The following is a 63,367-nucleotide window of genomic DNA, read 5'->3' as shown; positions in this document are numbered from 1 at the left end:
CGTGCATCCGGCGCCGTCAATAAAGAATAAATCACTTAAAGAAATTGGATTTATGATCTTTGAATCACAAGGCAGGCCCCAAAAGTGTACAGGCAGGCCCCTACAGTGTAGAAACGCTCCAACCCCCCCCCCTTCCACCTCGAGGGAGGCCCTCCCCCCCCAGTATACACGAAGCTCCCAACCCCCTCTCAGAGGAATGCCTAAAAAAGTATACAAGCAGCTCCTAACACCCCCCCACCCCCCCCCAAAAGAGGCAGTCCCCAAAGGTGTACAAGCAGGCCCTCAAATCCCTTAGGTGTACAAGCAGGCCCTTCCAAATCCCTTAGCCCCTGCGCCAGCTTTATTGGCGAGCAGCGAGGCTGGGGGGGGAGGGGGGCAAGACAGCCTTAAATAAAATACAAATATAAAAAGTGTTATAAATGGCTGTTATAAATCCAAATAGGATTACAATCAAAGTTTACAATTTATTAAACGAATAGAGGCAAGCAAGCAGCGCTGGGTGCGCCGGGAGTCTCTGCTCCCCCAGGACGCACACCTGTTACGTAAGGCGGCTGGTTTTGATGCTCTTTGAAGCTCTTATTTTGGCCTTCCGCCCTAATATTAGGCCTAACCCCTAAGAACCTTGACCCCTAAGCCTATGGCAACCACGGATCTAACCCTAACCCCTACCCCAACAAACCCTAGAAACCCTAACCCTAAAAACCCTTGCAGCCCTAACCCGATAAAATTTACCACACTAAACCCCTGAAGACTGTTCTGGGGGGTCCACATTCAATTCTGGAATTTCACACTTCCATTTAAGTGTTCTTCCCCCCCAATATGGGGGTTCGCCCACCCAATTTTGGGGGATCCTCCCCTAATTGGGGGGGACACAACCGATTTTGGGGGGGACACAACCAATTTTGGGGGGGACACAACCGATTTTAGAGTCCCCCACCCTCCTTTTTTGGGTTTCCCCCAATATTAAGAGCTCTTCCGCTCAATTTTGGGGGACCCCACAATTTTGACGTTCCTTCCCCTAACTTTGGGCTTCAACCCTTCAATTTTGGGTGGGCTCCTCCCCTCTTATTTTGGCCTTCCGCCCTAATATTAGGCCTAACCCCTAAGAACCTTGACCCCTAAGCCTATGGCAACCACGGATCTAACCCTAACCCCTACCCCAACAAACCCTAGAAACCCTAACCCTAAAAACCCTTGCAGCCCTAACCCGATAAAATTTACCACACTAAACCCCTGAAGACTGTTCTGGGGGGTCCACATTCAATTCTGGAATTTCACACTTCCATTTAAGTGTTCTGCCCCCCCAATATGGGGGTTCGCCCACCCAATTTTGGGGGTTCCTCCCCTAATTGGGGGGGACACAACCAATTTTGGGGGGGACACAACCAATTTTGGGGGGGACACAACCAATTTGGGGGGGTCCCCCCAATTTTAGAGTCCCCCACCCTCCTTTTTTGGGTTTCCCCCAATATTAAGAGCTCTTCCGCCCAATTTTGGGGGACCCCACAATTTTGACGTTTATTCCCCTAAATTGGGGCTTCGACCCTTCAATTTTGGGGGGGGCTCCCCCCTTAGTTTGGCCTTCCACCCTAATATTGGGCCTAACCCCTAAGAACCCTGACCCCTAACACTACGGCTCCCACGGATCTAACCCTAACCCCTACCCCAAAAAACCCTAGAAACCCTAACCCTAAAAACCCTTACAGTCCTAACCCGATAAAATTTACCACACTAGACCTACGCCTAAAAGCCCTAACCCTAAAAATTAAGACCCTCTAAACCCTAACCCAAAACGTAAAGATTCTCAAAGCCCTACCGCTGGAGACCCTAACCTTAAAAAAAAAAAAATAAGACCTTAAAACCCTAACCCTAAATACCTGACCATAACTAAAACCCTAAGACCCTAACCCTAAAAACCCTATCAACACTAAAACCACAAAATACTTTAAAACCTTAACACACTAACCCCCAAACCCTAACCCTTATAACTCCAACCCTAACAACCTTAAAATCCTAACCCTAAACCCTGGAAACCCTAACCCTGAAACCCAACCCTAGTGCCTTAGCCCTGAAACCTTAAAACCCTAACACCTTATTAGAAACACTCTGTAACCAATACCATAGGCTCAGGCAAGTATCTCAGTGAGGTAGCATTTTTATTCACGATTGCAATGGCAGGCGTCCCACAAGCCACCTACTAGTTCCATAACACAGTTTATATAATTTTTTTTTTCCTCTCGGTGACCAGGACCCTCCCCAGTTTCCCCATTGACTGGGTAATCCATGTTCACAATCTATCCAGTGCTTCACAGAAAATACACAGCTGCTGGCCTGTTACTAGTCAATTTTATTTTTTTCTTGACTGTTTTCCTCTTTGAGGTGGTAATGTTTCTTACACCGTGATTTCCACCCAATTGCTCTAAGGATTCTGGTTGTCTGCATTTTACAAGGTTGTCTGTTAAGCTTTCTTATCACTGCAAGCATATATCAATACCACCTTCCTTCCCTCTAAACGATGTAACTCTGTGCAAAAACATTTTTATTCCCACAACCTTGATCCCCTTACCCTAAAATCCTTATTCTCTTTAACCCTAACAACTCTAACCACAACCCTAACCCTTCAGATCAACCCCCCGACGCTAATGACACTGACTAATGATCCAAACCCCAAACCCCAGGCAACCAACAAAGAAACAGACACAAAGCTGAAAACTACAAAAAAGGCAAAACCCTGGATACAGACCCCAAATCACAAACACGCTACCAAAATGCTACAGAAAAGCCCCAGACGCAGGCCCCAAGCACTACAGCTAGGCCCCAGAAGCTCTAGACACATCCCAAAGCCAAAATGCGATCCCCAAACACTACAGAAAAGCCCCCAAACACCAGACACAGGCTGCAGAAGTCTACAAGCAGGCCCCAGCCACACCCGGATGCAGACCCCAACTGTCCACAAGCAGCTCCCAACCCACCCCCCCCATGAACTGGACCCCCCACCACCACCACCCAGATGCATGCCCCAGGCCCCAGGCCTCAGCCCCAGCCCCCACACCCCAGACTCAGGCCCCAAAGGTGTACAACCAGCTCCCAACTGCCCCCCTCAAAGGGAGGCCCCAAAGCCTGCCAGAGGACCCTAGAGCGTACAAGCAGCTCCCAACCCCCCCGGCACAGGCCCCAACCCCCCCCCCAGACACAGGCCCCAAAGGTGTACAAGCAACTCCCCATCCTCCCCAGAGGCACGCCCCAAAGGTGTACAAACAGCCCCAACCCCCCAAGACCCAGACCCCTACAGCGTAGAAGCAGCTCCCAACCCCATGCCCCCAAGGCACATGCCCCAACCCCTCCCCCAAGGCAGGCCCTAACAGTGTACAAGCAGCTCCCACCCCCCCCCAGACGCAGGCCCCAAAGGTGTACAAGCAGGCCCCTACAGTATACAAGCAGCTCACAACCACCCCCCCAAAGGCAGGCCCCAACCCCCTCCAGATGCAAGCCCGAAAGGTTAAAACCAGCTCCAACCACCCCCCCCCCCCCCCCGCCCCGCGCAGACGCAGGCCCCAAAGGTGTACAAGCAGTTCCCAACCCCTCCAAGTGATTAGGGAAGCTGAGGCGATTCCAGATAAGAAAGGGTTAAGAATGTAACTATTAAAGGAGAACAGAACATTAGGTGTAGGGCAGGAAACAGATGTACGGACAATGTATCTCGAAATAGGACATATATGGGCAATATATCTCGAACAAGACATTGGAATCCAAGATAAGAAAATAATGAGCAGAAGATTCGAAGAAAAAACAGTCCTTGCGGTTAGGAAGAAAGCTAACTCAGCAGAATCCTGACCAAGGGTGAAAAGTACACTGTGAGGAAGACTTACGGCCTTCCTCTCTGAGACCACTGACCACAGCTCGACGACCCCTGCCCAAGACCACTGAGAGGATCTGCGCAGGCGCAGGACACAAAAAACTGATTAGCATGAGAAGCGAGAGTAGGCGGGGTTAGATAATGAATATGTATAGGCGTTAATAAAATATTAATCACTGTGATGTATAAATTTGGGACGGCTTTTCACTTCGGGATGCACGATAGGCGGAAAGATCCCCCGTGCATCCGGCGCCGTCAATAAAGAATAAATCACTTAAAGAAATTGGATTTATGATCTTTGAATCAATCTGGCACCCCAGATGGGACTTCTTCTCTGCCGGACCGCAGGACCCGCTGGGAACAGGACTCCCTAGGGTACCCCCGGGATTTCCCGGAGGGACTCCTCGACTCAACGGATCACTGCGGAGGCAGACACGGACCCCATCACTGTAAGTGATTATATTCTTTATTTTGGTTTATTTGGTTGACCGGTTAATTGGGGTCGTCTGTAAGTCGGAAAGTAAAAGTTTTCTGCAGGACGGCATTTGGTTTTTTGGAAAGCACTCAGTTGCTGTTGGGAAACAAATAACCTTTGCATGCGAGGTTGGTATTACGTTGTGTTTAAATGTGGAACTTGACCTTGGCTATTGTCTTTGGGATTTTGATTGTACTCTTTATAACGTTACTAGGATCTTGGTGTTATTGTGGAAAGCTGCCGGCTTGTATTGTGTAACAAGAAACATTCTGAACTGTAACATGGGGGGGGCAGCAGAGTAGTGGGATTCCAAAGAAAAGCCCGTTGGGATGTATCTTGAGTCATTGGAAAGATATAGGGGGATCCCCCGGTGGAACTGAAAATAAGAAAACGTTGATAAAATATTGTAATCAATGGTGGCCACTTTATAAGTTGGATTGTGAGGAAAAATGGCCACTGAATGGAACCTTAAATTATAATACTTTACTACAGTTAATGTTGTTTCTAAGGAGAGAAGGAAAGTGGGATGAGGTGTCATACGCAGATATGTTTTTCACTTTGAGAAACCACCCGGAATGGCAGAAGGAGTGTGGAATTAACTTAGCCCCACAGGATCCTTTGATCCTGGCAATAGAAAAGGATATGAAGAAGGAAGGGGCAGGAAAAATGAAAAGATGTTGTTCGGCGTGCAGTATCGGGCAGAGATGTTTGAAATTGAATGAGTCAGAGGAGAGAATGGAGGATTATGTCCTCCCGCCCCAGATAATAGAACGAGGCGTGGGGGCGAGCCCAGGAAACGGCAGAATAGATAAGAAAAATGAGAGTTGGGGGAATGGAGACTTTACCCCGATCACGGCTCGAACCCGAAGTAAGGTCGGGCCCGTTATTCAAGCCCCATTACGACAGGCTATGGGGGCTAACGGACCAGCTCGGATAAAAGTACCTTTCACAACTGCTGAGTTAGATTCATGGAAGGAAGCTGTGAAAGGATACCGGGATGATCCAGAATCAGTGGCCCGGAGGTTTGAGCTGATTGTAAAGAATTTAGATCCCGATTGGAAAGATATAGAGATAATGCTGGCAGCATTATCGGAAACGGAAAAGCAACTGGTAATTAAGAATGCACAAACTCAAGTACAGACCCAGGTAACGTCAGGAGTTTTACCTGGAACTGTGGAGGTATATGTGCCCAGAGTGGACCCAAACTGGGACTATAATGATGAGGGTGATTATAGGTTATTAAAAAGATATCAGGAATGGATTAGGATCGCCTTGGAAAGTGCGATACCAAAGTCTGTAAACTGGTCTAGGTTATATACCATAAAACAGGGGCAAACTGAGACCCCGTCAGAATTTCTCGATCGACTAAGGACAGCAATGCAAAAATTTACAACGATAGACCCCTCTTCTGAGGAAGGTAAAGTCCAGCTAGTATCATTGTTCTTGGGTCAGTCTGCGGACGATATAAGGCGGAAGCTTCAGAAAATGAAAGAGCCGGATGTGAGAGATTTAGAAAGGCTGGTGGAAGAGGCATGGAGGGTATTTAGGAATCGAGAAGGGAATGAGAAACAAAGGCTGGGTAGGGCTATTGCTGCGGCAACTGTTGCAGCCTTACAGAGGCAAGAAGAACCTTTTCGGGGAAAAGGAAGAGGGAATGGGATAAGGGGAAGGTCAGTAAAGCCTCCCCTGAGACCGAATCAGTATGCATATTGTAGGGAAGTGGGTCATTGGAAAAGGGAATGTCCGAAACAACGGGAGAAGAACAGGTTGATGGTAGCTAGTGTATCTCCTGACCAATGAAGTGGACCGGGGGATTCTACCCTAGCAGATCCGCTGGTTAAAATTAAGCTAGGGAAATCAGGACAGGAAGTGGAGTTTTTAATTGACACAGGAGCGACTTATTCTGTGTTAAACCAGAAATTGATACCAGAGGATGAGGATTTTGTGACGGTGATAGGAGCTACAGGCCAGCACGAGAAAGCCTTTTTCCTAAGGCCTTTAAAATATAAGTTAGGGAAACAGATGGGAATACATAGGTTTTTATATTTACCAGGATCCCCGAAGTCTTTGCTGGGGCGAGATTTACTAGAACAATTAGAAGCGGAAATTGTCTTTGAAAAAGGGAAGGTGGGGCTAAAGGTGAGAGAAGAAAAGCTGATAACCGCGCTAAGCTTAACGCTGATACAAGCAGACCCCATCGGTAAAGTACCTTCGGAGATTTTAGACCAAGTTTACCCAGGAGTCTGGGCTACTGACATCCCTGGGCGAGCCAAAAATGCAGCCCCGATAGTGGTGAGATTAAAGCCAGGGGAAAGGCCAGTTAAGATCAAGCAATATCCCCTAAGATTAGAAGACAGGAAAGGAATTAAGGGGATAGTGGATAAGTTTTTAAAACATGGACTGCTGGTTGAGTGTGAATCTGAATATAATACTCCTATACTACCAATTAAGAAGCCAGATGGGAAGAACTATAGATTAGTGCAGGATTTAAGAGCTATAAATAAGATCACTGAAGATATACACCCTGTGGTAGCCAACCCGTACACATTACTGACTAAATTAAAAGATAATTTAGTTTGGTTTACTGTACTGGATTTAAAAGATGCCTTCTTCTGCCTGACTTTAGCCCCAGAAAGTCAGAAGCTTTTTGCTTTTGAATGGGAAAATCCAGACTCAGGACAAAAGGCTCAATTGACCTGGACCGTATTGCCGCAGGGATTCAAAGACAGCCCCACGATTTTTGGGAATCAACTAGCAAAAGAGCTTGAGGTTTGGGAGGCCCCAAACACCGAAGGAGTTCTGCTGCAATACGTTGATGACCTTTTGATAGCCACTGAGAATAGGAGCAGCTGCATGCAATGGACGATAAGTCTCCTTAATTTTCTGGGTTTGAATGGGTATCGAGTCTCTCAACAGAAGGCTCAGCTGATTCAGTCACGTGTAACTTACTTGGGGTTTGAGATTTCAGGGGGACAAAGGGAGTTAGGAACAGAACGGAAAGAAACTATCTGCCGTACCCCAGAACCACAGACCATTAAGGAATTACGAACTTTTCTAGGGATGACAGGTTGGTGCCGTCTATGGATTAATAATTATGGACTAATTGTAAAACCCCTATATGACCTCATCAAGAATAACCAATCAAAATTGGTCTGGACGGGGGAAGCACGGGCTGCCTTTAAGAAGCTTAAATTGGAGTTAATGCGAGCACCAGCTTTGGGTCTACCGGACTTGTCTAAACCCTTTTGGTTGTACTCCTATGAGAGACAAGGGATGGCTCTGGGGGTGCTGGCACAGAAGCTGGGCCCCTACAGGAGAGCTGTGGCCTACTTCTCTAAACAACTGGATGAAGTAAGTAAAGGTTGGCCGGGTTGCCTTCGAGCGGTGGCCGCTGTCATCATGAATATACAGGAGGCTCAGAAGCTCACTATGGGACAGAAGATAACCGTGCTGGTATCACACACTGTCTCGGCAGTCTTGGAGCAGAAAGGGGCACACTGGTTATCCCCTCAAAGATTTTTAAAATACCAAGCAATACTGGTGGAGCAAGATGACGTAGAAATTGTGGTTACTAACATTGTGAACCCAGCTTCTTTCCTTAGTAATGCTCCTGACGAGCCAGTGGTCCACGATTGTATCGAAACTATGGAAACTGTGTATTCTAGCCGACCAGATCTCAAGGAGGAGCCCTTGGAAGACGCGGACGAATCATGGTATACTGATGGAAGCAGCTTTGTGAAACAAGGACAACGCAAAGCAGGGTATGTGGTGACGACCACTCAACAGGTAATTGAGTCGAAACCATTACCCCCTGGGACGTCTGCTCAGAAAGCAGAAATAATTGCCCTTACGCGGGCATTGGAACTAGCAGCAGGAAAGAAAGTAAATATCTGGACAGACTCTAAGTATGCATTTGGTGTGGTGCATGCACATGGGGCTATCTGGAAGGAACGAGGATTATTAACGGCCCAAGGAAAACAAATAAAATATGCTGAGGAGATTTTGAAGTTGTTGGAAGCGGTAAAGCACCCAGAGAAGGTGGCTGTTATACATTGCCGGGGACACCAAAAAGGAACCGCTGACTTCGAGGTAGGGAACCGATTGGCTGACCAAGAAGCAAAAAGGGTGGCCGGATTGGCTGAGGCAGAAGCGCTCACTTTAATACCAGACGGTAAAATACAAACTTTAGGTGAAGGACAGGAACCTAGGTACACACGGGAAGATCAAAAGTTAATTGGGGACCTGGGAGGAAAAGCAAGGAGTGATGGATGGGTATACCTGAAAGATAATAGGGTTGTACTACCCTCTAATTTAATATGGCCTCTGGTCATGGCAGAACATAATAAGACTCATTGGGGAGCAGACACCTTATATAAAAATCTGAGTCGAGTCTTGGTGGGAAGAAATCTGTATACTACGGTAAAACAAGTAACCCAGCAATGCAGTATTTGTTTGCATCATAACCCTAATACAGAAAATAGGGTAAAGTTCGGAATAATCAGTAAAGGAAACTATCCAGGACAACAATGGCAGATAGATTTTTCAGAACTGCCAAGAAAAGGGGGGTATCGATACTTGTTGGTTTTGACAGATACTTTTTCCGGGTTGCCGGAGGCTTTTCCCTGTCGAACCAACAAGCCAAGAGAAGTGGTTAAGGTTTTACTGAATGAGATAATACCGCGTTTCGGAATTCCGGCAGCAATGTCCTCGGATAGAGGCTCTCATTTTTGTGCGCAAATAGTTCAAGAAGTAAGTAAGGTCTTAGGGGTAGACTGGCAACTCCATACCCCTTACAGACCATAGGCAAGCGGACAAGTGGAAAAGATGAATCATCTAATCAAACAACAAATAGCCAAAATAGGACAAGAGACTAATTTATCATGGCCTCAGTCTCTCCCTTTGGCTTTACTTAGAATTAGAGTAAAACCACGGACAAAGGAAAATTTAAGCCCTTTTGAAATATTATACGGAAGACCCTATCAGTTTTTGTTCAGCGGGGAGGACCTGACGCAACTGGGGTCGGGATACTTGTATAATTATTTAATAGGACTCCAAAAACAGTTGAATCAAATATCTAAAGTTCTCTCAGGAACCAGGGCTAGAGGGCTGGACCAACCAATCCACCCCTTTAAACCTGGGGATTATGTGTATGTAAAAGCATTTGCAGGTCGCCCTTTGGAAGAAAAGTGGACGGGACCATACCAGGTGCTGCTGACAACACATACCGCCATCAAGATTAAGGAGCAAACGGCCTGGATCCATTATTCGAGAGTGAAGAAAGCTCCAAAAGCCCCCTGGAAAGTAACGCTGGGTGACGGTGAACTGAAACTAAAGTTCAGTCAAGCGAAATGAAGACACTATGGTCAGGAGTATTTAGTAATGTAGTTAGCAGAAATTTAGTTAACAGAATTGTTTTATTTCTGTGGCTTATAGTTGTAATTGTGATTCAAGAATTGGAAGGTTCTTCTATGATGATAGAGAATGGTGGGTGGCCTTGGTCTGAAGCCGTAACCACAGAGGATAAGAGCATTAATGGAAAGTTAGCTGTTGTGGTTATTTGGCGAACAAATGATCATTTACATGCATTATCAGAATGGCAAAATTTAGGGGAAGGGTGGATACACCAAAGAACTGTAGGGGACGAAATTGGAATAGGGTGCCGAATGATTAATGGAACAGCCCACGAGAAAGCAATGGGAATTTTAGTAAAACCGACTTCCAAAAGTGGCCAACAAGAAGGTTGTATCCGCCCAGGTAAATTAGATTGTTGGTATAATTTTATATTAACACAGACTGTAGCAGTTAACTGTTTTTGGACTAATAATGGTCAAAAGCTCGAGATCAAGGAAGGCGAGAGCCTCATGATAAATTTTACAATATATGCTATACTTCCTACGACAGTGAGACCCCCTATTGCACTTCCTTCCCCTACAACCTATGCCCAAGCCCCAGTCAAGCTGGAACCCAAAATTTATGAAACAGGCCCATATGTAGTAAGGAACACAGGCCAACAACAATTGTTATTTAATCCAGAATGGTCTCTCAAGCGTGTTGAATTGCTAATACAAATTAACATCTCAGCAGTTCAACCAGCCTGTTCTCCTTTCCTAAAGACATCATTAGAAGGCTGGACAATATGGTCACAAAAGCAAGTACACCTCAGGGGCAGAAGACAAAGAGACTTAACTGGAATGCTAGGAACAGGATTAGGAGTTTTAAATGGAATTGATTCAGAAATACTAATGAATAAGCTAGCCACAGCAACAAGCGATTTGACAAAACTAAAACAGCCCCTGCAATCATCCTTACTGGCATTGGGAACTAGCCAATGGCAAGTTTCAAAGGTGTTACCAATATGGGAAAAGGCTGAAGACCAGGACCACAGACTAATAATAGATGCACTTAGTATGGCGCAAGATAATGTCTCTTTAGCTCTTAGTTGTATACAGGTACAGTTATGGATGCAGGCAACGGCTGCCTTGATCATTAGGGAAGGAAGTGAAGGCATTTTTCCGGCTGAAGTCCGAAAGATTGTTTGGGACAATGCCAATGATTTTGAAAAGAAGTTCCAATCTTGGTGGACTCTGGTAAATTTTACCTATGATCCCATTATTAACATGGCTACTGCCTTTGTGCTTACTATACGTAATGCTACAGTTTATGTTATCCACCCCATTATTGCACTAGGATTAAATCATGAGGAAACAGTGCTCTATCCTTCGGAGCATAGAACCTGGGCCCGGATGAAGAATGGGAAATGGCAGTCTGTGAATCTAGAATCATGTGTTACCTGGGAACAACAAGGATTTATTTGTGAGAGCAACACAATTGATGCTCAGGATGTCTGTCTTGACACTGAGCGAGGTGTTTGCCACTTTGAAATTCATCCAAATACTAGTCAAAAGACTGTGCTTGTATATATTGGTCAAGGCTGTGTGTGTTTAAGAACTGCTTGTGCTTTTGTAGAAGTAGATAAGGAAAACATAACTCTACCTAGCAAAAATCATTCTAACTTTTGTATTTATAACTTTGTTAGAATCATCGGGTGTGATTTTTTATATTCAGCACCAGTGGTATCCCACCAGTTGATCAAGTCCAACAACACAATGTATCACAAGTTATTACCCACACCTATTGATGAACCTCACGCTAGTGAAGCAATTACTTAAACACCAAGACCTGATCAAAATTTTAAAAGGCATTCAGGAAGATGGAGAGAAGACTTTAATCACTGTCCACCATGATACAAAAGAAATAAACAGAGTTTTGCAAAGAGTAAAACAAGACACAGATCATAGCTGGTGGGACAAACTCTTTGGATGGTCGCCAACTGCAACTGGGATTTTGAACACATTGTGTCACCCAATTATTGTTCTATTGATGTTAGTTGGTATAAGTTTAATATTGTCTTTTGTAATACTTGTTTGGAATTGGAAATTGTTACAACGAATGGCAATATTAGCTTCCCTGACGAAAGTACATGGCAAGGTATTGAGGGATACATATCGTAGAGGCTGGGAAGAAGAATTTTTGTATTCGGAAAGGTCTCTACCGACATAGCGGAAATATAGAAACAAACAAAGGTTCTGTATAAGATTAGTAAGGATAACATTTCATGGGGCTTTGAGGAAATATGGAATAAGTTAACCTCATGGTTACCCAACTTTCAATAGTTAGAACAAGTTTTTACTGATCTGGTTATGTTATTGGTAGTAGGAATATTTGTATGTATGTTACTGCGATACTGCTAATGATAAGGGCATGCAATGCAAAAGAATTTGCATGGGGAAAAGAAAAGGGGGGATTGATTAGGGAAGCTGAGGCGATTCCAGATAAGAAAGGGTTAAGAATGTAACTATTAAAGGAGAACAGAACATTAGGTGTAGGGCAGGAAACAGATGTACGGACAATGTATCTCGAAATAGGACATATATGGGCAATATATCTCGAACAAGACATTGGAATCCAAGATAAGAAAATAATGAGCAGAAGATTCGAAGAAAAAACAGTCCTTGCGGTTAGGAAGAAAGCTAACTCAGCAGAATCCTGACCAAGGGTGAAAAGTACACTGTGAGGAAGACTTATGGCCTTCCTCTCTGAGACCACTGACCACAGCTCGACGACCCCTGCCCAAGACCACTGAGAGGATCTGCGCAGGCGCAGGACACAAAAAACTGATTAGCATGAGAAGCGAGAGTAGGCGGGGTTAGATAATGAATATGTATAGGCGTTAATAAAATATTAATCACTGTGATGTATAAATTTGAGACGGCTTTTCACTTCGGGATGCACGATAGGCGGAAAGATCCTCCGTGCATCCGGCGCCGTCAATAAAGAATAAATCACTTAAAGAAATTGGATTTATGATCTTTGAATCACAAGGCAGGCCCCAAAAGTGTACAGGCAGGCCCCTACAGTGTAGAAACGCTCCAACCCCCCCCCCTTCCACCTCGAGGGAGGCCCTCCCCCCCCAGTATACACGAAGCTCCCAACCCCCTCTCAGGCGAATGCCTAAAAAAGTATACAAGCAGCTCCTAACACCCCCCCACCCCCCCCCAAAAGAGGCAGTCCCCAAAGGTGTACAAGCAGGCCCTCAAATCCCTTAGGTGTACAAGCAGGCCCTTCAAATCCCTTAGCCCCTGCGCCAGCTTTATTGGCGAGCAGCGAGGCTGGGGGGGGAGGGGGGCAAGACAGCCTTAAATAAAATACAAATATAAAAAGTGTTATAAATGGCTGTTATAAATCCAAATAGGATTACAATCAAAGTTTACAATTTATTAAACGAATAGAGGCAAGCAAGCAGCGCTGGGTGCGCCGGGAGTCTCTGCTCCCCCAGGACGCACACCTGTTACGTAAGGCGGCTGGTTTTGATGCTCTTTGAAGCTCTTATTTTGGCCTTCCGCCCTAATATTAGGCCTAACCCCTAAGAACCTTGACCCCTAAGCCTATGGCAACCACGGATCTAACCCTAACCCCTACCCCAACAAACCCTAGAAACCCTAACCCTAAAAACCCTTGCAGCCCTAACCCGATAAAATTTACCACACTAAACCCCTGAAGACTGTTCTGGGGGGTCCACATTCAATTCTGGAATTTCACACTTCCATTTAAGTGTTCTTCCCCCCCAATATGGGGGTTCGCCCACCCAATTTTGGGGGATCCTCCCCTAATTGGGGGGGACACAACCGATTTTGGGGGGGACACAACCAATTTTGGGGGGGACACAACCGATTTTAGAGTCCCCCACCCTCCTTTTTTGGGTTTCCCCCAATATTAAGAGCTCTTCCGCTCAATTTTGGGGGACCCCACAATTTTGACGTTCCTTCCCCTAACTTTGGGCTTCAACCCTTCAATTTTGGGTGGGCTCCTCCCCTCTTATTTTGGCCTTCCGCCCTAATATTAGGCCTAACCCCTAAGAACCTTGACCCCTAAGCCTATGGCAACCACGGATCTAACCCTAACCCCTACCCCAACAAACCCTAGAAACCCTAACCCTAAAAACCCTTACAGCCCTAACCCGATAAAATTTACCACACTAAACCCCTGAAGACTGTTCTGGGGGGTCCACATTCAATTCTGGAATTTCACACTTCCATTTAAGTGTTCTTCCCCCCCAATATGGGGGTTCGCCCACCCAATTTTGGGGGTTCCTCCCCTAATTGGGGGGGACACAACCAATTTTGGGGGGGACACAACCAATTTGGGGGGGGACACAACCAATTTGGGGGGGTCCCCCCAATTTTAGAGTCCCCCACCCTCCTTTTTTGGGTTTCCCCCAATATTAAGAGCTCTTCCGCCCTATTTTGGGGGACCCCACAATTTTGACGTTTCTTCCCCTAAATTGGGGCTTCGACCCTTCAATTTTGGGGGGGGCTCCCCCCTTAGTTTGGCCTTCCACCCTAATATTGGGCCTAACCCCTAAGAACCCTGACCCCTAACACTACGGCTCCCACGGATCTAACCCTAACCCCTACCCCAAAAAACCCTAGAAACCCTAACCCTAAAAACCCTTACAGTCCTAACCCGATAAAATTTACCACACTAGACCTACGCCTAAAAGCCCTAACCCTAAAAATTAAGACCCTCTAAACCCTAACCCAAAACGTAAAGATTCTCAAAGCCCTACCGCTGGAGACCCTAACCTTAAAAAAAAAAAAATAAGACCTTAAAACCCTAACCCTAAATACCTGACCATAACTAAAACCCTAAGACCCTAACCCTAAAAACCCTATCAACACTAAAACCACAAAATACTTTAAAACCTTAACACACTAACCCCCAAACCCTAACCCTTATAACTCCAACCCTAACAACCTTAAAATCCTAACCCTAAACCCTGGAAACCCTAACCCTGAAACCCAACCCTAGTGCCTTAGCCCTGAAACCTTAAAACCCTAACACCTTATTAGAAACACTCTGTAACCAATACCATAGGCTCAGGCAAGTATCTCAGTGAGGTAGCATTTTTATTCACGATTGCAATGGCAGGCGTCCCACAAGCCACCTACTAGTTCCATAACACAGTTTATATAATTTTTTTTTTCCTCTCGGTGACCAGGACCCTCCCCAGTTTCCCCATTGACTGGGTAATCCATGTTCACAATCTATCCAGTGCTTCACAGAAAATACACAGCTGCTGGCCTGTTACTAGTCAATTTTATTTTTTTCTTGACTGTTTTCCTCTTTGAGGTGGTAATGTTTCTTACACCGTGATTTCCACCCAATTGCTCTAAGGATTCTGGTTGTCTGCATTTTACAAGGTTGTCTGTTAAGCTTTCTTATCACTGCAAGCATATATCAATACCACCTTCCTTCCCTCTAAACGATGTAACTCTGTGCAAAAACATTTTTATTCCCACAACCTTGATCCCCTTACCCTAAAATCCTTATTCTCTTTAACCCTAACAACTCTAACCACAACCCTAACCCTTCAGATCAACCCCCCGACGCTAATGACACTGACTAATGATCCAAACCCCAAACCCCAGGCAACCAACAAAGAAACAGACACAAAGCTGAAAACTACAAAAAAGGCAAAACCCTGGATACAGACCCCAAATCACAAACACGCTACCAAAATGCTACAGAAAAGCCCCAGACGCAGGCCCCAAGCACTACAGCTAGGCCCCAGAAGCTCTAGACACATCCCAAAGCCAAAATGCAATCCCCAAACACTACAGAAAAGCCCCCAAACACCAGACACAGGCTGCAGAAGTCTACAAGCAGGCCCCAGCCACACCCGGATGCAGACCCCAACTGTCCACAAGCAGCTCCCAACCCACCCCCCGCATGAACTGGACCCCCCACCACCACCACCCAGATGCATGCCCCAGGCCCCAGGCCTCAGCCCCAGCCCCCACACCCCAGACTCAGGCCCCAAAGGTGTACAACCAGCTCCCAACTGCCCCCCTCAAAGGGAGGCCCCAAAGCCTGCCAGAGGACCCTAGAGCGTACAAGCAGCTCCCAACCCCCCCGGCACAGGCCCCAACCCCCCCCCAGACACAGGCCCCAAAGGTGTACAAGCAACTCCCCATCCTCCCCAGAGGCACGCCCCAAAGGTGTACAAACAGCCCCAACCCCCCAAGACCCAGACCCCTACAGCGTAGAAGCAGCTCCCAACCCCATGCCCCCAAGGCACATGCCCCAACCCCTCCCCCAAGGCAGGCCCTAACAGTGTACAAGCAGCTCCCACCCCCCCCCAGACGCAGGCCCCAAAGGTGTACAAGCAGGCCCCTACAGTATACAAGCAGCTCACAACCACCCCCCCAAAGGCAGGCCCCAACCCCCTCCAGATGCAAGCCCGAAAGGTTAAAACCAGCTCCAACCACCCCCCCCCCCCCCCCCCCCGCCCCGCGCAGACGCAGGCCCCAAAGGTGTACAAGCAGTTCCCAACCCCTCCAAGTGATTAGGGAAGCTGAGGCGATTCCAGATAAGAAAGGGTTAAGAATGTAACTATTAAAGGAGAACAGAACATTAGGTGTAGGGCAGGAAACAGATGTACGGACAATGTATCTCGAAATAGGACATATATGGGCAATATATCTCGAACAAGACATTGGAATCCAAGATAAGAAAATAATGAGCAGAAGATTCGAAGAAAAAACAGTCCTTGCGGTTAGGAAGAAAGCTAACTCAGCAGAATCCTGACCAAGGGTGAAAAGTACACTGTGAGGAAGACTTATGGCCTTCCTCTCTGAGACCACTGACCACAGCTCGACGACCCCTGCCCAAGACCACTGAGAGGATCTGCGCAGGCGCAGGACACAAAAAACTGATTAGCATGAGAAGCGAGAGTAGGCGGGGTTAGATAATGAATATGTATAGGCGTTAATAAAATATTAATCACTGTGATGTATAAATTTGGGACGGCTTTTCACTTCGGGATGCACGATAGGCGGAAAGATCCCCCGTGCATCCGGCGCCGTCAATAAAGAATAAATCACTTAAAGAAATTGGATTTATGATCTTTGAATCAATCTGGCACCCCAGATGGGACTTCTTCTCTGCCGGACCGCAGGACCCGCTGGGAACAGGACTCCCTAGGGTACCCCCGGGATTTCCCGGAGGGACTCCTCGACTCAACGGATCACTGCGGAGGCAGACACGGACCCCATCACTGTAAGTGATTATATTCTTTATTTTGGTTTATTTGGTTGACCGGTTAATTGGGGTCGTCTGTAAGTCGGAAAGTAAAAGTTTTCTGCAGGACGGCATTTGGTTTTTTGGAAAGCACTCAGTTGCTGTTGGGAAACAAATAACCTTTGCATGCGAGGTTGGTATTACGTTGTGTTTAAATGTGGAACTTGACCTTGGCTATTGTCTTTGGGATTTTGATTGTACTCTTTATAACGTTACTAGGATCTTGGTGTTATTGTGGAAAGCTGCCGGCTTGTATTGTGTAACAAGAAACATTCTGAACTGTAACATGGGGGGGGCAGCAGAGTAGTGGGATTCCAAAGAAAAGCCCGTTGGGATGTATCTTGAGTCATTGGAAAGATATAGGGGGATCCCCCGGTGGAACTGAAAATAAGAAAACGTTGATAAAATATTGTAATCAATGGTGGCCACTTTATAAGTTGGATTGTGAGGAAAAATGGCCACTGAATGGAACCTTAAATTATAATACTTTACTACAGTTAATGTTGTTTCTAAGGAGAGAAGGAAAGTGGGATGAGGTGTCATACGCAGATATGTTTTTCACTTTGAGAAACCACCCGGAATGGCAGAAGGAGTGTGGAATTAACTTAGCCCCACAGGATCCTTTGATCCTGGCAATAGAAAAGGATATGAAGAAGGAAGGGGCAGGAAAAATGAAAAGATGTTGTTCGGCGTGCAGTATCGGGCAGAGATGTTTGAAATTGAATGAGTCAGAGGAGAGAATGGAGGATTATGTCCTCCCGCCCCAGATAATAGAACGAGGCGTGGGGGCGAGCCCAGGAAACGGCAGAATAGATAAGAAAAATGAGAGTTGGGGGAATGGAGACTTTACCCCGATCACGGCTCGAACCCGAAGTAAGGTCGGGCCCGTTATTCAAGCCCCATTACGACAGGCTATGGGGGCTAACGGACCAGCTCGGATAAAAGTACCTTTCACAACTGCTGAGTTAGATTCATGGAAGGAAGCTGTGAAAGGATACCGGGATGATCCAGAATCAGTGGCCCGGAGGTTTGAGCTGATTGTAAAGAATTTAGATCCCGATTGGAAAGATATAGAGATAATGCTGGCAGCATTATCGGAAACGGAAAAGCAACTGGTAATTAAGAATGCACAAACTCAAGTACAGACCCAGGTAACGTCAGGAGTTTTACCTGGAACTGTGGAGGTATATGTGCCCAGAGTGGACCCAAACTGGGACTATAATGATGAGGGTGATTATAGGTTATTAAAAAGATATCAGGAATGGATTAGGATCGCCTTGGAAAGTGCGATACCAAAGTCTGTAAACTGGTCTAGGTTATATACCATAAAACAGGGGCAAACTGAGACCCCGTCAGAATTTCTCGATCGACTAAGGACAGCAATGCAAAAATTTACAACGATAGACCCCTCTTCTGAGGAAGGTAAAGTCCAGCTAGTATCATTGTTCTTGGGTCAGTCTGCGGACGATATAAGGCGGAAGCTTCAGAAAATGAAAGAGCCGGATGTGAGAGATTTAGAAAGGCTGGTGGAAGAGGCATGGAGGGTATTTAGGAATCGAGAAGGGAATGAGAAACAAAGGCTGGGTAGGGCTATTGCTGCGGCAACTGTTGCAGCCTTACAGAGGCAAGAAGAACCTTTTCGGGGAAAAGGAAGAGGGAATGGGACAAGGGGAAGGTCAGTAAAGCCTCCCCTGAGACCGAATCAGTATGCATATTGTAGGGAAGTGGGTCATTGGAAAAGGGAATGTCCGAAACAACGGGAGAAGAACAGGTTGATGGTAGCTAGTGTATCTCCTGACCAATGAAGTGGACCGGGGGATTCTACCCTAGCAGATCCGCTGGTTAAAATTAAGCTAGGGAAATCAGGACAGGAAGTGGAGTTTTTAATTGACACAGGAGCGACTTATTCTGTGTTAAACCAGAAATTGATACCAGAGGATGAGGATTTTGTGACGGTGATAGGAGCTACAGGCCAGCACGAGAAAGCCTTTTTCCTAAGGCCTTTAAAATATAAGTTAGGGAAACAGATGGGAATACATAGGTTTTTATATTTACCAGGATCCCCGAAGTCTTTGCTGGGGCGAGATTTACTAGAACAATTAGAAGCGGAAATTGTCTTTGAAAAAGGGAAGGTGGGGCTAAAGGTGAGAGAAGAAAAGCTGATAACCGCGCTAAGCTTAACGCTGATACAAGCAGACCCCATCGGTAAAGTACCTTCGGAGATTTTAGACCAAGTTTACCCAGGAGTCTGGGCTACTGACATCCCTGGGCGAGCCAAAAATGCAGCCCCGATAGTGGTGAGATTAAAGCCAGGGGAAAGGCCAGTTAAGATCAAGCAATATCCCCTAAGATTAGAAGACAGGAAAGGAATTAAGGGGATAGTGGATAAGTTTTTAAAACATGGACTGCTGGTTGAGTGTGAATCTGAATATAATACTCCTATACTACCAATTAAGAAGCCAGATGGGAAGAACTATAGATTAGTGCAGGATTTAAGAGCTATAAATAAGATCACTGAAGATATACACCCTGTGGTAGCCAACCCGTACACATTACTGACTAAATTAAAAGATAATTTAGTTTGGTTTACTGTACTGGATTTAAAAGATGCCTTCTTCTGCCTGACTTTAGCCCCAGAAAGTCAGAAGCTTTTTGCTTTTGAATGGGAAAATCCAGACTCAGGACAAAAGGCTCAATTGACCTGGACCGTATTGCCGCAGGGATTCAAAGACAGCCCCACGATTTTTGGGAATCAACTAGCAAAAGAGCTTGAGGTTTGGGAGGCCCCAAACACCGAAGGAGTTCTGCTGCAATACGTTGATGACCTTTTGATAGCCACTGAGAATAGGAGCAGCTGCATGCAATGGACGATAAGTCTCCTTAATTTTCTGGGTTTGAATGGGTATCGAGTCTCTCAACAGAAGGCTCAGCTGATTCAGTCACGTGTAACTTACTTGGGGTTTGAGATTTCAGGGGGACAAAGGGAGTTAGGAACAGAACGGAAAGAAACTATCTGCCGTACCCCAGAACCACAGACCATTAAGGAATTACGAACTTTTCTAGGGATGACAGGTTGGTGCCGTCTATGGATTAATAATTATGGACTAATTGTAAAACCCCTATATGACCTCATCAAGAATAACCAATCAAAATTGGTCTGGACGGGGGAAGCACGGGCTGCCTTTAAGAAGCTTAAATTGGAGTTAATGCGAGCACCAGCTTTGGGTCTACCGGACTTGTCTAAACCCTTTTGGTTGTACTCCTATGAGAGACAAGGGATGGCTCTGGGGGTGCTGGCACAGAAGCTGGGCCCCTACAGGAGAGCTGTGGCCTACTTCTCTAAACAACTGGATGAAGTAAGTAAAGGTTGGCCGGGTTGCCTTCGAGCGGTGGCCGCTGTCATCATGAATATACAGGAGGCTCAGAAGCTCACTATGGGACAGAAGATAACCGTGCTGGTATCACACACTGTCTCGGCAGTCTTGGAGCAGAAAGGGGCACACTGGTTATCCCCTCAAAGATTTTTAAAATACCAAGCAATACTGGTGGAGCAAGATGACGTAGAAATTGTGGTTACTAACATTGTGAACCCAGCTTCTTTCCTTAGTAATGCTCCTGACGAGCCAGTGGTCCACGATTGTATCGAAACTATGGAAACTGTGTATTCTAGCCGACCAGATCTCAAGGAGGAGCCCTTGGAAGACGCGGACGAATCATGGTATACTGATGGAAGCAGCTTTGTGAAACAAGGACAACGCAAAGCAGGGTATGTGGTGACGACCACTCAACAGGTAATTGAGTCGAAACCATTACCCCCTGGGACGTCTGCTCAGAAAGCAGAAATAATTGCCCTTACGCGGGCATTGGAACTAGCAGCAGGAAAGAAAGTAAATATCTGGACAGACTCTAAGTATGCATTTGGTGTGGTGCATGCACATGGGGCTATCTGGAAGGAACGAGGATTATTAACGGCCCAAGGAAAACAAATAAAATATGCTGAGGAGATTTTGAAGTTGTTGGAAGCGGTAAAGCACCCAGAGAAGGTGGCTGTTATACATTGCCGGGGACACCAAAAAGGAACCGCTGACTTCGAGGTAGGGAACCGATTGGCTGACCAAGAAGCAAAAAGGGTGGCCGGATTGGCTGAGGCAGAAGCGCTCACTTTAATACCAGACGGTAAAATACAAACTTTAGGTGAAGGACAGGAACCTAGGTACACACGGGAAGATCAAAAGTTAATTGGGGACCTGGGAGGAAAAGCAAGGAGTGATGGATGGGTATACCTGAAAGATAATAGGGTTGTACTACCCTCTAATTTAATATGGCCTCTGGTCATGGCAGAACATAATAAGACTCATTGGGGAGCAGACACCTTATATAAAAATCTGAGTCGAGTCTTGGTGGGAAGAAATCTGTATACTACGGTAAAACAAGTAACCCAGCAATGCAGTATTTGTTTGCATCATAACCCTAATACAGAAAATAGGGTAAAGTTCGGAATAATCAGTAAAGGAAACTATCCAGGACAACAATGGCAGATAGATTTTTCAGAACTGCCAAGAAAAGGGGGGTATCGATACTTGTTGGTTTTGACAGATACTTTTTCCGGGTTGCCGGAGGCTTTTCCCTGTCGAACCAACAAGCCAAGAGAAGTGGTTAAGGTTTTACTGAATGAGATAATACCGCGTTTCGGAATTCCGGCAGCAATGTCCTCGGATAGAGGCTCTCATTTTTGTGCGCAAATAGTTCAAGAAGTAAGTAAGGTCTTAGGGGTAGACTGGCAACTCCATACCCCTTACAGACCATAGGCAAGCGGACAAGTGGAAAAGATGAATCATCTAATCAAACAACAAATAGCCAAAATAGGACAAGAGACTAATTTATCATGGCCTCAGTCTCTCCCTTTGGCTTTACTTAGAATTAGAGTAAAACCACGGACAAAGGAAAATTTAAGCCCTTTTGAAATATTATACGGAAGACCCTATCAGTTTTTGTTCAGCGGGGAGGACCTGACGCAACTGGGGTCGGGATACTTGTATAATTATTTAATAGGACTCCAAAAACAGTTGAATCAAATATCTAAAGTTCTCTCAGGAACCAGGGCTAGAGGGCTGGACCAACCAATCCACCCCTTTAAACCTGGGGATTATGTGTATGTAAAAGCATTTGCAGGTCGCCCTTTGGAAGAAAAGTGGACGGGACCATACCAGGTGCTGCTGACAACACATACCGCCATCAAGATTAAGGAGCAAACGGCCTGGATCCATTATTCGAGAGTGAAGAAAGCTCCAAAAGCCCCCTGGAAAGTAACGCTGGGTGACGGTGAACTGAAACTAAAGTTCAGTCAAGCGAAATGAAGACACTATGGTCAGGAGTATTTAGTAATGTAGTTAGCAGAAATTTAGTTAACAGAATTGTTTTATTTCTGTGGCTTATAGTTGTAATTGTGATTCAAGAATTGGAAGGTTCTTCTATGATGATAGAGAATGGTGGGTGGCCTTGGTCTGAAGCCGTAACCACAGAGGATAAGAGCATTAATGGAAAGTTAGCTGTTGTGGTTATTTGGCGAACAAATGATCATTTACATGCATTATCAGAATGGCAAAATTTAGGGGAAGGGTGGATACACCAAAGAACTGTAGGGGACGAAATTGGAATAGGGTGCCGAATGATTAATGGAACAGCCCACGAGAAAGCAATGGGAATTTTAGTAAAACCGACTTCCAAAAGTGGCCAACAAGAAGGTTGTATCCGCCCAGGTAAATTAGATTGTTGTATAATTTTATATTAACACAGACTGTAGCAGTTAACTGTTTTTGGACTAATAATGGTCAAAAGCTCGAGATCAAGGAAGGCGAGAGCCTCATGATAAATTTTACAATATATGCTATACTTCCTACGACAGTGAGACCCCCTATTGCACTTCCTTCCCCTACAACCTATGCCCAAGCCCCAGTCAAGCTGGAACCCAAAATTTATGAAACAGGCCCATATGTAGTAAGGAACACAGGCCAACAACAATTGTTATTTAATCCAGAATGGTCTCTCAAGCGTGTTGAATTGCTAATACAAATTAACATCTCAGCAGTTCAACCAGCCTGTTCTCCTTTCCTAAAGACATCATTAGAAGGCTGGACAATATGGTCACAAAAGCAAGTACACCTCAGGGGCAGAAGACAAAGAGACTTAACTGGAATGCTAGGAACAGGATTAGGAGTTTTAAATGGAATTGATTCAGAAATACTAATGAATAAGCTAGCCACAGCAACAAGCGATTTGACAAAACTAAAACAGCCCCTGCAATCATCCTTACTGGCATTGGGAACTAGCCAATGGCAAGTTTCAAAGGTGTTACCAATATGGGAAAAGGCTGAAGACCAGGACCACAGACTAATAATAGATGCACTTAGTATGGCGCAAGATAATGTCTCTTTAGCTCTTAGTTGTATACAGGTACAGTTATGGATGCAGGCAACGGCTGCCTTGATCATTAGGGAAGGAAGTGAAGGCATTTTTCCGGCTGAAGTCCGAAAGATTGTTTGGGACAATGCCAATGATTTTGAAAAGAAGTTCCAATCTTGGTGGACTCTGGTAAATTTTACCTATGATCCCATTATTAACATGGCTACTGCCTTTGTGCTTACTATACGTAATGCTACAGTTTATGTTATCCACCCCATTATTGCACTAGGATTAAATCATGAGGAAACAGTGCTCTATCCTTCGGAGCATAGAACCTGGGCCCGGATGAAGAATGGGAAATGGCAGTCTGTGAATCTAGAATCATGTGTTACCTGGGAACAACAAGGATTTATTTGTGAGAGCAACACAATTGATGCTCAGGATGTCTGTCTTGACACTGAGCGAGGTGTTTGCCACTTTGAAATTCATCCAAATACTAGTCAAAAGACTGTGCTTGTATATATTGGTCAAGGCTGTGTGTGTTTAAGAACTGCTTGTGCTTTTGTAGAAGTAGATAAGGAAAACATAACTCTACCTAGCAAAAATCATTCTAACTTTTGTATTTATAACTTTGTTAGAATCATCGGGTGTGATTTTTTATATTCAGCACCAGTGGTATCCCACCAGTTGATCAAGTCCAACAACACAATGTATCACAAGTTATTACCCACACCTATTGATGAACCTCACGCTAGTGAAGCAATTACTTAAACACCAAGACCTGATCAAAATTTTAAAAGGCATTCAGGAAGATGGAGAGAAGACTTTAATCACTGTCCACCATGATACAAAAGAAATAAACAGAGTTTTGCAAAGAGTAAAACAAGACACAGATCATAGCTGGTGGGACAAACTCTTTGGATGGTCGCCAACTGCAACTGGGATTTTGAACACATTGTGTCACCCAATTATTGTTCTATTGATGTTAGTTGGTATAAGTTTAATATTGTCTTTTGTAATACTTGTTTGGAATTGGAAATTGTTACAACGAATGGCAATATTAGCTTCCCTGACGAAAGTACATGGCAAGGTATTGAGGGATACATATCGTAGAGGCTGGGAAGAAGAATTTTTGTATTCGGAAAGGTCTCTACCGACATAGCGGAAATATAGAAACAAACAAAGGTTCTGTATAAGATTAGTAAGGATAACATTTCATGGGGCTTTGAGGAAATATGGAATAAGTTAACCTCATGGTTACCCAACTTTCAATAGTTAGAACAAGTTTTTACTGATCTGGTTATGTTATTGGTAGTAGGAATATTTGTATGTATGTTACTGCGATACTGCTAATGATAAGGGCATGCAATGCAAAAGAATTTGCATGGGGAAAAGAAAAGGGGGGATTGATTAGGGAAGCTGAGGCGATTCCAGATAAGAAAGGGTTAAGAATGTAACTATTAAAGGAGAACAGAACATTAGGTGTAGGGCAGGAAACAGATGTACGGACAATGTATCTCGAAATAGGACATATATGGGCAATATATCTCGAACAAGACATTGGAATCCAAGATAAGAAAATAATGAGCAGAAGATTCGAAGAAAAAACAGTCCTTGCGGTTAGGAAGAAAGCTAACTCAGCAGAATCCTGACCAAGGGTGAAAAGTACACTGTGAGGAAGACTTATGGCCTTCCTCTCTGAGACCACTGACCACAGCTCGACGACCCCTGCCCAAGACCACTGAGAGGATCTGCGCAGGCGCAGGACACAAAAAACTGATTAGCATGAGAAGCGAGAGTAGGCGGGGTTAGATAATGAATATGTATAGGCGTTAATAAAATATTAATCACTGTGATGTATAAATTTGAGACGGCTTTTCACTTCGGGATGCACGATAGGCGGAAAGATCCTCCGTGCATCCGGCGCCGTCAATAAAGAATAAATCACTTAAAGAAATTGGATTTATGATCTTTGAATCACAAGGCAGGCCCCAAAAGTGTACAGGCAGGCCCCTACAGTGTAGAAACGCTCCAACCCCCCCCGCTTCCACCTCGAGGGAGGCCCTCCCCCCCCAGTATACACGAAGCTCCCAACCCCCTCTCAGAGGAATGCCTAAAAAAGTATACAAGCAGCTCCTAACACCCCCCCACCCCCCCCCAAAAGAGGCAGTCCCCAAAGGTGTACAAGCAGGCCCTCAAATCCCTTAGGTGTACAAGCAGGCCCTTCAAATCCCTTAGCCCCTGCGCCAGCTTTATTGGCGAGCAGCGAGGCTGGGGGGGGGGGAGGGGGGCAAGACAGCCTTAAATAAAATACAAATATAAAAAGTGTTATAAATGGCTGTTATAAATCCAAATAGGATTACAATCAAAGTTTACAATTTATTAAACGAATAGAGGCAAGCAAGCAGCGCTGGGTGCGCCGGGAGTCTCTGCTCCCCCAGGACGCACACCTGTTACGTAAGGCGGCTGGTTTTGATGCTCTTTGAAGCTCTTATTTTGGCCTTCCGCCCTAATATTAGGCCTAACCCCTAAGAACCTTGACCCCTAAGCCTATGGCAACCACGGATCTAACCCTAACCCCTACCCCAACAAACCCTAGAAACCCTAACCCTAAAAACCCTTGCAGCCCTAACCCGATAAAATTTACCACACTAAACCCCTGAAGACTGTTCTGGGGGGTCCACATTCAATTCTGGAATTTCACACTTCCATTTAAGTGTTCTGCCCCCCCAATATGGGGGTTCGCCCACCCAATTTTGGGGGATCCTCCCCTAATTGGGGGGGACACAACCGATTTTGGGGGGGACACAACCAATTTTGGGGGGGACACAACCGATTTTAGAGTCCCCCACCCTCCTTTTTTGGGTTTCCCCCAATATTAAGAGCTCTTCCGCTCAATTTTGGGGGACCCCACAATTTTGACGTTCCTTCCCCTAACTTTGGGCTTCAACCCTTCAATTTTGGGTGGGCTCCTCCCCTCTTATTTTGGCCTTCCGCCCTAATATTAGGCCTAACCCCTAAGAACCTTGACCCCTAAGCCTATGGCAACCACGGATCTAACCCTAACCCCTACCCCAACAAACCCTAGAAACCCTAACCCTAAAAACCCTTACAGCCCTTACCCGATAAAATTTACCACACTAAACCCCTGAAGACTGTTCTGGGGGGTCCACATTCAATTCTGGAATTTCACACTTCCATTTAAGTGTTCTGCCCCCCCAATATGGGGGTTCGCCCACCCAATTTTGGGGGTTCCTCCCCTAATTGGGGGGGACACAACCAATTTTGGGGGGGACACAACCAATTTGGGGGGGGACACAACCAATTTGGGGGGGTCCCCCCAATTTTAGAGTCCCCCACCCTCCTTTTTTGGGTTTCCCCCAATATTAAGAGCTCTTCCGCCCAATTTTGGGGGACCCCACAATTTTGACGTTTATTCCCCTAAATTGGGGCTTCGACCCTTCAATTTTGGGGGGGGCTCCCCCCTTAGTTTGGCCTTCCACCCTAATATTGGGCCTTACCCCTAAGAACCCTGACCCCTAACACTACGGCTCCCACGGATCTAACCCTAACCCCTACCCCAAAAAACCCTAGAAACCCTAACCCTAAAAACCCTTACAGTCCTAACCCGATAAAATTTACCACACTAGACCTACGCCTAAAAGCCCTAACCCTAAAAATTAAGACCCTCTAAACCCTAACCCAAAACGTAAAGATTCTCAAAGCCCTACCGCTGGAGACCCTAACCTTAAAAAAAAAAAAATAAGACCTTAAAACCCTAACCCTAAATACCTGACCATAACTAAAACCCTAAGACCCTAACCCTAAAAACCCTATCAACACTAAAACCACAAAATACTTTAAAACCTTAACACACTAACCCCCAAACCCTAACCCTTATAACTCCAACCCTAACAACCTTAAAATCCTAACCCTAAACCCTGGAAACCCTAACCCTGAAACCCAACCCTAGTGCCTTAGCCCTGAAACCTTAAAACCCTAACACCTTATTAGAAACACTCTGTAACCAATACCATAGGCTCAGGCAAGTATCTCAGTGAGGTAGCATTTTTATTCACGATTGCAATGGCAGGCGTCCCACAAGCCACCTACTAGTTCCATAACACAGTTTATATAATTTTTTTTTTCCTCTCGGTGACCAGGACCCTCCCCAGTTTCCCCATTGACTGGGTAATCCATGTTCACAATCTATCCAGTGCTTCACAGAAAATACACAGCTGCTGGCCTGTTACTAGTCAATTTTATTTTTTTCTTGACTGTTTTCCTCTTTGAGGTGGTAATGTTTCTTACACCGTGATTTCCACCCAATTGCTCTAAGGATTCTGGTTGTCTGCATTTTACAAGGTTGTCTGTTAAGCTTTCTTATCACTGCAAGCATATATCAATACCACCTTCCTTCCCTCTAAACGATGTAACTCTGTGCAAAAACATTTTTATTCCCACAACCTTGATCCCCTTACCCTAAAATCCTTATTCTCTTTAACCCTAACAACTCTAACCACAACCCTAACCCTTCATATCAACCCCCCGACGCTAATGACACTGACTAATGATCCAAACCCCAAACCCCAGGCAACCAACAAAGAAACAGACACAAAGCTGAAAACTACAAAAAAGGCAAAACCCTGGATACAGACCCCAAATCACAAACACGCTACCAAAATGCTACAGAAAAGCCCCAGACGCAGGCCCCAAGCACTACAGCTAGGCCCCAGAAGCTCTAGACACATCCCAAAGCCAAAATGCGATCCCCAAACACTACAGAAAAGCCCCCAAACACCAGACACAGGCTGCAGAAGTCTACAAGCAGGCCCCAGCCACACCCGGATGCAGACCCCAACTGTCCACAAGCAGCTCCCAACCCACCCCCCGCATGAACTGGACCCCCCACCACCACCACCCAGATGCATGCCCCAGGCCCCAGGCCTCAGCCCCAGCCCCCACACCCCAGACTCAGGCCCCAAAGGTGTACAACCAGCTCCCAACTGCCCCCCTCAAAGGGAGGCCCCAAAGCCTGCCAGAGGACCCTAGAGCGTACAAGCAGCTCCCAACCCCCCCGGCACAGGCCCCAACCCCCCCCCAGACACAGGCCCCAAAGGTGTACAAGCAACTCCCCATCCTCCCCAGAGGCACGCCCCAAAGGTGTACAAACAGCCCCAACCCCCCAAGACCCAGACCCCTACAGCGTAGAAGCAGCTCCCAACCCCATGCCCCCAAGGCACATGCCCCAACCCCTCCCCCAAGGCAGGCCCTAACAGTGTACAAGCAGCTCCCACCCCCCCCCAGACGCAGGCCCCAAAGGTGTACAAGCAGGCCCCTACAGTATACAAGCAGCTCACAACCACCCCCCCAAAGGCAGGCCCCAACCCCCTCCAGATGCAAGCCCGAAAGGTTAAAACCAGCTCCAACCACCCCCCCCCCCCCCCCCCCCCCGCCCCGCGCAGACGCAGGCCCCAAAGGTGTACAAGCAGTTCCCAACCCCTCCAAGTGATTAGGGAAGCTGAGGCGATTCCAGATAAGAAAGGGTTAAGAATGTAACTATTAAAGGAGAACAGAACATTAGGTGTAGGGCAGGAAACAGATGTACGGACAATGTATCTCGAAATAGGACATATATGGGCAATATATCTCGAACAAGACATTGGAATCCAAGATAAGAAAATAATGAGCAGAAGATTCGAAGAAAAAACAGTCCTTGCGGTTAGGAAGAAAGCTAACTCAGCAGAATCCTGACCAAGGGTGAAAAGTACACTGTGAGGAAGACTTATGGCCTTCCTCTCTGAGACCACTGACCACAGCTCGACGACCCCTGCCCAAGACCACTGAGAGGATCTGCGCAGGCGCAGGACACAAAAAACTGATTAGCATGAGAAGCGAGAGTAGGCGGGGTTAGATAATGAATATGTATAGGCGTTAATAAAATATTAATCACTGTGATGTATAAATTTGGGACGGCTTTTCACTTCGGGATGCACGATAGGCGGAAAGATCCCCCGTGCATCCGGCGCCGTCAATAAAGAATAAATCACTTAAAGAAATTGGATTTATGATCTTTGAATCAATCTGGCACCCCAGATGGGACTTCTTCTCTGCCGGACCGCAGGACCCGCTGGGAACAGGACTCCCTAGGGTACCCCCGGGATTTCCCGGAGGGACTCCTCGACTCAACGGATCACTGCGGAGGCAGACACGGACCCCATCACTGTAAGTGATTATATTCTTTATTTTGGTTTATTTGGTTGACCGGTTAATTGGGGTCGTCTGTAAGTCGGAAAGTAAAAGTTTTCTGCAGGACGGCATTTGGTTTTTTGGAAAGCACTCAGTTGCTGTTGGGAAACAAATAACCTTTGCATGCGAGGTTGGTATTACGTTGTGTTTAAATGTGGAACTTGACCTTGGCTATTGTCTTTGGGATTTTGATTGTACTCTTTATAACGTTACTAGGATCTTGGTGTTATTGTGGAAAGCTGCCGGCTTGTATTGTGTAACAAGAAACATTCTGAACTGTAACATGGGGGGGGCAGCAGAGTAGTGGGATTCCAAAGAAAAGCCCGTTGGGATGTATCTTGAGTCATTGGAAAGATATAGGGGGATCCCCCGGTGGAACTGAAAATAAGAAAACGTTGATAAAATATTGTAATCAATGGTGGCCACTTTATAAGTTGGATTGTGAGGAAAAATGGCCACTGAATGGAACCTTAAATTATAATACTTTACTACAGTTAATGTTGTTTCTAAGGAGAGAAGGAAAGTGGGATGAGGTGTCATACGCAGATATGTTTTTCACTTTGAGAAACCACCCGGAATGGCAGAAGGAGTGTGGAATTAACTTAGCCCCACAGGATCCTTTGATCCTGGCAATAGAAAAGGATATGAAGAAGGAAGGGGCAGGAAAAATGAAAAGATGTTGTTCGGCGTGCAGTATCGGGCAGAGATGTTTGAAATTGAATGAGTCAGAGGAGAGAATGGAGGATTATGTCCTCCCGCCCCAGATAATAGAACGAGGCGTGGGGGCGAGCCCAGGAAACGGCAGAATAGATAAGAAAAATGAGAGTTGGGGGAATGGAGACTTTACCCCGATCACGGCTCGAACCCGAAGTAAGGTCGGGCCCGTTATTCAAGCCCCATTACGACAGGCTATGGGGGCTAACGGACCAGCTCGGATAAAAGTACCTTTCACAACTGCTGAGTTAGATTCATGGAAGGAAGCTGTGAAAGGATACCGGGATGATCCAGAATCAGTGGCCCGGAGGTTTGAGCTGATTGTAAAGAATTTAGATCCCGATTGGAAAGATATAGAGATAATGCTGGCAGCATTATCGGAAACGGAAAAGCAACTGGTAATTAAGAATGCACAAACTCAAGTACAGACCCAGGTAATGTCAGGAGTTTTACCTGGAACTGTGGAGGTATATGTGCCCAGAGTGGACCCAAACTGGGACTATAATGATGAGGGTGATTATAGGTTATTAAAAAGATATCAGGAATGGATTAGGATCGCCTTGGAAAGTGCGATACCAAAGTCTGTAAACTGGTCTAGGTTATATACCATAAAACAGGGGCAAACTGAGACCCCGTCAGAATTTCTCGATCGACTAAGGACAGCAATGCAAAAATTTACAACGATAGACCCCTCTTCTGAGGAAGGTAAAGTCCAGCTAGTATCATTGTTCTTGGGTCAGTCTGCGGACGATATAAGGCGGAAGCTTCAGAAAATGAAAGAGCCGGATGTGAGAGATTTAGAAAGGCTGGTGGAAGAGGCATGGAGGGTATTTAGGAATCGAGAAGGGAATGAGAAACAAAGGCTGGGTAGGGCTATTGCTGCGGCAACTGTTGCAGCCTTACAGAGGCAAGAAGAACCTTTTCGGGGAAAAGGAAGAGGGAATGGGATAAGGGGAAGGTCAGTAAAGCCTCCCCTGAGACCGAATCAGTATGCATATTGTAGGGAAGTGGGTCATTGGAAAAGGGAATGTCCGAAACAACGGGAGAAGAACAGGTTGATGGTAGCTAGTGTATCTCCTGACCAATGAAGTGGACCGGGGGATTCTACCCTAGCAGATCCGCTGGTTAAAATTAAGCTAGGGAAATCAGGACAGGAAGTGGAGTTTTTAATTGACACAGGAGCGACTTATTCTGTGTTAAACCAGAAATTGATACCAGAGGATGAGGATTTTGTGACGGTGATAGGAGCTACAGGCCAGCACGAGAAAGCCTTTTTCCTAAGGCCTTTAAAATATAAGTTAGGGAAACAGATGGGAATACATAGGTTTTTATATTTACCAGGATCCCCGAAGTCTTTGCTGGGGCGAGATTTACTAGAACAATTAGAAGCGGAAATTGTCTTTGAAAAAGGGAAGGTGGGGCTAAAGGTGAGAGAAGAAAAGCTGATAACCGCGCTAAGCTTAACGCTGATACAAGCAGACCCCATCGGTAAAGTACCTTCGGAGATTTTAGACCAAGTTTACCCAGGAGTCTGGGCTACTGACATCCCTGGGCGAGCCAAAAATGCAGCCCCGATAGTGGTGAGATTAAAGCCAGGGGAAAGGCCAGTTAAGATCAAGCAATATCCCCTAAGATTAGAAGACAGGAAAGGAATTAAGGGGATAGTGGATAAGTTTTTAAAACATGGACTGCTGGTTGAGTGTGAATCTGAATATAATACTCCTATACTACCAATTAAGAAGCCAGATGGGAAGAACTATAGATTAGTGCAGGATTTAAGAGCTATAAATAAGATCACTGAAGATATACACCCTGTGGTAGCCAACCCGTACACATTACTGACTAAATTAAAAGATAATTTAGTTTGGTTTACTGTACTGGATTTAAAAGATGCCTTCTTCTGCCTGACTTTAGCCCCAGAAAGTCAGAAGCTTTTTGCTTTTGAATGGGAAAATCCAGACTCAGGACAAAAGGCTCAATTGACCTGGACCGTATTGCCGCAGGGATTCAAAGACAGCCCCACGATTTTTGGGAATCAACTAGCAAAAGAGCTTGAGGTTTGGGAGGCCCCAAACACCGAAGGAGTTCTGCTGCAATACGTTGATGACCTTTTGATAGCCACTGAGAATAGGAGCAGCTGCATGCAATGGACGATAAGTCTCCTTAATTTTCTGGGTTTGAATGGGTATCGAGTCTCTCAACAGAAGGCTCAGCTGATTCAGTCACGTGTAACTTACTTGGGGTTTGAGATTTCAGGGGGACAAAGGGAGTTAGGAACAGAACGGAAAGAAACTATCTGCCGTACCCCAGAACCACAGACCATTAAGGAATTACGAACTTTTCTAGGGATGACAGGTTGGTGCCGTCTATGGATTAATAATTATGGACTAATTGTAAAACCCCTATATGACCTCATCAAGAATAACCAATCAAAATTGGTCTGGACGGGGGAAGCACGGGCTGCCTTTAAGAAGCTTAAATTGGAGTTAATGCGAGCACCAGCTTTGGGTCTACCGGACTTGTCTAAACCCTTTTGGTTGTACTCCTATGAGAGACAAGGGATGGCTCTGGGGGTGCTGGCACAGAAGCTGGGCCCCTACAGGAGAGCTGTGGCCTACTTCTCTAAACAACTGGATGAAGTAAGTAAAGGTTGGCCGGGTTGCCTTCGAGCGGTGGCCGCTGTCATCATGAATATACAGGAGGCTCAGAAGCTCACTATGGGACAGAAGATAACCGTGCTGGTATCACACACTGTCTCGGCAGTCTTGGAGCAGAAAGGGGCACACTGGTTATCCCCTCAAAGATTTTTAAAATACCAAGCAATACTGGTGGAGCAAGATGACGTAGAAATTGTGGTTACTAACATTGTGAACCCAGCTTCTTTCCTTAGTAATGCTCCTGACGAGCCAGTGGTCCACGATTGTATCGAAACTATGGAAACTGTGTATTCTAGCCGACCAGATCTCAAGGAGGAGCCCTTGGAAGACGCGGACGAATCATGGTATACTGATGGAAGCAGCTTTGTGAAACAAGGACAACGCAAAGCAGGGTATGTGGTGACGACCACTCAACAGGTAATTGAGTCGAAACCATTACCCCCTGGGACGTCTGCTCAGAAAGCAGAAATAATTGCCCTTACGCGGGCATTGGAACTAGCAGCAGGAAAGAAAGTAAATATCTGGACAGACTCTAAGTATGCATTTGGTGTGGTGCATGCACATGGGGCTATCTGGAAGGAACGAGGATTATTAACGGCCCAAGGAAAACAAATAAAATATGCTGAGGAGATTTTGAAGTTGTTGGAAGCGGTAAAGCACCCAGAGAAGGTGGCTGTTATACATTGCCGGGGACACCAAAAAGGAACCGCTGACTTCGAGGTAGGGAACCGATTGGCTGACCAAGAAGCAAAAAGGGTGGCCGGATTGGCTGAGGCAGAAGCGCTCACTTTAATACCAGACGGTAAAATACAAACTTTAGGTGAAGGACAGGAACCTAGGTACACACGGGAAGATCAAAAGTTAATTGGGGACCTGGGAGGAAAAGCAAGGAGTGATGGATGGGTATACCTGAAAGATAATAGGGTTGTACTACCCTCTAATTTAATATGGCCTCTGGTCATGGCAGAACATAATAAGACTCATTGGGGAGCAGACACCTTATATAAAAATCTGAGTCGAGTCTTGGTGGGAAGAAATCTGTATACTACGGTAAAACAAGTAACCCAGCAATGCAGTATTTGTTTGCATCATAACCCTAATACAGAAAATAGGGTAAAGTTCGGAATAATCAGTAAAGGAAACTATCCAGGACAACAATGGCAGATAGATTTTTCAGAACTGCCAAGAAAAGGGGGGTATCGATACTTGTTGGTTTTGACAGATACTTTTTCCGGGTTGCCGGAGGCTTTTCCCTGTCGAACCAACAAGCCAAGAGAAGTGGTTAAGGTTTTACTGAATGAGATAATACCGCGTTTCGGAATTCCGGCAGCAATGTCCTCGGATAGAGGCTCTCATTTTTGTGCGCAAATAGTTCAAGAAGTAAGTAAGGTCTTAGGGGTAGACTGGCAACTCCATACCCCTTACAGACCATAGGCAAGCGGACAAGTGGAAAAGATGAATCATCTAATCAAACAACAAATAGCCAAAATAGGACAAGAGACTAATTTATCATGGCCTCAGTCTCTCCCTTTGGCTTTACTTAGAATTAGAGTAAAACCACGGACAAAGGAAAATTTAAGCCCTTTTGAAATATTATACGGAAGACCCTATCAGTTTTTGTTCAGCGGGGAGGACCTGACGCAACTGGGGTCGGGATACTTGTATAATTATTTAATAGGACTCCAAAAACAGTTGAATCAAATATCTAAAGTTCTCTCAGGAACCAGGGCTAGAGGGCTGGACCAACCAATCCACCCCTTTAAACCTGGGGATTATGTGTATGTAAAAGCATTTGCAGGTCGCCCTTTGGAAGAAAAGTGGACGGGACCATACCAGGTGCTGCTGACAACACATACCGCCATCAAGATTAAGGAGCAAACGGCCTGGATCCATTATTCGAGAGTGAAGAAAGCTCCAAAAGCCCCCTGGAAAGTAACGCTGGGTGACGGTGAACTGAAACTAAAGTTCAGTCAAGCGAAATGAAGACACTATGGTCAGGAGTATTTAGTAATGTAGTTAGCAGAAATTTAGTTAACAGAATTGTTTTATTTCTGTGGCTTATAGTTGTAATTGTGATTCAAGAATTGGAAGGTTCTTCTATGATGATAGAGAATGGTGGGTGGCCTTGGTCTGAAGCCGTAACCACAGAGGATAAGAGCATTAATGGAAAGTTAGCTGTTGTGGTTATTTGGCGAACAAATGATCATTTACATGCATTATCAGAATGGCAAAATTTAGGGGAAGGGTGGATACACCAAAGAACTGTAGGGGACGAAATTGGAATAGGGTGCCGAATGATTAATGGAACAGCCCACGAGAAAGCAATGGGAATTTTAGTAAAACCGACTTCCAAAAGTGGCCAACAAGAAGGTTGTATCCGCCCAGGTAAATTAGATTGTTGGTATAATTTTATATTAACACAGACTGTAGCAGTTAACTGTTTTTGGACTAATAATGGTCAAAAGCTCGAGATCAAGGAAGGCGAGAGCCTCATGATAAATTTTACAATATATGCTATACTTCCTACGACAGTGAGACCCCCTATTGCACTTCCTTCCCCTACAACCTATGCCCAAGCCCCAGTCAAGCTGGAACCCAAAATTTATGAAACAGGCCCATATGTAGTAAGGAACACAGGCCAACAACAATTGTTATTTAATCCAGAATGGTCTCTCAAGCGTGTTGAATTGCTAATACAAATTAACATCTCAGCAGTTCAACCAGCCTGTTCTCCTTTCCTAAAGACATCATTAGAAGGCTGGACAATATGGTCACAAAAGCAAGTACACCTCAGGGGCAGAAGACAAAGAGACTTAACTGGAATGCTAGGAACAGGATTAGGAGTTTTAAATGGAATTGATTCAGAAATACTAATGAATAAGCTAGCCACAGCAACAAGCGATTTGACAAAACTAAAACAGCCCCTGCAATCATCCTTACTGGCATTGGGAACTAGCCAATGGCAAGTTTCAAAGGTGTTACCAATATGGGAAAAGGCTGAAGACCAGGACCACAGACTAATAATAGATGCACTTAGTATGGCGCAAGATAATGTCTCTTTAGCTCTTAGTTGTATACAGGTACAGTTATGGATGCAGGCAACGGCTGCCTTGATCATTAGGGAAGGAAGTGAAGGCATTTTTCCGGCTGAAGTCCGAAAGATTGTTTGGGACAATGCCAATGATTTTGAAAAGAAGTTCCAATCTTGGTGGACTCTGGTAAATTTTACCTATGATCCCATTATTAACATGGCTACTGCCTTTGTGCTTACTATACGTAATGCTACAGTTTATGTTATCCACCCCATTATTGCACTAGGATTAAATCATGAGGAAACAGTGCTCTATCCTTCGGAGCATAGAACCTGGGCCCGGATGAAGAATGGGAAATGGCAGTCTGTGAATCTAGAATCATGTGTTACCTGGGAACAACAAGGATTTATTTGTGAGAGCAACACAATTGATGCTCAGGATGTCTGTCTTGACACTGAGCGAGGTGTTTGCCACTTTGAAATTCATCCAAATACTAGTCAAAAGACTGTGCTTGTATATATTGGTCAAGGCTGTGTGTGTTTAAGAACTGCTTGTGCTTTTGTAGAAGTAGATAAGGAAAACATAACTCTACCTAGCAAAAATCATTCTAACTTTTGTATTTATAACTTTGTTAGAATCATCGGGTGTGATTTTTTATATTCAGCACCAGTGGTATCCCACCAGTTGATCAAGTCCAACAACACAATGTATCACAAGTTATTACCCACACCTATTGATGAACCTCACGCTAGTGAAGCAATTACTTAAACACCAAGACCTGATCAAAATTTTAAAAGGCATTCAGGAAGATGGAGAGAAGACTTTAATCACTGTCCACCATGATACAAAAGAAATAAACAGAGTTTTGCAAAGAGTAAAACAAGACACAGATCATAGCTGGTGGGACAAACTCTTTGGATGGTCGCCAACTGCAACTGGGATTTTGAACACATTGTGTCACCCAATTATTGTTCTATTGATGTTAGTTGGTATAAGTTTAATATTGTCTTTTGTAATACTTGTTTGGAATTGGAAATTGTTACAACGAATGGCAATATTAGCTTCCCTGACGAAAGTACATGGCAAGGTATTGAGGGATACATATCGTAGAGGCTGGGAAGAAGAATTTTTGTATTCGGAAAGGTCTCTACCGACATAGCGGAAATATAGAAACAAACAAAGGTTCTGTATAAGATTAGTAAGGATAACATTTCATGGGGCTTTGAGGAAATATGGAATAAGTTAACCTCATGGTTACCCAACTTTCAATAGTTAGAACAAGTTTTTACTGATCTGGTTATGTTATTGGTAGTAGGAATATTTGTATGTATGTTACTGCGATACTGCTAATGATAAGGGCATGCAATGCAAAAGAATTTGCATGGGGAAAAGAAAAGGGGGGATTGATTAGGGAAGCTGAGGCGATTCCAGATAAGAAAGGGTTAAGAATGTAACTATTAAAGGAGAACAGAACATTAGGTGTAGGGCAGGAAACAGATGTACGGACAATGTATCTCGAAATAGGACATATATGGGCAATATATCTCGAACAAGACATTGGAATCCAAGATAAGAAAATAATGAGCAGAAGATTCGAAGAAAAAACAGTCCTTGCGGTTAGGAAGAAAGCTAACTCAGCAGAATCCTGACCAAGGGTGAAAAGTACACTGTGAGGAAGACTTATGGCCTTCCTCTCTGAGACCACTGACCACAGCTCGACGACCCCTGCCCAAGACCACTGAGAGGATCTGCGCAGGCGCAGGACACAAAAAACTGATTAGCATGAGAAGCGAGAGTAGGCGGGGTTAGATAATGAATATGTATAGGCGTTAATAAAATATTAATCACTGTGATGTATAAATTTGAGACGGCTTTTCACTTCGGGATGCACGATAGGCGGAAAGATCCTCCGTGCATCCGGCGCCGTCAATAAAGAATAAATCACTTAAAGAAATTGGATTTATGATCTTTGAATCACAAGGCAGGCCCCAAAAGTGTACAGGCAGGCCCCTACAGTGTAGAAACGCTCCAACCCCCCCCCCTTCCACCTCGAGGGAGGCCCTCCCCCCCCAGTATACACGAAGCTCCCAACCCCCTCTCAGAGGAATGCCTAAAAAAGTATACAAGCAGCTCCTAACACCCCCCCACCCCCCCCCAAAAGAGGCAGTCCCCAAAGGTGTACAAGCAGGCCCTCAAATCCCTTAGGTGTACAAGCAGGCCCTTCAAATCCCTTAGCCCCTGCGCCAGCTTTATTGGCGAGCAGCGAGGCTGGGGGGGGGGGAGGGGGGCAAGACAGCCTTAAATAAAATACAAATATAAAAAGTGTTATAAATGGCTGTTATAAATCCAAATAGGATTACAATCAAAGTTTACAATTTATTAAACGAATAGAGGCAAGCAAGCAGCGCTGGGTGCGCCGGGAGTCTCTGCTCCCCCAGGACGCACACCTGTTACGTAAGGCGGCTGGTTTTGATGCTCTTTGAAGCTCTTATTTTGGCCTTCCGCCCTAATATTAGGCCTAACCCCTAAGAACCTTGACCCCTAAGCCTATGGCAACCACGGATCTAACCCTAACCCCTACCCCAACAAACCCTAGAAACCCTAACCCTAAAAACCCTTGCAGCCCTAACCCGATAAAATTTACCACACTAAACCCCTGAAGACTGTTCTGGGGGGTCCACATTCAATTCTGGAATTTCACACTTCCATTTAAGTGTTCTTCCCCCCCAATATGGGGGTTCGCCCACCCAATTTTGGGGGATCCTCCCCTAATTGGGGGGGACACAACCAATTTTGGGGGGGACACAACCAATTTTGGGGGGGACACAACCGATTTTAGAGTCCCCCACCCTCCTTTTTTGGGTTTCCCCCAATATTAAGAGCTCTTCCGCTCAATTTTGGGGGACCCCACAATTTTGACGTTCCTTCCCCTAACTTTGGGCTTCAACCCTTCAATTTTGGGTGGGCTCCTCCCCTCTTATTTTGGCCTTCCGCCCTAATATTAGGCCTAACCCCTAAGAACCTTGACCCCTAACCCTATGGCAACCACGGATCTAACCCTAACCCCTACCCCAACAAACCCTAGAAACCCTAACCCTAAAAACCCTTACAGCCCTAACCCGATAAAATTTACCACACTAAACCCCTGAAGACTGTTCTGGGGGGTCCACATTCAATTCTGGAATTTCACACTTCCATTTAAGTGTTCTGCCCCCCCAATATGGGGGTTCGCCCACCCAATTTTGGGGGTTCCTCCCCTAATTGGGGGGGACACAACCAATTTTGGGGGGGACACAACCAATTTGGGGGGGGACACAACCAATTTGGGGGGGTCCCCCCAATTTTAGAGTCCCCCACCCTCCTTTTTTGGGTTTCCCCCAATATTAAGAGCTCTTCCGCCCAATTTTGGGGGACCCCACAATTTTGACGTTTATTCCCCTAAATTGGGGCTTCGACCCTTCAATTTTGGGGGGGGCTCCCCCCTTAGTTTGGCCTTCCACCCTAATATTGGGCCTTACCCCTAAGAACCCTGACCCCTAACACTACGGCTCCCACGGATCTAACCCTAACCCCTACCCCAAAAAACCCTAGAAACCCTAACCCTAAAAACCCTTACAGTCCTAACCCGATAAAATTTACCACACTAGACCTACGCCTAAAAGCCCTAACCCTAAAAATTAAGACCCTCTAAACCCTAACCCAAAACGTAAAGATTCTCAAAGCCCTAACGCTGGAGACCCTAACCTTAAAAAAAAAAAAATAAGACCTTAAAACCCTAACCCTAAATACCTGACCATAACTAAAACCCTAAGACCCTAACCCTAAAAACCCTATCAACACTAAAACCACAAAATACTTTAAAACCTTAACACACTAACCCCCAAACCCTAACCCTTATAACTCCAACCCTAACAACCTTAAAATCCTAACCCTAAACCCTGGAAACCCTAACCCTGAAACCCAACCCTAGTGCCTTAGCCCTGAAACCTTAAAACCCTAACACCTTATTAGAAACACTCTGTAACCAATACCATAGGCTCAGGCAAGTATCTCAGTGAGGTAGCATTTTTATTCACGATTGCAATGGCAGGCGTCCCACAAGCCACCTACTAGTTCCATAACACAGTTTATATAATTTTTTTTTTCCTCTCGGTGACCAGGACCCTCCCCAGTTTCCCCATTGACTGGGTAATCCATGTTCACAATCTATCCAGTGCTTCACAGAAAATACACAGCTGCTGGCCTGTTACTAGTCAATTTTATTTTTTTCTTGACTGTTTTCCTCTTTGAGGTGGTAATGTTTCTTACACCGTGATTTCCACCCAATTGCTCTAAGGATTCTGGTTGTCTGCATTTTACAAGGTTGTCTGTTAAGCTTTCTTATCACTGCAAGCATATATCAATACCACCTTCCTTCCCTCTAAACGATGTAACTCTGTGCAAAAACATTTTTATTCCCACAACCTTGATCCCCTTACCCTAAAATCCTTATTCTCTTTAACCCTAACAACTCTAACCACAACCCTAACCCTTCATATCAACCCCCCGACACTAATGACACTGACTAATGATCCAAACCCCAAACCCCAGGCAACCAACAAAGAAACAGACACAAAGCTGAAAACTACAAAAAAGGCAAAACCCTGGATACAGACCCCAAATCACAAACACGCTACCAAAATGCTACAGAAAAGCCCCAGACGCAGGCCCCAAGCACTACAGCTAGGCCCCAGAAGCTCTAGACACATCCCAAAGCCAAAATGCGATCCCCAAACACTACAGAAAAGCCCCCAAACACCAGACACAGGCTGCAGAAGTCTACAAGCAGGCCCCAGCCACACCCGGATGCAGACCCCAACTGTCCACAAGCAGCTCCCAACCCACCCCCCCCATGAACTGGACCCCCCACCACCACCACCCAGATGCATGCCCCAGGCCCCAGGCCTCAGCCCCAGCCCCCACACCCCAGACTCAGGCCCCAAAGGTGTACAACCAGCTCCCAACTGCCCCCCTCAAAGGGAGGCCCCAAAGCCTGCCAGAGGACCCTAGAGCGTACAAGCAGCTCCCAACCCCCCCGGCACAGGCTCCAACCCCCCCCCAGACACAGGCCCCAAAGGTGTACAAGCAACTCCCCATCCTCCCCAGAGGCACGCCCCAAAGGTGTACAAACAGCCCCAACCCCCCAAGACCCAGACCCCTACAGCGTAGAAGCAGCTCCCAACCCCATGCCCCCAAGGCACATGCCCCAACCCCTCCCCCAAGGCAGGCCCTAACAGTGTACAAGCAGCTCCCACCCCCCCCCAGACGCAGGCCCCAAAGGTGTACAAGCAGGCCCCTACAGTATACAAGCAGCTCACAACCACCCCCCCAAAGGCAGGCCCCAACCCCCTCCAGATGCAAGCCCGAAAGGTTAAAACCAGCTCCAACCACCCCCCCCCCCCCCCCCGCCCCGCGCAGACGCAGGCCCCAAAGGTGTACAAGCAGTTCCCAACCCCTCCAAGGCAGGCCCCAAAAGTGTACAGGCAGGCCCCTACAGTGTAGAAACGCTCCAACCCCCCCCGCTTCCACCTCGAGGGAGGCCCTCCCCCCCCAGTATACACGAAGCTCCCAACCCCCTCTCAGAGGAATGCCTAAAAAAGTATACAAGCAGCTCCTAACACCCCCCCCCCCCACCCCCAAAAAGAGGCAGTCCCCAAAGGTGTACAAGCAGGCCCTCAAATCCATTAGGTGTACAAGCAGGCCCTTCAAATCCCTTAGCCCCTGCGCCAGCTTTATTGGCAAGCAGCGAGGCTGGGGGGGGAGGGGGGCAAGACAGCCTTAAATAAAATACAAATATAAAAAGTGTTATAAATGGCTGTTATAAATCCAAATAGGATTACAATCAAAGTTTACAATTTATTAAACGAATAGAAGCAAGCAAGCAGCGCTGGGTGCGCCGGGAGTCTCTGCTCCCCCAGGACGCACGCCTGTTACGTAAGGCGGCTGGTTTTGATGCTCCCAGGCTAATACATATTCATTACTACTTCGAGAAGAGGCAGGGTTATTAGAATTGGTTTCCGGAATCCGAAACCCCTCCCAGGGGCGCCTGCGTACCAGTCTCTGGTGGTCTCTCGGGGCTTGCTCGGGCTGAATGCTGGTTGTCTTCCTCTCAGGCTTTTGTCCTTCAATTGTCCTTCAGCTCCCCCTTCCTCCTCGTTTGGGAGCCTCTGCGCCGGATTTCAGAAACTCTAGCAACATCCCCTGCAGTAGTCAGCACTTTTCCCTAAAAACCCCTTTGTTCTCTTATCACCTAGACCCGGGCCTCGATGGTAACCCTTCAAATCCCTTAGTGACACGAATTGCTGGACCATTCCTTACAAAAGGAAGGATAAAATATGTAGAGGAGCAATGGCACACGCGAAAGCCCAGCGCCGCGGGCAGAGGCAGCGAAGGTTGACGGCAGAACAGTGCTCGGTTTGAACACGGAGAGGGAAAGCGAGGGGAAGGTGGCCGAAGCCAGCCGCAGTCTCTGAGCTCTCCTCCTCCTGATTGTTTTCTCTCAAAGCCATTTCTGTCTGTGTGCGGGCACCCGGAGGCGGCAGAAGTCCCCGTGAAGTCCTTCGGCAGGACGGAGGGCTGCGTGGGCTCCAGTGAGAGAGGGAGTTAGGAGAATCTTATCAAGTAGAGATAGAGCGCTGACAGCGTTAAACTAGGATGCTACTTAGCGTCTTTGCTAACTATGGTGCATTGTGCCAATTAACTAAAGCAAGAAGCCTTGGGCCCCTTACCAAGGTCAGTCTCCTAATAAGAGAGTGAGCCTGTCTTAAGAAACTGGGAGAAACTGGTCCTGCAGATGGACAAGAGCCAAGGAGCAACTGAGTCTGTGCAAAGACAAGAGGTCAACTAGCGGTGACGAGGAAGAGTCATCAATCATCATGCCCACGACCTCCCGTGCTGCCCAGCGCTGAATAAACATACCTACTTTACAATCTCACTGATTGTGGAGTCCCTTTTCCGCAAGTCACTAGCAGCGGTTTCTTCCGCAGAGGTTTTCCCAGAGCCGCTTCAAAGCTTCCCTCGCGGAGCTGGGGCGTCGCAGGGGGTCGTCAAAGCACGCACACACACACACACACACACACACACACACACACACACACACACAGGCGTTGTTGTCCAAACAGAAAGTATTTACAACAAATTCGACAAGCGGTTTTCCTCTGCCAGCAGCAAATGCCTGAGGGCCCCTACAGCTTCACAAACCATAGCACAAAGAGCCTAAAGTTCCTCTAAAATTTAGGGAAATGATTCAAAATAGATCTGCTAGGGGAAAACGATCACTGGCGGCAGGGTACACAATACACGCGAGTCTCAGCTCTCCTCCGCAGGGTCAGTGCCCACGCCCAAGTGCGACGCTGATGGCACCCGAACATTTGCTGTAGCAGGCAGCAGAGCCAGCAGCTCAGGGGAGCAATTTTAAAAACCAGGAGGCACTTAAACCAACCCTTAATTGACCCAGTTACTGCAGGAGAGTCCCGACTACTCGCCCTGGAGTCCTACTGTCACCAGCAAAAAGCACCAACCAAAGCTTGGGGGAACTTTGGTACAGCACAAGAGAAGGGAGTGGGGGTAGCGTAGCCGTATCGCAGAGCTGCTGCTTTTCACACCATTTTATCATCCCTGATAATTGAAAGTAAGGCCGGGTGGGCTGACCCCACCACCACCACTCCTGGCAGCATGTTTGGTCCACAACGCTAGAATAATTATTTTGCTCCCTCCCGCCCTTACAGCTTCATCATCTGAAAAGATTACAGTCAAAACAATGGCATACACAAATAAAAGTCAAGAGTTGACATAGTAACTCCGGGATTTGGGTATCAACTGTCCGAGAAATCAGAACACCCAGGCTTCACAATGTGCCCAACATCGAGCTGTGCCAAGGGGGGGCGGAAGGAAGAAGCTTTCCGTTTAAGCCTTCAGAGCATCGCTCCATCACTACGTCAATTCACAGCCACCACAGCGTGCCGATGGACATCTTTCTGTGCCAAAAGAAACAAGTGTTTTGTCCTCTTGATATCAAAGGTAGCCACCTATACTTACGGAACCATGCACAAGACCTTAACTCTGACCAGCAGGAAAACTTAGGACAACTGAGTGCAGATCCTGCCAATTTCTACCAGTTCCAACTGTGCTTTAAGTCTCATTGCAAAGCCTCAGTTAGAAAAAGGATCACCTCAGGGTATCCAACAAGAAGAAGAGTTGTTTTCTTTTTTTTTTTTTTTTGTTTTTTTTTTTTTTTTTTTAATATACCATAGGACTATGCAGTTCAATCATCAATCATCTTGGAAAGCTCAAGGAGGAGGTCATCCTCATCCTTCCCTGGGTCCAAGTCGAGCTCGGCTTCCAGTATGCCGTCTGAGAGTTCCCAAAGTAGCATCTCTAAATCCTCGTCTACAGATACGGGCGCGTTGCCTGTGGAACTCAGCCGGCGTGTCCTTGCTTCTTCTAGCTGGGAAGAAGCTGAAGTCGAGCTTGAGAACTCCATTGGCTCCACGGATTCTGCCTGGCTTCCAAGATGTGCTTCAGGTCTTGGCAGAGCAAGGAAGAGAACAATCAGTATATGCCATTTCTTAACGGGAAATCCCTTTTCTGCAAACCGGCTCTTAAAACCGTAGCCAACCCCTCCTGCACTTCAATCTTACCCAGGGATTGTTATTCAATTAACCCAGGGCTACATTTAGAGCCCAATATATTAGCAGGTACATTTTTCAGTTTGGGGGTTTCTCTGTGAAGCCAGAGCACCCGGAGTCTAGCAAAGATGGGAAACCAACATGGCCTCCCGGAAACCCAGTGTCCGAGAACTACATCTCCCGGCATGCTCTGGGAAAACAATATGGACTCCCGGAAACCCGGTGGCCAAGAACTACATTTCCCAGCACTCCCCAGAAAATTGAGCCTCGCACCTTGCCGTAGGACGCCATTTTTTGCTCTGTTACATTACCGGTTTCGTGTTTATGGAGGGTTTTCCCGCCGTTTTGGGGGGTTTCCCCTCAATTTCGGGTTTTCAGCTCTCCATTTCAGAGTTCTTCCCCGCAATTTTGGGGTTCCTTCCCCTAATTTGGTGCTTCGCCCCCCCCCCCCACTTTTGGGGTTCCCCCTCCATTTTGGGGATTCCCCCCAATTCCAAGCCCCCCACAATTTTGGAGGCCCCCACCATCCTTTCTTGGCCTGCCACCCTAATATTAAGGTTCTTTCCCCCAATGTTGGGGTTCTGACCACATGTTTGAGGTTCCTTCCCTTAATTTGGGGCTTAGCTCCCCGGGATCTGGGGCTTTAACCCCAATTTTGGAGGTCCCCCCCAAGTTTGGGGATTCCTCCCCAGGTCTGGGGGGGGTCCACATTCAATTCTGGAATTTCACACTTCCATTTAAGTCTTCTTCCCCCCCAATATGGGGGTTCGCCCACCCAATTTTGGGGGTTCCTCCCCTAATTGGGGGGGACACAACCAATTTTGGGGGGGACACAACCGATTTTAGAGTCCCCCACCCTCCTTTTTTGGGTTTCCCCCAATATTAAGAGCTCTTCCGCTCAATTTTGGGGGACCCCACAATTTTGACGTTCCTTCCCCTAACTTTGGGCTTCAACCCTTCAATTTTGGGTGGGCTCCTCCCCTCTTATTTTGGCCTTCCGCCCTAATATTAGGCCTAACCCCTAAGAACCTTGACCCCTAACGCTATGGCAACCACGGATCTAACCCTAACCCCTACCCCAACAAACCCTAGAAACCCTAACCCTAAAAACCCTTGCAGCCCTAACCCGATAAAATTTACCACACTAAACCCCTGAAGACTGTTCTGGGGGATCCACATTCAATTCTGGAATTTCACACTTCCATTTAAGTGTTCTGCCCCCCCAATATGGGGGTTCGCCCACCCAATTTTGGGGGTTCCTCCCCTAATTGGGGGGGACACAACCAATTTTGGGGGGGACACAACCAATTTGGGGGGGGACACAACCAATTTGGGGGGGTCCCCCCAATTTTAGAGTCCCCCACCCTCCTTTTTTGGGTTTCCCCCAATATTAAGAGCTCTTCCGCCCAATTTTGGGGGACCCCACAATTTTGACGTTTATTCCCCTAAATTGGGGCTTCGACCCTTCAATTTTGGGGGGGGCTCCCCCCTTAGTTTGGCCTTCCACCCTAATATTGGGCCTTACCCCTAAGAACCCTGACCCCTAACACTACGGCTCCCACGGATCTAACCCTAACCCCTACCCCAAAAAACCCTAGAAACCCTAACCCTAAAAACCCTTACAGTCCTAACCCGATAAAATTTACCACACTAGACCTACGCCTAAAAGCCCTAACCCTAAAAATTAAGACCCTCTAAACCCTAACCCAAAACGTAAAGATTCTCAAAGCCCTAACGCTGGAGACCCTAACCTTAAAAAAAAAAAAATAAGACCTTAAAACCCTAACCCTAAATACCTGACCATAACTAAAACCCTAAGACCCTAACCCTAAAAACCCTATCAACACTAAAACCACAAAATACTTTAAAACCTTAACACACTAACCCCCAAACCCTAACCCTTATAACTCCAACCCTAACAACCTTAAAATCCTAACCCTAAACCCTGGAAACCCTAACCCTGAAACCCAACCCTAGTGCCTTAGCCCTGAAACCTTAAAACCCTAACACCTTATTAGAAACACTCTGTAACCAATACCATAGGCTCAGGCAAGTATCTCAGTGAGGTAGCATTTTTATTCACGATTGCAATGGCAGGCGTCCCACAAGCCACCTACTAGTTCCATAACACAGTTTATATAATTTTTTTTTTTCCTCTCGGTGACCAGGACCCTCCCCAGTTTCCCCATTGACTGAGTAATCCATGTTCACGATCTATCCAGTGCTTCACAGAAAATACACAGCTGCTGGCCTGTTACTAGTCAATTTTATTTTTTTCTTGACTGTTTTCCTCTTTGAGGTGGTAATGTTTCTTACACCGTGATTTCCACCCAATTGCTCTAAGGATTCTGGTTGTCTGCATTTTACAAGGTTGTCTGTTAAGCTTTCTTATCACTGCAAGCATATATCAATACCACCTTCCTTCCCTCTAAACGATGTAACTCTGTGCAAAAACATTTTTATTCCCACAACCTTGATCCCCTTACCCTAAAATCCTTATTCTCTTTAACCGTAACAACTCTAACCACAACCCTAACCCTTCATATCAACCCCCCGACGCTAATGACACTGACTAATGATCCAAACCCCAAACCCCAGGCAACCAACAAAGAAACAGACACAAAGCTGAAAACTACAAAAAAGGCAAAACCCTGGATACAGACCCCAAATCACAAACACGCTACCAAAATGCTACAGAAAAGCCCCAGACGCAGGCCCCAAGCACTACAGCTAGGCCCCAGAAGCTCTAGACACATCCCAAAGCCAAAATGCGATCCCCAAACACTACAGAAAAGCCCCCAAACACCAGACACAGGCTGCAGAAGTCTACAAGCAGGCCCCAGCCACACCCGGATGCAGACCCCAACTGTCCACAAGCAGCTCCCAACCCACCCCCCCATGAACTGGACCCCCCACCACCACCACCCAGATGCATGCCCCAGGCCCCAGGCCTCAGCCCCAGCCCCCACACCCCAGACTCAGGCCCCAAAGGTGTACAACCAGCTCCCAACTGCCCCCCTCAAAGGGAGGCCCCAAAGCCTGCCAGAGGACCCTAGAGCGTACAAGCAGCTCCCAACCCCCCCGGCACAGGCTCCAACCCCCCCCCAGACACAGGCCCCAAAGGTGTACAAGCAACTCCCCATCCTCCCCAGAGGCACGCCCCAAAGGTGTACAAACAGCCCCAACCCCCCAAGACCCAGACCCCTACAGCGTAGAAGCAGCTCCCAACCCCATGCCCCCAAGGCACATGCCCCAACCCCTCCCCCAAGGCAGGCCCTAACAGTGTACAAGCAGCTCCCACCCCCCCCCAGACGCAGGCCCCAAAGGTGTACAAGCAGGCCCCTACAGTATACAAGCAGCTCACAACCACCCCCCCAAAGGCAGGCCCCAACCCCCTCCAGATGCAAGCCCGAAAGGTTAAAACCAGCTCCAACCCTCTAACCCCGCCCGCCCCGCGCAGACGCAGGCCCCAAAGGTGTACAAGCAGTTCCCAACCCCTCCAAGGAAGGCCCCAAAAGTGTACAGGCAGGCCCCTACAGTGTAGAAACGCTCCAACCCCCCCCGCTTCCACCTCGAGGGAGGCCCTCCCCCCCCAGTATACACGAAGCTCCCAACCCCCTCTCAGAGGAATGCCTAAAAAAGTATACAAGCAGCTCCTAACACCCCCCCACCCCCCCACCCCCAAAAAGAGGCAGTCCCCAAAGGTGTACAAGCAGGCCCTCAAATCCCTTAGGTGTACAAGCAGGCCCTTCAAATCCCTTAGCCCCTGCGCCAGCTTTATTGGCAAGCAGCGAGGCTGGGGGGGGAGGGGGGCAAGACAGCCTTAAATAAAATACAAATATAAAAAGTGTTATAAATGGCTGTTATAAATCCAAATAGGATTACAATCAAAGTTTACAATTTATTAAACGAATAGAGGCAAGCAAGCAGCGCTGGGTGCGCCGGGAGTCTCTGCTCCCCCAGGACGCACGCCTGTTACGTAAGGCGGCTGGTTTTGATGCTCCCAGGCTAATACATATTCATTACTACTTCGAGAAGAGGCAGGGTTATTAGAATTGGTTTCCGGAATCCGAAACCCCTCCCAGGGGCGCCTGCGTACCAGTCTCTGGTGGTCTCTCGGGGCTTGCTCGGGCTGAATGCTGGTTGTCTTCCTCTCAGGCTTTTGTCCTTCAATTGTCCTTCAGCTCCCCCTTCCTCCTCGTTTGGGAGCCTCTGCGCCGGATTTCAGAAACTCTAGCAACATCCCCTGCAGTAGTCAGCACTTTTCCCTAAAAACCCCTTTGTTCTCTTATCACCTAGACCCGGGCCTCGATGGTAACCCTTCAAATCCCTTAGTGACACGAATTGCTGGACCATTCCTTACAAAAGGAAGGATAAAATATGTAGAGGAGCAATGGCACACGCGAAAGCCCAGCGCCGCGGGCAGAGGCAGCGAAGGTTGACGGCAGAACAGTGCTCGGTTTGAACACGGAGAGGGAAAGCGAGGGGAAGGTGGCCGAAGCCAGCCGCAGTCTCTGAGCTCTCCTCCTCCTGATTGTTTTCTCTCAAAGCCATTTCTGTCTGTGTGCGGGCACCCGGAGGCGGCAGAAGTCCCCGTGAAGTCCTTCGGCAGGACGGAGGGCTGCGTGGGCTCCAGTGAGAGAGGGAGTTAGGAGAATCTTATCAAGTAGAGATAGAGCGCTGACAGCGTTAAACTAGGATGCTACTTAGCGTCTTTGCTAACTATGGTGCATTGTGCCAATTAACTAAAGCAAGAAGCCTTGGGCCCCTTACCAAGGTCAGTCTCCTAATAAGAGAGTGAGCCTGTCTTAAGAAACTGGGAGAAACTGGTCCTGCAGATGGACAAGAGCCAAGGAGCAACTGAGTCTGTGCAAAGACAAGAGGTCAACTAGCGGTGACGAGGAAGAGTCATCAATCTTCATGCCCACGACCTCCCGTGCTGCCCAGCGCTGAATAAACATACCTACTTTACAATCTCACTGATTGTGGAGTCCCTTTTCCGCAAGTCACTAGCAGCGGTTTCTTCCGCAGAGGTTTTCCCAGAGCCGCTTCAAAGGTTCCCTCGCGGAGCTGGGGCGTCGCAGGGGGTCGTCAAAGCACGCACACACACACACACACACACACACACACACACAGGCGTTGTTGTCCAAACAGAAAGTATTTACAACAAATTCGACAAGCGGTTTTCCTCTGCCAGCAGCAAATGCCTGAGGGCCCCTACAGCTTCACAAACCATAGCACAAAGAGCCTAAAGTTCCTCTAAAATTTAGGGAAATGATTCAAAATAGATCTGCTAGGGGAAAACGATCACTGGCGGCAGGGTACACAATACACGCGAGTCTCAGCTCTCCTCCGCAGGGTCAGTGCCCACGCCCAAGTGCGACGCTGATGGCACCCGAACATTTGCTGTAGCAGGCAGCAGAGCCAGCAGCTCAGGGGAGCAATTTTAAAAACCAGGAGGCACTTAAACCAACCCTTAATTGACCCAGTTACTGCAGGAGAGTCCCGACTACTCGCCCTGGAGTCCTACTGTCACCAGCAAAAAGCACCAACCAAAGCTTGGGGGAACTTTGGTACAGCACAAGAGAAGGGAGTGGGGGTAGCGTAGCCGTATCGCAGAGCTGCTGCTTTTCACACCATTTTATCATCCCTGATAATTGAAAGTAAGGCCGGGTGGGCTGACCCCACCACCACCACTCCTGGCAGCATGTTTGGTCCACAACGCTAGAATAATTATTTTGCTCCCTCCCGCCCTTACAGCTTCATCATCTGAAAAGATTACAGTCAAAACAATGGCATACACAAATAAAAGTCAAGAGTTGACATAGTAACTCCGGGATTTGGGTATCAACTGTCCGAGAAATCAGAACACCCAGGCTTCACAATGTGCCCAACATCGAGCTGTGCCAAGGGGGGGCGGAAGGAAGAAGCTTTCCGTTTAAGCCTTCAGAGCATCGCTCCATCACTACGTCAATTCACAGCCACCACAGCGTGCCGATGGACATCTTTCTGTGCCAAAAGAAACAAGTGTTTTGTCCTCTTGATATCAAAGGTAGCCACCTATACTTACGGAACCATGCACAAGACCTTAACTCTGACCAGCAGGGAAACTTAGGACAACTGAGTGCAGATCCTGCCAATTTCTACCAGTTCCAACTGTGCTTTAAGTCTCATTGCAAAGCCTCAGTTAGAAAAAGGATCACCTCAGGGTATCCAACAAGAAGAAGAGTTGTTTTCTTTTTTTTTTGTTTTGTTTTTTTTTTTTTTTAATATACCATAGGACTATGCAGTTCAATCATCAATCATCTTGGAAAGCTCAAGGAGGAGGTCATCCTCATCCTTCCCTGGGTCCAAGTCGAGCTCGGCTTCCAGTATGCCGTCTGAGAGTTCCCAAAGTAGCATCTCTAAATCCTCGTCTACAGATACGGGCGCGTTGCCTGTGGAACTCAGCCGGCGTGTCCTTGCTTCTTCTAGCTGGGAAGAAGCTGAAGTCGAGCTTGAGAACTCCATTGGCTCCACGGATTCTGCCTGGCTTCCAAGATGTGCTTCAGGTCTTGGCAGAGCAAGGAAGAGAACAATCAGTATATGCCATTTCTTAACGGGAAATCCCTTTTCTGCAAACCGGCTCTTAAAACCGTAGCCAACCCCTCCTGCACTTCAATCTTACCCAGGGATTGTTATTCAATTAACCCAGGGCTACATTTAGAGCCCAATATATTAGCAGGTACATTTTTCAGTTTGGGGGTTTCTCTGTGAAGCCAGAGCACCCGGAGTCTAGCAAAGATGGGAAACCAACATGGCCTCCCGGAAGCCCAGTGTCCGAGAACTACATCTCCCGGCATGCTCTGGGAAAACAATATGGACTCCCGGAAACCCGGTGGCCAAGAACTACATTTCCCAGCACTCCCCAGAAAATTGAGCCTCGCACCTTGCCGTAGGACGCCATTTTTTGCTCTGTTACATTACCGGTTTCGTGTTTATGGAGGGTTTTCCCGCCGTTTTGGGGGGTTTCCCCTCAATTTCGGGTTTTCAGCTCTCCATTTCAGAGTTCTTCCCCGCAATTTTGGGGTTCCTTCCCCTAATTTGGTGCTTCGCCCCCCCCCCCCCACTTTTGGGGTTCCCCCTCCATTTTGGGGATTCCCCCCAATTCCAAGCCCCCCACAATTTTGGAGGCCCCCACCATCCTTTCTTGGCCTGCCACCCTAATATTAAGGTTCTTTCCCCCAATGTTGGGGTTCTCACCACATGTTTGAGGTTCCTTCCCTTAATTTGGGGCTTAGCTCCCCGGGATCTGGGGCTTTAACCCCAATTTTGGGGGTCCCCCCCAAGTTTGGGGATTCCTCCCCAGGTCTGGGGGGGGTCCACATTCAATTCTGGAACTTCACACTTCCATTTAAGTCTTCTTCCCCCCCAATATGGGGGTTCGCCCACCCAATTTTGGGGGTTCCTCCCCTAATTGGGGGGGACACAACCAATTTTGGGGGGGACACAACCAATTTTAGAGTCCCCCACCCTCCTTTTTTGGGTTTCCCCCAATATTAAGAGCTCTTCCGCTCAATTTTGGGGGACCCCACAATTTTGACGTTCCTTCCCCTAACTTTGGGCTTCAACCCTTCAATTTTGGGTGGGCTCCTCCCCTCTTATTTTGGCCTTCCGCCCTAATATTAGGCCTAACCCCTAAGAACCTTGACCCCTAAGCCTATGGCAACCACGGATCTAACCCTAACCCCTACCCCAACAAACCCTAGAAACCCTAACCCTAAAAACCCTTGCAGCCCTAACCCGATAAAATTTACCACACTAAACCCCTGAAGACTGTTCTGGGGGGTCCACATCCAATTCTGGAATTTCACACTTCCATTTAAGTCTTCTTCCCCCCAATTTGGGGGTTCGCCCACCCAATTTTGGGGGTTCCTCCCCTAATTTGGGGGGGACACAACCGATTTTAGAGTCCCCCACCCTCCTTTTTTGGGTTCCCCCCTAATATTAAAAGTTCTTCCGCCCAATTTTGGGGGACCCCACAATTTTGACGTTCCTTCCCCTAACTTGGGGCTTCAACCCTTCGATTTTGGGGGGGGCTCCCACCCTCTTATTTTGGCCTTCCGCCCTAATATTAGGCCTAACCCCTAAGAACCTTGACCCCTAACGCTATGGCAACCACGGATCTAACCCTAACCCCTACCCCAACAAACCCTAGAAACCCTAACCCTAAAAACCCTTGCAGCCCTAACCCGATAAAATTTACCACACTAAACCCCTGAAGACTGTTCTGGGGGGTCCACATTCAATTCTGGAATTTCACACTTCCATTTAAGTGTTCTGCCCCCCCAATATGGGGGTTCGCCCACCCAATTTTGGGGGTTCCTCCCCTAATTGGGGGGGACACAACCAATTTTGGGGGGGACACAACCAATTTGGGGGGGGACACAACCAATTTGGGGGGGTCCCCCCAATTTTAGAGTCCCCCACCCTCCTTTTTTGGGTTTCCCCCAATATTAAGAGCTCTTCCGCCCAATTTTGGGGGACCCCACAATTTTGACGTTTATTCCCCTAAATTGGGGCTTCGACCCTTCAATTTTGGGGGGGGCTCCCCCCTTAGTTTGGCCTTCCACCCTAATATTGGGCCTTACCCCTAAGAACCCTGACCCCTAACACTACGGCTCCCACGGATCTAACCCTAACCCCTACCCCAAAAAACCCTAGAAACCCTAACCCTAAAAACCCTTACAGTCCTAACCCGATAAAATTTACCACACTAGACCTACGCCTAAAAGCCCTAACCCTAAAAATTAAGACCCTCTAAACCCTAACCCAAAACGTAAAGATTCTCAAAGCCCTACCGCTGGAGACCCTAACCTTAAAAAAAAAAAAATAAGACCTTAAAACCCTAACCCTAAATACCTGACCATAACTAAAACCCTAAGACCCTAACCCTAAAAACCCTATCAACACTAAAACCACAAAATACTTTAAAACCTTAACACACTAACCCCCAAACCCTAACCCTTATAACTCCAACCCTAACAACCTTAAAATCCTAACCCTAAACCCTGGAAACCCTAACCCTGAAACCCAACCCTAGTGCCTTAGCCCTGAAACCTTAAAACCCTAACACCTTATTAGAAACACTCTGTAACCAATACCATAGGCTCAGGCAAGTATCTCAGTGAGGTAGCATTTTTATTCACGATTGCAATGGCAGGCGTCCCACAAGCCACCTACTAGTTCCATAACACAGATTATATAATTTTTTTTTTCCTCTCGGTGACCAGGACCCTCCCCAGTTTCCCCATTGACTGGGTAATCCATGTTCACAATCTATCCAGTGCTTCACAGAAAATACACAGCTGCTGGCCTGTTACTAGTCAATTTTATTTTTTTCTTGACTGTTTTCCTCTTTGAGGTGGTAATGTTTCTTACACCGTGATTTCCACCCAATTGCTCTAAGGATTCTGGTTGTCTGCATTTTACAAGGTTGTCTGTTAAGCTTTCTTATCACTGCAAGCATATATCAATACCACCTTCCTTCCCTCTAAACGATGTAACTCTGTGCAAAAACATTTTTATTCCCACAACCTTGATCCCCTTACCCTAAAATCCTTATTCTCTTTAACCCTAACAACTCTAACCACAACCCTAACCCTTCATATCAACCCCCCGACGCTAATGACACTGACTAATGATCCAAACCCCAAACCCCAGGCAACCAACAAAGAAACAGACACAAAGCTGAAAACTACAAAAAAGGCAAAACCCTGGATACAGACCCCAAATCACAAACACGCTACCAAAATGCTACAGAAAAGCCCCAGACGCAGGCCCCAAGCACTACAGCTAGGCCCCAGAAGCTCTAGACACATCCCAAAGCCAAAATGCGATCCCCAAACACTACAGAAAAGCCCCCAAACACCAGACACAGGCTGCAGAAGTCTACAAGCAGGCCCCAGCCACACCCGGATGCAGACCCCAACTGTCCACAAGCAGCTCCCAACCCACCCCCCCCATGAACTGGACCCCCCACCACCACCACCCAGATGCATGCCCCAGGCCCCAGGCCTCAGCCCCAGCCCCCACACCCCAGACTCAGGCCCCAAAGGTGTACAACCAGCTCCCAACTGCCCCCCTCAAAGGGAGGCCCCAAAGCCTGCCAGAGGACCCTAGAGCGTACAAGCAGCTCCCAACCCCCCCGGCACAGGCCCCAACCCCCCCCCAGACACAGGCCCCAAAGGTGTACAAGCAACTCCCCATCCTCCCCAGAGGCACGCCCCAAAGGTGTACAAACAGCCCCAACCCCCCAAGACCCAGACCCCTACAGCGTAGAAGCAGCTCCCAACCCCATGCCCCCAAGGCACATGCCCCAACCCCTCCCCCAAGGCAGGCCCTAACAGTGTACAAGCAGCTCCCACCCCCCCCCAGACGCAGGCCCCAAAGGTGTACAAGCAGGCCCCTACGGTATACAAGCAGCTCACAACCACCCCCCCAAAGGCAGGCCCCAACCCCCTCCAGATGCAAGCCCGAAAGGTTAAAACCAGCTCCAACCACCCCCCCCCCCCCCGCCCCGCGCAGACGCAGGCCCCAAAGGTGTACAAGCAGTTCCCAGCCCCTCCAAGGCAGGCCCCAAAAGTGTACAGGCAGGCCCCTACAGTGTAGAAACGCTCCAACCCCCCCCGCTTCCACCTCGAGGGAGGCCCTCCCCCCCCAGTATACACGAAGCTCCCAACCCCCTCTCAGAGGAATGCCTAAAAAAGTATACAAGCAGCTCCTAACACCCCCCCACCCCCAAAAAGAGGCAGTCCCCAAAGGTGTACAAGCAGGCCCTCAAATCCCTTAGGTGTACAAGCAGGCCCTTCAAATCCCTTAGCCCCTGCGCCAGCTTTATTGGCAAGCAGCGAGGCTGGGGGGGGAGGGGGGCAAGACAGCCTTAAATAAAATACAAATATAAAAAGTGTTATAAATGGCTGTTATAAATCCAAATAGGATTACAATCAAAGTTTACAATTTATTAAACGAATAGAGGCAAGCAAGCAGCGCTGGGTGCGCCGGGAGTCTCTGCTCCCCCAGGACGCACGCCTGTTACGTAAGGCGGCTGGTTTTGATGCTCCCAGGCTAATACATATTCATTACTACTTCGAGAAGAGGCAGGGTTATTAGAATTGGTTTCCGGAATCCGAAACCCCTCCCAGGGGCGCCTGCGTACCAGTCTCTGGTGGTCTCTCGGGGCTTGCTCGGGCTGAATGCTGGTTGTCTTCCTCTCAGGCTTTTGTCCTTCAATTGTCCTTCAGCTCCCCCTTCCTCCTCGTTTGGGAGCCTCTGCGCCGGATTTCAGAAACTCTAGCAACATCCCCTGCAGTAGTCAGCACTTTTCCCTAAAAACCCCTTTGTTCTCTTATCACCTAGACCCGGGCCTCGATGGTAACCCTTCAAATCCCTTAGTGACACGAATTGCTGGACCATTCCTTACAAAAGGAAGGATAAAATATGTAGAGGAGCAATGGCACACGCGAAAGCCCAGCGCCGCGGGCAGAGGCAGCGAAGGTTGACGGCAGAACAGTGCTCGGTTTGAACACGGAGAGGGAAAGCGAGGGGAAGGTGGCCGAAGCCGGCCGCAGTCTCTGAGCTCTCCTCCTCCTGATTGTTTTCTCTCAAAGCCATTTCTGTCTGTGTGCGGGCACCCGGAGGCGGCAGAAGTCCCCGTGAAGTCCTTCGGCAGGACGGAGGGCTGCGTGGGCTCCAGTGAGAGAGGGAGTTAGGAGAATCTTATCAAGTAGAGATAGAGCGCTGACGGCGTTAAACTAGGATGCTACTTAGTGTCTTTGCTAACTATGGTGCATTGTGCCAATTAACTAAAGCAAGAAGCCTTGGGCCCCTTACCAAGGTCAGTCTCCTAATAAGAGAGTGAGCCTGTCTTAAGAAACTGGGAGAAACTGGTCCTGCAGATGGACAAGAGCCAAGGAGCAACTGAGTCTGTGCAAAGACAAGAGGTCAACTAGCGGTGACGAGGAAGAGTCATCAATCATCATGCCCACGACCTCCCGTGCTGCCCAGCGCTGAATAAACATACCTACTTTACAATCTCACTGATTGTGGAGTCCCTTTTCCGCAAGTCACTAGCAGCGGTTTCTTCCGCAGAGGTTTTCCCAGAGCCGCTTCAAAGGTTCCCTCGCGGAGCTGGGGCGTCGCAGGGGGTCGTCAAAGCACGCACACACACACACACACACACACACACACACACACACAGGCGTTGTTGTCCAAACAGAAAGTATTTACAACAAATTCGACAAGCGGTTTTCCTCTGCCAGCAGCAAATGCCTGAGGGCCCCTACAGCTTCACAAACCATAGCACAAAGAGCCTAAAGTTCCTCTAAAATTTAGGGAAATGATTCAAAATAGATCTGCTAGGGGAAAACGATCACTGGCGGCAGGGTACACAATACACGCGAGTCTCAGCTCTCCTCCGCAGGGTCAGTGCCCACGCCCAAGTGCGACGCTGATGGCACGCGAACATTTGCTGTAGCAGGCAGCAGAGCCAGCAGCTCAGGGGAGCAATTTTAAAAACCAGGAGGCACTTAAACCAACCCTTAATTGACCCAGTTACTGCAGGAGAGTCCCGACTACTCGCCCTGGAGTCCTACTGTCACCAGCAAAAAGCACCAACCAAAGCTTGGGGGAACTTTGGTACAGCACAAGAGAAGGGAGTGGGGGTAGCGTAGCCGTATCGCAGAGCTGCTGCTTTTCACACCATTTTATCATCCCTGATAATTGAAAGTAAGGCCGGGTGGGCTGACCCCACCACCACCACTCCTGGCAGCATGTTTGGTCCACAACGCTAGAATAATTATTTTGCTCCCTCCCGCCCTTACAGCTTCATCATCTGAAAAGATTACAGTCAAAACAATGGCATACACAAATAAAAGTCAAGAGTTGACATAGTAACTCCGGGATTTGGGTATCAACTGTCCGAGAAATCAGAACACCCAGGCTTCACAATGTGCCCAACATCGAGCTGTGCCAAGGGGGGGCGGAAGGAAGAAGCTTTCCGTTTAAGCCTTCAGAGCATCGCTCCATCACTACGTCAATTCACAGCCACCACAGCGTGCCGATGGACATCTTTCTGTGCCAAAAGAAACAAGTGTTTTGTCCTCTTGATATCAAAGGTAGCCACCTATACTTACGGAACCATGCACAAGACCTTAACTCTGACCAGCAGGGAAACTTAGGACAACTGAGTGCAGATCCTGCCAATTTCTACCAGTTCCAACTGTGCTTTAAGTCTCATTGCAAAGCCTCAGTTAGAAAAAGGATCACCTCAGGGTATCCAACAAGAAGAAGAGTTGTTTTCTTTTTTTTTTTTTTTTTTTTTTTTTTTTTTAATATACCATAGGACTATGCAGTTCAATCATCAATCATCTTGGAAAGCTCAAGGAGGAGGTCGTCCTCATCCTTCCCTGGGTCCAAGTCGAGCTCGGCTTCCAGTATGCCGTCTGAGAGTTCCCAAAGTAGCATCTCTAAATCCTCGTCTACAGATACGGGCGCGTTGCCTGTGGAACTCAGCCGGCGTGTCCTTGCTTCTTCTAGCTGGGAAGAAGCTGAAGTCGAGCTTGAGAACTCCATTGGCTCCACGGATTCTGCCTGGCTTCCAAGATGTGCTTCAGGTCTTGGCAGAGCAAGGAAGAGAACAATCAGTATATGCCATTTCTTAACGGGAAATCCCTTTTCTGCAAACCGGCTCTTAAAACCGTAGCCAACCCCTCCTGCACTTCAATCTTACCCAGGGATTGTTATTCAATTAACCCAGGGCTACATTTAGAGCCCAATATATTAGCAGGTACATTTTTCAGTTTGGGGGTTTCTCTGTGAAGCCAGAGCACCCGGAGTCTAGCAAAGATGGGAAACCAACATGGCCTCCCGGAAGCCCAGTGTCCGAGAACTACATCTCCCGGCATGCTCTGGGAAAACAATATGGACTCCCGGAAACCCGGTGGCCAAGAACTACATTTCCCAGCACTCCCCAGAAAATTGAGCCTCGCACCTTGCCGTAGGACGCCATTTTTTGCTCTGTTACATTACCGGTTTCGTGTTTATGGAGGGTTTTCCCGCCGTTTTGGGGGGTTTCCCCTCAATTTCGGGTTTTCAGCTCTCCATTTCAGAGTTCTTCCCCGCAATTTTGGGGTTCCTTCCCCTAATTTGGTGCTTCGCCCCCCCCCCCACTTTTGGGGTTCCCCCTCCATTTTGGGGATTCCCCCCAATTCCAAGCCCCCCACAATTTTGGAGGCCCCCACCATCCTTTCTTGGCCTGCCACCCTAATATTAAGGTTCTTTCCCCCAATGTTGGGGTTCTCACCACATGTTTGAGGTTCCTTCCCTTAATTTGGGGCTTAGCTCCCCGGGATCTGGGGCTTTAACCCCAATTTTGGGGGTCCCCCCCAAGTTTGGGGATTCCTCCCCAGGTCTGGGGGGGGGTCCACATTCAATTCTGGAATTTCACACTTCCATTTAAGTCTTCTTCCCCCCAATTTGGGGGTTCACCCACCCAATTTTGGGGGTTCCTCCCCTAATTTGGGGGGACCCGACCAATTTTGGGGGTCCCCCCCAATTGTAGAGTCCCCCACCCTCCTTTTTTGGGTTCCCCCCTAATATTAAAGAGTTCTTCCGCCCAATTTTGGGGGACCCCACAATTTGGCCGTTCCTTCCCCTAACTTTGGGCTTCAACCCTTCGATTTTGGGGGGGGCTCCCCCCCTCTTATTTTGGCCTTCCGCCCTAATATTAGGCCTAACCCCTAAGAACCTTGACCCCTAAGCCTATGGCAACCACGGATCTAACCCTAACCCCTACCCCAACAAACCCTAGAAACCCTAACCCTAAAAACCCTTGCAGCCCTAACCCGATAAAATTTACCACACTAAACCCCTGAAGACTGTTCTGGGGGGTCCACATTCAATTCTGGAATTTCACACTTCCATTTAAGTGTTCTGCCCCCCCAATATGGGGGTTCGCCCACCCAATTTTGGGGGTTCCTCCCCTAATTGGGGGGGACACAACCAATTTTGGGGGGGACACAACCAATTTTGGGGGGGACACAACCAATTTTAGAGTCCCCCACCCTCCTTTTTTGGGTTTCCCCCAATATTAAGAGCTCTTCCACTCAATTTTGGGGGACTCCACAATTTTGACGTTCCTTCCCCTAACTTTGGGCTTCAACCCTTCAATTTTGGGTGGGCTCCTCCCCTCTTATTTTGGCCTTCCGCCCTAATATTAGGCCTAACCCCTAAGAACCTTGACCCCTAAGCCTATGGCAACCACGGATCTAACCCTAACCCCTACCCCAACAAACCCTAGAAACCCTAACCCTAAAAACCCTTGCAGCCCTAACCCGATAAAATTTACCACACTAAACCCCTGAAGACTGTTCTGGGGGGTCCACATCCAATTCTGGAATTTCACACTTCCATTTAAGTCTTCTTCCCCCCAATTTGGGGGTTCGCCCACCCAATTTTGGGGGTTCCTCCCCTAATTTGGGGGGGACACAACCGATTTTAGAGTCCCCCACCCTCCTTTTTTGGGTTACCCCCTAATATTAAAAGTTCTTCCGCCCAATTTTGGGGGACCCCACAATTTGGCCGTTCCTTCCCCTAACTTGGGGCTTCAACCCTTCGATTTTGGGGGGGGCTCCCCCCCTCTTATTTTGGCCTTCCGCCCTAATATTAGGCCTAACCCCTAAGAACCTTGACCCCTAAGCGTATGGCAACCACGGATCTAACCCTAACCCCTACCCCAACAAACCCTGGAAACCCTAACCCTAAAAACCCTTACAGCCCTAACCCGATAAAATTTACCACACTAAACCCCTGAAGACTGTTCTGGGGGGTCCACATTCAATTCTGGAATTTCACACTTCCATTTAAGTGTTCTGCCCCCCCAATATGGGGGTTCGCCCACCCAATTTTGGGGGTTCCTCCCCTAATTGGGGGGGACACAACCAATTTGGGGGGGGACACAACCAATTTGGGGGGGTCCCCCCAATTTTAGAGTCCCCCACCCTCCTTTTTTGGGTTTCCCCCAATATTAAGAGCTCTTCCGCCCAATTTTGGGGGACCCCACAATTTTGACGTTTCTTCCCCTAAATTGGGGCTTCGACCCTTCAATTTTGGGGGGGGCTCCCCCCTTAGTTTGGCCTTCCACCCTAATATTGGGCCTTACCCCTAAGAACCCTGACCCCTAACACTACGGCTCCCACGGATCTAACCCTAACCCCTACCCCAAAAAACCCTAGAAACCCTAACCCTAAAAACCCTTACAGTCCTAACCCGATAAAATTTACCACACTAGACCTACGCCTAAAAGCCCTAACCCTAAAAATTAAGACCCTCTAAACCCTAACCCAAAACGTAAAGATTCTCAAAGCCCTAACGCTGGAGACCCTAACCTTAAAAAAAAAAAAAATAAGACCTTAAAACCCTAACCCTAAATACCTGACCATAACTAAAATCCTAAGACCCTAACCCTAAAAACCCTATCAACACTAAAACCACAAAATACTTTAAAACCTTAACACACTAACCCCCAAACCCTAACCCTTATAACTCCAACCCTAACAACCTTAAAATCCTAACCCTAAACCCTGGAAACCCTAACCCTGAAACCCAACCCTAGTGCCTTAGCCCTGAAACCTTAAAACCCTAACACCTTATTAGAAACACTCTGTAACCAATACCATAGGCTCAGGCAAGTATCTCAGTGAGGTAGCATTTTTATTCACGATTGCAATGGCAGGCATCCCACAAGCCACCTACTAGTTCCATAACACAGTTTATATAATTTTTTTTTTCCTCTCGGTGACCAGGACCCTCCCCAGTTTCCCCATTGACTGGGTAATCCATGTTCACAATCTATCCAGTGCTTCACAGAAAATACACAGCTGCTGGCCTGTTACTAGTCAATTTTATTTTTTTCTTGACTGTTTTCCTCTTTGAGGTGGTAATGTTTCTTACACCGTGATTTCCACCCAATTGCTCTAAGGATTCTGGTTGTCTGCATTTTACAAGGTTGTCTGTTAAGCTTTCTTATCACTGCAAGCATATATCAATACCACCTTCCTTCCCTCTAAACGATGTAACTCTGTGCAAAAACATTTTTATTCCCACAACCTTGATCCCCTTACCCTAAAATCCTTATTCTCTTTAACCCTAACAACTCTAACCACAACCCTAACCCTTCATATCAACCCCCCGACGCTAATGACACTGACTAATGATCCAAACCCCAAACCCCAGGCAACCAACAAAGAAACAGACACAAAGCTGAAAACTACAAAAAAGGCAAAACCCTGGATACAGACCCCAAATCACAAACACGCTACCAAAATGCTACAGAAAAGCCCCAGACGCAGGCCCCAAGCACTACAGCTAGGCCCCAGAAGCTCTAGACACATCCCAAAGCCAAAATGCGATCCCCAAACACTACAGAAAAGCCCCCAAACACCAGACACAGGCTGCAGAAGTCTACAAGCAGGCCCCAGCCACACCCGGATGCAGACCCCAACTGTCCACAAGCAGCTCCCAACCCCCCCCCCCCATGAACTGGACCCCCCACCACCACCACCCAGATGCATGCCCCAGGCCCCAGGCCTCAGCCCCAGCCCCCACACCCCAGACTCAGGCCCCAAAGGTGTACAACCAGCTCCCAACTGCCCCCCTCAAAGGGAGGCCCCAAAGCCTGCCAGAGGACCCTAGAGCGTACAAGCAGCTCCCAACCCCCCCGGCACAGGCCCCAACCCCCCCCCAGACACAGGCCCCAAAGGTGTACAAGCAACTCCCCATCCTCCCCAGAGGCACGCCCCAAAGGTGTACAAACAGCCCCAACCCCCCAAGACCCAGACCCCTACAGCGTAGAAGCAGCTCCCAACCCCATGCCCCCAAGGCACATGCCCCAACCCCTCCCCCAAGGCAGGCCCTAACAGTGTACAAGCAGCTCCCACCCCCCCCCAGACGCAGGCCCCAAAGGTGTACAAGCAGGCCCCTACGGTATACAAGCAGCTCACAACCACCCCCCCAAAGGCAGGCCCCAACCCCCTCCAGATGCAAGCCCGAAAGGTTAAAACCAGCTCCAACCACCCCCCCCCCCCCCCCCCGCCCCGCGCAGACACAGGCCCCAAAGGTGTACAAGCAGTTCCCAGCCCCTCCAAGGCAGGCCCCAAAAGTGTACAGGCAGGCCCCTACAGTGTAGAAACGCTCCAACCCCCCCCGCTTCCACCTCGAGGGAGGCCCTCCCCCCCCAGTATACACGAAGCTCCCAACCCCCTCTCAGAGGAATGCCTAAAAAAGTATACAAGCAGCTCCTAACACCCCCCCACCCCCCCACCCCCAAAAAGAGGCAGTCCCCAAAGGTGTACAAGCAGGCCCTCAAATCCCTTAGGTGTACAAGCAGGCCCTTCAAATCCCTTAGCCCCTGCGCCAGCTTTATTGGCAAGCAGCGAGGCTGGGGGGGGAGGGGGGCAAGACAGCCTTAAATAAAATACAAATATAAAAAGTGTTATAAATGGCTGTTATAAATCCAAATAGGATTACAATCAAAGTTTACAATTTATTAAACGAATAGAGGCAAGCAAGCAGCGCTGGGTGCGCCGGGAGTCTCTGCTCCCCCAGGACGCACGCCTGTTACGTAAGGCGGCTGGTTTTGA

General features: G+C 47.5%; 1 protein-coding gene and 2 long non-coding RNA genes across 3 annotated transcripts; 2 read left to right on the top strand and 1 right to left on the bottom strand.

Annotated features, from left to right (window-relative positions):
* Positions 1–4,311: 4,311 nt before the first annotated feature.
* Positions 4,312–10,294, top strand: LOC308186506. The gene is made up of 2 exons (XR_013944091.1): positions 4,312–4,459; positions 9,490–10,294. It is a non-coding gene; the product is annotated as an uncharacterized lncRNA (long non-coding RNA).
* Positions 10,295–16,963: 6,669 nt separating this feature from the next.
* LOC308186504 (uncharacterized protein) lies at positions 16,964–33,678 on the top strand. The gene is made up of 2 exons (XM_080608617.1): positions 16,964–18,748; positions 31,339–33,678. Exons 1-2 carry the CDS (start codon positions 17,471–17,473, stop codon positions 31,402–31,404), a joined length of 1,344 nt encoding a protein of 447 aa, XP_080464743.1. The 5' UTR covers positions 16,964–17,470; the 3' UTR covers positions 31,405–33,678.
* Positions 33,632–38,055, bottom strand: LOC308186505. Its single transcript, XR_013944090.1, has 2 exons — positions 35,780–38,055; positions 33,632–33,946 (listed from the first exon to the last, which is right to left on the bottom strand). It is a non-coding gene; the product is annotated as an uncharacterized lncRNA (long non-coding RNA).
* Positions 38,056–63,367: the final 25,312 nt, after the last annotated feature.

This window comes from Anser brachyrhynchus (assembly GCF_964034855.1).
Source record: "Anser brachyrhynchus genome assembly, contig: SCAFFOLD_106, whole genome shotgun sequence".
Taxonomy (NCBI): domain Eukaryota; kingdom Metazoa; phylum Chordata; class Aves; order Anseriformes; family Anatidae; genus Anser; species Anser brachyrhynchus.
Note: the sequence above shows the minus strand (reverse complement) of the source record. Positions and strands in the feature narration are given on the sequence as shown.

Excerpts from the sequence above, each read along its gene's own strand:
- LOC308186504 (XM_080608617.1), top strand. The coding sequence starts at position 17,471 with ATGTTGTTTCTAAGGAGAGAAGGAAAGTGGGATGAGGTGTCATACGCA. Across the intron at positions 18,749-31,338 it reads GGGAGAAGAACAGGTTGATG|GGAAGTGGGTCATTGGAAAA; the intron begins GTAGCTAGTGTA and ends TGCATATTGTAG.